The sequence below is a fragment of the Vicia villosa genome, linkage group LG3, assembly GCF_029867415.1.
Source record: "Vicia villosa cultivar HV-30 ecotype Madison, WI linkage group LG3, Vvil1.0, whole genome shotgun sequence".
NCBI lineage: Eukaryota > Viridiplantae > Streptophyta > Magnoliopsida > Fabales > Fabaceae > Vicia > Vicia villosa.
The window spans coordinates 7,235,685-7,307,773 of NC_081182.1; the positions used below are offsets into that span (position 1 = coordinate 7,235,685).

The 72,089-nt window shown below is 33.2% G+C and overlaps 2 protein-coding genes, 1 long non-coding RNA gene and 1 pseudogene across 5 annotated transcripts in view; 1 reads left to right on the plus strand and 3 right to left on the minus strand.

Annotated features, from left to right (window-relative positions):
- The first annotated feature begins 6,229 nt into the window (after positions 1 to 6,229).
- Positions 6,230 to 28,677, plus strand: LOC131657467 (phenylcoumaran benzylic ether reductase Betv6-like; annotated as a pseudogene).
- An 11,534-nt stretch (positions 28,678 to 40,211) lies between these two features.
- LOC131660186 (uncharacterized) lies at positions 40,212 to 43,866 on the minus strand. The gene is made up of 8 exons (XM_058929364.1): positions 43,483 to 43,866; positions 43,024 to 43,293; positions 42,713 to 42,784; positions 42,570 to 42,608; positions 42,147 to 42,254; positions 41,608 to 41,705; positions 41,319 to 41,430; positions 40,212 to 40,710 (listed from the first exon to the last, which is right to left on the minus strand). The coding sequence occupies exons 1-8, from the start codon at positions 43,624 to 43,626 to the stop codon at positions 40,465 to 40,467; spliced, it is 1,089 nt and encodes a 362-aa protein (XP_058785347.1). The 5' UTR covers positions 43,627 to 43,866; the 3' UTR covers positions 40,212 to 40,464.
- A 15,262-nt stretch (positions 43,867 to 59,128) lies between these two features.
- On the minus strand, positions 59,129 to 60,346 carry LOC131657468 (uncharacterized). The gene is made up of 3 exons (XM_058926863.1): positions 60,102 to 60,346; positions 59,569 to 59,959; positions 59,129 to 59,476 (listed from the first exon to the last, which is right to left on the minus strand). The coding sequence occupies exons 1-3, from the start codon at positions 60,344 to 60,346 to the stop codon at positions 59,129 to 59,131; spliced, it is 984 nt and encodes a 327-aa protein (XP_058782846.1).
- Positions 60,347 to 68,309: 7,963 nt separating this feature from the next.
- LOC131660188 (uncharacterized) overlaps positions 68,310 to 72,089 on the minus strand; it is a 6,764-nt gene continuing 2,984 nt past the window's right edge. For all 3 annotated transcript variants that reach the window (XR_009300751.1, XR_009300752.1, XR_009300750.1), the window contains one exon: positions 68,310 to 69,569. This is a non-coding gene — a long non-coding RNA (uncharacterized LOC131660188). The remainder of the gene's footprint in view (positions 69,570 to 72,089) is intronic.

A 72,089-nucleotide genomic window follows, 5' to 3' on the forward strand; every position in this document is an offset into this window, starting at 1 on the left:
AAGCAATCTTTACAAGAATAATGACTCTGAAGTCAGCAAAAGCAATTTTGGATTTTCTCAAGCAGGAGTATGAAGGAAATGAGAAAGTCAAAGGGATGCAAGTGCTGAATTTGATCAGAAAATTCGAGATGCAGCGGATGAAGGAGTCAGAAACAATCAAGGAGTATTCTGACAAACTTCTAAGCATTGTCAACAATGTAAGGTTGCTTGGAACTGAGTTTTCTGATACAAGCATAGTCCAAAAAAATCTTGTGACTGTTCCTGAGAGGTTTGAATCCACCATTTCTTCTTTGGAAAATTCCAAAGATCTGTCAAACATTTCTTTGTCAGAATTGGTGTATGCTTTACAAGCTCAAGAACAAAGGAAGCTTATAAGGGAGGAAGGCACGATCGAAGGTGCATTACAAGCAAAACTGAAGCTCAATCAAGGCCTCAAAGGAAAGAAGAAAAAGGCCCAATTTAACAACTTTGAAAAAGGAGAAATTTCCAATAAATGGAGTAGTAAAGCTGAAGACGAGAAGACAAATAATCCTCCATGCCAACATTGTGGAAAAAGAAATCATCCACATTTTAGATGTTGGAAGAGGCCTGATATACGCTGCAACAAATGCAACCAGCTTGGACATATTGCAAAAATTTGCAAGAACAAAAGGATGCCTCAACCTGAAACTCAAGTGGCTGATCAACAAGACGATGAGGAGCAGTTATTTGCAGCAACCTGCTTTACCACCAACAACCATGGTGAAAGTTGGATAATCGATAGTGGATGTACACATCATATGACCTATGATGAAGAGCTGTTCAAGGAGTTGGACAGAACAACCATTTCAAAAGTCAGAATCGGCAATGGGGGGTGCATTTCAGGTAAACGAAAGGGCACAATTTTAATTGAAAGCTGCTCAGGTACTAAACTCATCACTGGCGTCCTTTATGTACCTGACATTAATCAAATTTGTTGAGTGTTGGACAGTTACTTGAAAAAGGCTACAAAGTGTTGTTTGAAGATAAAATGTGTTTAATTAAAGATGTAAAGGGACACGATCTGTTTAAGGTAAAAATGAAGGGAAAAAACTTCACTTTAGATCTTATGGAAGAGGTGTAGGCTGCCGTTTCAAGCCCAATCAATACTACTGATCTTTGGCATAAAAGATTGGGACATTTCAACCATGCTGCATTGCTGTATGTTAAAAAGCATAATATTGTGGAAGGCTTGCCATCACTAGAAGACTATGTCAGCAGTTGCAGTGCATGCCAATACGGGAAACAATTCAGGCTACCATCTCCTCAATCGAATTGGAGAGCATCACAAAACATTTGCAGCTGATTCATACAAATCTTGGAGGACCTCTACCTGAATTATCTTTAAAGGGAAGTCGATATTACATTACCTTTATTGATGATTTTACTAGAATGTGTTGGATTTATTTCATGAGATATAAATCTGAAGTTGCAGGAGTTTTTTTTAGGTTTAAGACTTGGATTGAAAATCATTGTGATTCTAAAATTCAAGTTATAAGGTCTGACAATGGGAAAGAGTATATATCACATCGGTTTAATTATTTTTGTGAAGAGGCTAGAATCGAGCACCAACTTACTACTCCTTACACGGGTAGTTGAGAGGAAGAATAGAACAATAATGGAGATGGGAAGATGTATGATGCATGAGAAAGGCCTACCAAAGAAATTTTGGGCTGAAGCTGCTAATACAGTTGTGTTTCTATTAAACATGCTTCCTACAAAGGCAGTGCAAGGGAAAAATCCTTTTGAAGCATGGTATGGCCATAAACCTTTTGTTCAAAAACTTAAAGTTTTTGGCTGTATTTGTTTTACTTATGTGCCAAAGGTGAATAGCGATAAGTTAGATAAGAAGGCAGAGGCAGGAATTTTTATTGGCTATAGCACAACTTCAAAGGCTTATAGAGTCTTTCAACCACAAACTGGTAAGATTCTAATAAGCAGAGACATTCATTTTGCTGAAGATAAACAATTGAGTTAGGAGAAATATGAACATAATCAATTTTCTGATTTATCTTTAATTAAAGATGAAAATGTTGATGATCCACCTGTTAGAGGAACTAGATTACTTTCTGACATTTATGGAAAATGTAATGTTGCTGTGTTAGAGCCTGAAAGTTTTGCAGAAGCAAATAAGGATCCAAAGTGGATAGCTGCAATGCAGGAGGAGCTCAATATGATCGAGAAGAACGAAACGTGGGAATTGGTATCTAGACCCCCACACAAAAATGTTATTGGTGTAAAGTGGGTGTTTAGAACCAAACTCAACGCCGATGGATCCATTAATAAGCACAAGGCCAGACTTGTAGTGAAGGGATATGCTCAAATATTTGGGGTTGATTTTTCTGAAACATTTGATCCAGTTGCTCGACTTGATACAATCAGATTGGTCCTTGCTTTGGCAGCACAAAAGGGTTGGAAGGTGTTTAAACTTGATGTGAAATCCGCCTTTCTCAATGGTTATTTACAGGAGGAGATATATGTTGACCAACCAGAAGGATTTATTGTTAAAGGGAACGAAGACAAGGTTTATTTGTTAAAAAAGGCTTTGTATGGTTTGAAGCAGGCTCCAAGGGCCTGGTATAGTAGGATTGATGAGTACTTGATGAGCATTGGCTTTACAAAGAGTCTCAGTGAGTCAACTCTTTATGTGAAGTGCTTGAAATCTAATATTTTAATTGTTTCTTTGTATGTGGATGATATTTTAGTTACAAGAAACAATGTTAGGTTTGTTGAGGATTTTAAACAAAATATGACGAAAGTCTTTGAAATGAATGACTGTGGAGAAATGGCTTTCTTTCTTGGAATGGAAGTCAAACAAAATGAAAAGGGAATCTTTATTGGCCAAAAGAAATATGCAAATGAGATTTTGAAGAAGTTTCAGATGGAGAGCTGTAAACATGTCGATACTTCAATGGTTTAAAAATTGAAATTATGCAAGGAAGATGGTGCAGAAAAGGTTGATGAGACTGATTTTAGAAGTCTTATTGGCTGCCTTATGTACCTTATAACAACAAGACCTGATATTTTGCATGCTGTGAGTGTTCTCTCGAGATTCATACATTGTGCAACAGAAGTGCATCTTCAAGCTGCTAAACGTGTGCTCAAATATATCAAAGGAACTCTTGATTATGGTGTATGGTTCAATTACAATCAAGAATTTAACTTTCATGGATTTTCTGACAGTGATTGGGGAGGATCATTGGATGATATGAAAAGCACATCAGGCTATTGTTTTACATTAGGTTCCGGAATGTTTTCTTGGTCTTCAAAGAAACAAGATATTGTGGCACAATCAACTACTGAAGCAGAATTCATCATTGCTGCAGCAGCAGTTAATCAAGCTTTGTGGCTGAGGAAAATTCTAGTTGATCTACATATGGCTCACGCAGAATCAACGAAGGTGTTTGTAGACAATTAAGCAGCAATTGCAATCTCTAACAATTCAGTCTTTCATGGAAAGACTAAGCACTTTAATATTAAATTGTTTTTCATTAGAGAAGTCCAAAAGGAAGGAGAAGTTTTGTTACAATATTGCAAGACAGAAGACCAATTAGCAGACGTCTTCACAAAGGTTCTTTCAAAAGGAAGATTTGAAAACTTGAGAAGGAAACTTGGTGTCAATAGCTACTAATCCAAGGAGGGGTGTTAAAATTATGTATCAGTACCTATTATTAGAATTAATTGTAGGATTCCTATGGTTGGGACTGTTATGGAATTAATTATAGGAATTATGGGTAGTAGTAGAATGTTACAAATTTATATTAGATGTTACAAAGTTATAGGTAGTTTTATTTCATTAATTTGTCTAAGAATTTCTTGTATTTAAAGGTTGTTGGTAGCAATGAAATGTGTGTGCTTTCAGTTTTTGTTTTCATAAATTGCTCAAAATTGTTTCTGTATTCCAACAATTTCTCACAACCCTCTTTCCCCAAACACAAGCCCTTGCATACTAAACCCCAAGGTATCTAACTAAGGACTCACCATGGATTTAGAGAGGTCAATAGGATGCTCTTGCTGCCATTGGACTCTCCTTGATGCCAAAACTCCACTTCAACATTAACTAATCCGTAGCCACCCTTTAACACACATTCAGCATAGATCACCCAACTTAAAACTCGTTTTTCTCCATAAATAAACAAACTATTAGGACGAAATAATATACCAAATCGAAAAGAATTTCGTGTAGAATCCAAATCTTTGAGAATTACCTGAATTGGAGTTATGAGTAGTTATGATCAGTTTAGTGAGGACTGTCCATGGAATACGAAAATGGTATCTTGAAATGAGATGTAAGACTTCTTCCACTTCTCTTTCACAAAAATCTGAATTGGAATGATATGCCTCTACCTATTACCTTAATGCCATGCAAAAGAAGGTTAAAACCCCTTATGCCCTCCAACTAGTCCATATTTACATCATTGCCACTTGGTTAGTTTCTAACCAATCTCTTTCTAATCCAACTAACCTTACCTAATGCATAATTAATCCACAATATTTTTTAGTATTTTATAATTATGCTTAGATTAATGTGAGATATTACAAATAAAATTCTTAATCTCTTAATAACAAATTATTGCAATAATTAAATTGTTATTAATATATTATGAGTTTTATTTGATTTTAATAGTAAGTTTAGAAAAAAATTATTTATTTAAATAAATTGTGAAAAAATATGATTCTATAAAATACGAGAAGCAGCGTTAAAACTGTTTATTTAATTAAGTTATGATTCAAAGAGACATGTTTTAAAAAAATAATAATTTAATTTAATTTAATTAATATTCAAAGAGTGATGTTTCTAAAATAAAATTAAGTCATATTTTATTTCTTAAAAAAGAACATCACTCTTTGAATCATAATTTAATTTTCTAAGATTGATTTTTTAAAACTATATGAAATAACTTTATATAAAAAAAAATTAATATTAGGAAAATGAGTAAATAATTCTCTAAGTTTGCCATCTCTTCTTCAAGAATTTGAGTTGTTGAAGAAGTAGTTGCTTCTTGTCTTAATCTCTTTTCTTAGGCTAACTTTCTTCTCCTCCTGGTTTGTTATTAAGTCTACGAGCAGTCCTTTCAATATCAAGATCAAAAAGGAGTTGATCTGCGGGTACACTTCCTCGCTGAAACAAAAAGCTGAAACACTAACCAAACAAGTGAGTCAAGACTAGGAAACAAGTTTAATATTAGTAAATATATATAACACTCAAAACAATAAAACTATTGCAATGCTTATAATATCTAAACGCCAATCCCCGGTAACAACGCCATTTTGTTAAAAGGTAAGTATTTCCTTTATAATTTACACAGGGATTAGTGCGATATTATGGTTGTTCTACAGTTAAATATGTTTTGAGTTAAGGTTATGAAAGAGTTTGATGACATAAAATTCAGATTGCATGAAAAGTAAACAAAAACTGTAAAATAGGGTTTTGAACGATTTGTCAAGATTAGTTTTCGTTAACTTGCTTCATAAATATTCGATTAATCAATCGTATGAACTTATTAATGATTAATACAACCACGTACTCTCTCGATACCGTTTATCTCTAAAGCAATATCGTGAATATTATCTTATTAACCATTATATGATCTCTCATGCCAACAATCAACATGATAATCTTAAAAGCTTGATTCAAGTGATTACAACTCACAAATCTATCTCTAGAGTTTATTTATTGATAGATGAATATCTTTTAGGTCAAGGTTTGAAACATATCTCTCATTATATTTATTTAATGGTAATTCAAATTATATTAGGCGCCATCATTATTATGCTATAAACATAAAAAAACTTTGCTATAAATATAAAAAAATCAATATTATTTTGCTATAAATTTAAAATAAAAATAACTTTAATCATCTTTGTAATTTTTAAGTTAAATTAAAATTTCTGTCCCTCTATTCTGTCTGATTCACAAAATTAGTCCCCTTATTTAAATTCAAACAATTTTGGACCCCCTATTTTAAATATTTTTTTAAAAAACTTGAAATATATTCTCTCCAATATTTATAATAAAATAAATTTTTCTTTTTAAATTTATTAAATAAGTAATATTGAAAATTATTAAATTTGAAAACTAAAATTACTTTAGTAAAAATCAAAAGAAATAATACCAAAATCCAAACTCAAATCATGCTTTCGGATAATATTTGTCAAAATATGTTAAGAGATCAATATATTTATTTAAAAAATTTAAAAAATTGTATAGATGACCAATATTTACATTGGAAAACACTTAGTAGAAGCAAGTGCAAAAGCTGGTCATCCTACTTTTACATTGGTCAGAGAAACCACTTTTTCTAATCCAACCAAGGCCGATCTCCTCAATAATTTCAAAACATTAGGCGTTAATCTAGTTCCTGCAATATATTTCTCCTTTAACTTATTTTCATGAGAATATTATAGATTATGAATTTGATTTAAGGTTAATTATGTTTGAAATTGGAATTAATTGCAGGGGGATTTGTACGATCATGAATCGTTGGTGAAAGCGATTAAGGAGGTGGATGTGGTGATTTCTACGGTACGTCAGCTTCAGCTTGCGGATCAGGTGAAGATTATCGTTGTTATTAAGGAGGTCGGTAACATCAAGGTTGTCTCACCTTTTAATTCTTTAATAGCTTAGGTTGAACTCGAAAAGTTTGCACTTATTTAACTCGACTATTAAGTATCAGTTGAAGTAAGTAACCATTCCCTTGTTGTGAAGTATTTTAATATAGGGCTTGTATGTTGTTCGCAAAGGTTTTTCCCTTCAGAATTTGGGACCGACGTTTATCGTGCCTATGCGGTAGAGCCAGCAAAATTTGCATTTGAAACCAAAGCCAAAATTCGACGTGATATTGAAGCATAAGGCATACCCTATACATACGTCTCTAGCGACTTCTTTGCTGGATATTCTCTCGCCACATTAGCTCATCCAGGACAATTTGCTCCACCTCCACCAAAAGATAAGGTTTTCATATATGGTTATGGAATTCCTAAAGGTAACAATTAACAAACAAACATTACCTTAACTTAACTTAACCTCTGCGTTTTCACTTTTGTTCTTTATAATTTTTGTGTTTGTTATTTGATTTGTGCATCGGTGTTCAACAAGGAAGAATACATTGCAACATTCACTATTAGAGTTGTGGATAATCCAAGGACATTGAACAATGTTCTATACATTTAACCCCCTAAGAAAATTTACTCACTCAACGAGCTTGTGGCATTGTGGGAGAAGAAGATTGGGAAGACTCTCGAGAAAAGCTATATTCCAAAGGATAAACTTGTGAAGGATATTGAAGTTGCACCTGTTCCAATCAACTTGATCCATTTTCGTGCTGCTCTTCCTTATTAACTTTATGTCTTTATCCATCCTCTCCCAGAAAAATGGCCTGTCCTCGGGCCAATTGCACCGGGCTTCATATTGCTCATTATTAGTGAATGAGGTAACATTCGTCGGGTTACATGATCGCGACTTAGTATGTCTATAGATTTGTGGGTGCAAGTGCACAGTCGTATCACGTAGCTTTAAAGATTATCGAACCCAAAAGACCAAAAATCAATCTACTGTTATCTAATGTTACAGTGTAAATCTAAGGCTAATAATATTCGGTTGAGGATTAAAGGGGGCGAAGTAATTAAATTAAGACTAGAATTAATTATATGCAAACTCCGGTATGTAATTTATCTAACTTCAGGGGTTCGGTAATTTGTTGGCATTGTTTCAAATGTCACAAAACTTCTTTCAGTGAAAACTATCGGTTTAAAAATCTTTGTCTCACACTCTCGTGTTGATTGATTTCGACTATATAATTGGACCTAGATGATCGCTCTCCTTGTGTCATTTAAAACCCAAAAATACTTTTTGAAAACAAATAGCGTTCAATTAATTTTAAAGCACTCTCGCTATATTCAAAATTAATGTCTCATTCCTAGTGTCCAGTTAAAACCTCAAACTCTCGTTTTTATTAATTTTAACCTCTATATTGCCTTTTACTCTCGTAATAAAACAATTTTAATATTAATAATAAGAATCGAACCAGAAAAGAGAATTGATTATAAAATAAATTGTGCCAATTCGTTACCGAATCCCTTCGGTTTAAGATTACATACCAGAATTGACAAATTTAGCCAGACATGATATTCATAACAGATTCAGAGTAATAAATGGCAGACATAAATTCAAGCATATTATCATATATAAAATTTAAACTGCAAAGCATAAAAATTATTAAAACCTGGAATTAAAATTGAATCTGAAATAGCACTTTGAGTATCAGCCGCAAATTCTCCACAGACCGGAAGGCTTTTGCTTCTTATCTCCTCAAATTACAAACAATTGCAGGAAAAGAAATTGCACGAACAGTAGAAACCTAAACTAATTCTGGAAATATAAATATAAAACTAAATGGCACTTGATTTCCGGTGTAGAAATCAAATGCAGAAACTGGATTGGGGACTTGAAGAAAAACTGGAAAAATAAATAAAGCTCTGAACTGTATGGAAATTAGGGTAAAAACTGCCAAACCCTCCAATGTTGATTCAACTTCTTTTTATAAGTGTGGGTTTGTATCTATCTTGAGAGAATTTAGGGAAAGTGGAACTTGTTTGCTGAAGAATCGGTAGCCTTGAGAAATTTGCGGAGAGAAAACGTCGGAGAAGTTGAGTAGTTGCTGAACTGAACGTATGGGAAGAAAAATCTAAAAATAGAAAACAACGCTTGTGGCGGGGACCACGAGCCAAGGGACGGACGTCCCATGTCCTAGGGGCGGGGGCCACAAGAGAGAGGTGGGCGCCCCTTATTGCTTTTCCTCTTCTTCACGTTAGTGTGAGGTGGGGTGAGGGCCACAAGTGAAGCTGGGTGCCCCACCTTGCTTTAATTTATTTATTTTTTATTATTTTTTTCTTCTACATTTTTCATTTCCATTGGGCGCCACATCTTTGGGCCTTGCATTTTCTTTGTTTCTTCACCAAATAGTTCTCCAAAGTCCTTTATTTCTCTTCTTTTTATTCAAACTTGAGATAAATCAAAAACCTGAAATAAAATGAAAATATCAGCATAATACTAACATAAAATAATATAATTAAAGTAAAATAAAGACATAATTTATATTAATCGAATCAAATATACGATATAATTTCGTGTTATCAAACTCCCCTATACTTGAATCTTTGCTTGTCCTCAAGCAAATAATCAGTAAAAACAGTTGGACGATAAAAATTAAATGCAGACTCATGACACCGCTCGAGTTGTACTTGGCTACTGGGTGTTTTTTTTAGAACTCTATGAGATAAATCTCCATTCTAAAAGTACAGTAACGACACTAGACAACTCCGCCATATGCATACCAATCTGAATCATGCTACTATAGCTCAACCTTATTCTTTTCGCTTTGTTTCACCTGTTTTCATTCGTGCGCAATCACATTAAGCCCATTATCTTGTCATGCACATAGTAAAGTAGCCGGTTAGTGAGTATGATCCTTTTAAGCATGGAGTTCTGGAACACTTATGTGGTATACTCTTTTTATATACTTTATTGCAGATTGCATGGGATCGAACCGTAGTCCGCCCTACCAAGTTCAGTACCAGAGTACTTCTGAACCAACCAACAATGAGTTTCTTTTATCAAATATCTCAGGTTTTGTAACCGTTGGGTTAAACGATCGGGTGAGGGTCACCTAACTTAGTTGGTACATTCTCTATAACAGTATTTTTTTGTATTATATGGATCATTCACTTATATTCATCAACTCTCTACGTAGTTTTTGTTTAAGACGGTGCCGACTGCTAAATAAACTACTCTGGGCTACTTTAAAACTAAAGTTTGAGGCTTCGATATAATAGGTACTCAAACCAATTTTGCATACTCGGGGGTTTTAGAGTGTCGAGACAGTAAAAATATTGTCTCAATTTCACTCAAGTTCCTAACATTTCTTAAAAATAAGTAACCTTCATACTTTCAGGCGTGTAGAGTTGTGCATCTAATAATTCGAAATTTTTTGTTATGGCTCAAGAAATTGAGGTATTAAAATAAGCACGAAAAATATTATATGTAGGATTTAATTAACATAAATATTTTATTGAATGGAAATTGCGACAAATAAAAACAAGAACAACATTAAAACTCTTCCCCCACACTTAAGATGTGCATTGTCCCTAATGCAACAAGGTAGAAAGAAAAATAACCCCTACTCCTCACTTTGTCTGCTAGTCCTTCCTCAACCTCTCGTTCAGACTCTTCTTTGCCTATCAGGTTCAGGTGGTGCATCAGGTTGTTGAAAGTAGTTATGAACGTCGTCTACACGAAGTGACAACGCATTCATTTCATTGCTTAAACTGGGCATACGGTCGGTTACCTCTTGATAGTGTTGATCATTTTGAGTTGTGTAGTCTTGCTCATCCCTCTGAATTTGTTAGACTGGTTGCAACATTTCATTATGGCGCTGATTTGATACCTTGTTTTGTTGCATCATGGCGGCATAGAGGGTGTTTAGTGTGATTTGCTGGGGAAAATTTTCAGGGGCCATATGTGTAGCAGGTGGGTTGATATTGGGCTGAGGAGCCTCTTGCTCTAGTTCTTTATCTATTTCATCAACTACTATGTTATCGGCCTCACCTTGATTTGCTTGAACATTAATACCAGGAGCAGGTGCATCCAGATCAAAGCGCCAACGTGTCATATCTCGCACATTAATGCAATTAGGATATGGCATAATGACACTTCTTATCCTTCTGTTATTAATTACCAAGTTAAACCTGCCATCAGTCCTTGGAGAAATTAAGCGAGAGTCTCAGCAGTAGGTAACATCTAAAGTTTGTGCTGGCATCGCGAGGTGAGAAATAGTTAAAAGCTCGTTGGTTAAACCCATAGTGATTGCTAGCAAAGTAATTAAACCTCCGAAAAAAAGGATTAGATCCTTTCACCACAACTAACGCGTGTATGTGCTCCAAGAAAAATGGGGCCGCATTAATCCGTCGCTCAAAGAGTGAGCAGAACATGAAAAACAACTCCTTTTTGTTCACCTTATGGTTGTTCGTCCGACCAAAGATGGTATTTCCCAATACGCGATGGAAGTAGTGTATCGTCGGATTATGGATGTGCGAGGAGTAAAGGTCTTTCCAATCTGTGGTTGTTTCTCCAGTTAAATCCCGCCAGAGGGTATATCCTAGTACATGACATGGCCCTTCGTCTACGTGAGTTCTATAATAAGCATTTTTTCCTCGTGTGAACTGCATCATTTCAACAATGCGCTCTTGGTCTACGGAGTATTCTTGATTGAACATCCTGAAATGTGTGGTTTCTGTGAGATAAGGTTCGTCGGGTGGAGACTTATATGTAAAGGAACTTAAGAATTCCAACACTAGTATTTCATAAGTGGGAGAGTTTTGGGTACAAAGGTGGGTCAAGCCTGTGTTATTAAGCATCCATCGTACACTGTCAAACAGTCCCAATATGTTCAGGCAATCGATGTCCACATATTTTGTGGGTACGATGGAGCGTTTGTAAAAATCTAAATATTTTCTCTCTGGTTCTCCATCATCATCGGTTCGAAAGATGATTCTTGACAGGTCCCGTGGTGGCCTTTCTGGTCTAACTTGCCTGTTTTGGTTTTGAGCTCTAGCACGATTAATCAACTTGAAAGAAAACCTTTCATCGAAAAGGTTAATAAAGATGCAAACAAGCACCTACAGAGGTTTTTTACCATGAGCACTACTTTAAAAATTGAAGGTCATACGAAAAAAGAAAAGAAACTGAGAATGTTCCCTTTCACCTTGAAGCGGAAGAGTGGTTCTATTATCTCCCAGCGGGCAGCATTACGTCATGGGAAGAGATGGAAAAGGCTTTCTTGAATGAGTATTTTCCAGCATCTGTATTTATAAGGAAGAGGTATGACATCTTGAATTTCAAGCAGAAGGAGGGTGAGCCTTTAGGAGATGCTTATAAAAGATTCAAAAGGACTCTAGTGGCATGTCCCACTCATAATATGGACAAGACTGACCAAATGTAGGTATTTCTCAATGGGCTCAGAGTGAAAACAAAGCAGCTGATTGATACAGCAACTGGAGGCTCAACAAATTTCACAACAGCCTATGGCATCATCAAGATCATTGAAGCAATAGCTGCAAATGAGCATTTGGAGTTGTATGATAGGTGTGCTAGTAAACCGGAAGAAATCATTGATCTTAAGCTAGAAACTTCAAAAATTCAGGTTGAAGATGCAATAGCGGAAGAAGTTGAAAATAAATTGAAGGCTATGAATATAGGTACACAACAGGTGGCTCAAGTTCAACAAGCTCAGCATGTCACCTGTGAAATTTGTCATGACCCTCACCAAACTGTATGTTGTGTTGCTACTCCCAAGCAGATTGAAGAAATTGAATTCTTGAGACAAAACAATCTGTATTCTAACACCTATAATCCTGGGTGGAAGAATCATCCAAACTTCTTTTGGAAAGATCGACAACAACAAGGCCCTTAGATGGCAGAGTGGGAAGTGGCTATTGAAAGATTGGCTGGACAATGCTCTCAGTTTCAAGAAGAGATAAGAAACAACCACAGGAACACCACCGCTTCAATTAAAAATATGGAAGTTCAAGTGGGGCAAATAGCACAACATCTCACTATGCATGCACAAGGCACTCTTCCAAGCTCAACTGTGACAAATCTAAAAGCCGAACAGAAAATTAATGTTGTCCCAACAAGGAGTCAGAAAGTGTCAGAATCTGAAGAAGAAAAAGAGGAAATAGATGAAAACTTTGTCATAGAGGTAGACTTGGAAGTAAGAGAGAATCCGAAAGAGCCCGAAGTTGTGATACCACCGGTTAAGCCACTGGAAGAAAAAATTAAGAAACATGCAAAACCGGTGATAAAGTTACCTTTCCCCTTCAGAGCGACAAAGAAAGATTCAAAAGAGAAAGACTTTGAGAAGTTTGCTGCCTTGTTCAAAAAGTTAGAGGTTAATCTGCCCTTCTTTGAAGCACTTGAACACATGCCTTTGTACAAGAAATTTATGAAGGAGGTTTTTGCTAAAAAGAGACCAGTGGGAGGAGAACCATAAATTGCAACTGAAAAAGTGTAGTATTATATATAACACTCAAAACAATAAAACTATTTCAATGCTTATAATATCTAAATGTCAATCCCCAACAACGAAGCCATTTTGTTAAAAGGGTAAGTATTTCCTTTATCGTTTCCACAGGGATTAGTGCGATATTACTGCCGTTATACATTTAAATATGTTTTGAGTTAAGGTTATGAAAGAGTTTGATGACATAAAATTCAGATTACATGAAAAGTAAACAAAATCTATAAAATTGGGTTTTTAACAATTTGAGAAAAACGTGTCAAGATTAGTTTTCATTAACTTGCTTCATAAATATTTGATATCAATCGTATGAACTTATTAATGATTAATACAACTACGTATCCTCTCGATATCGTTTATCTCTAGAGCAATATCGTGAATATTATCATATTAACCATTAGATGATATCTCATGCCAACAATCAACATGATAATCTTAAAAGCTTGACACAAGTGATTATCAACTCACAAATCTATCTCTAGAGTTTGTTTATTATAGAGAATGTATTTTAGGTCAAGGTTTGAAACATATCTCTCAATAGTGATTCAAAACAAGAAATAGAATATGAATAAAAAGATATTCACCATATATTAAACATCAACCAAGTTCATACACAAAATATCTAAAGAAATACATACTATACAAGTTAACTACCTCTAATCTTGACACAAAAGGTGCTTAGCTCTCCATAGCCATGGAAACTTCAACAACAAGTAACAACAAAAGATTCACTAGCATAAAAACTCAAAAGATGATGAAGAAAGATGCTTGGAAATCTTGAATATTTCTCTTGAACTAGTTTTTTCTCTCTCTTTTCTCTTGCCCTAGAAAATGTGTTAGGAAAGATGAGGGTAAAACGATAAGATTACATCCCATAAAATATCTCAAGTGCCTCTTTTCACAAGTGCTTAAAAAGTGATCTCGCTAAGAGAGCTAGCAAAATATCTGAATTCCACGCTGACTTCGCTTAGCGAGATGGGCTCGCTAAGCGAGCTTCGAATTTTGGTTCGCCTCTGTTTTTAGGCCATGGAAGCGCGCTGGGAGATAGCTAAGTGAGCTTGCTGAGATTTTGATTCTTGATTTTGATTCCATGCCTCTTCCAAGCTCTTTGCTTCCACAATTTGCATTCCAATCTTACCATAACCATAAGTACCTATAAAATGCAAAGAAAAGTCAAGAAACATAATATTTACAATAAAAACTCGATTTTATATATTTGCATATGTATAATGAACAATTAAGTGAAAATTAGGATAAGAGTTGTAAAATTTCACAAAAGTTATGAACAATTATATGTACAAATTGGCTTCTAACAGTGTACCATCCATAATATATGAACTCTTGAATTGTCTGAGAAAACACCTTTTATTTGAGGTTGTTTGCGACAACATGCCTCAGAAAATTCCTTGAATTTTGTTTGGAAACAATATGTTCATTCATTATTTGCTCACAAGAGAGTTGGTTCTTCCAAAGTTTGTTCCACCATGGTACTGCAAATTAAAGTGATATAATTTATTAGTGAAACCAAAGGTATTTTGAAACATCGGACAAACAAAATAAACAGAATACAAGTTTGAATCTTTAGACATTCGAGATATAATGCGAAGTAGTAGTAAGATTCAAGCATGGCTGGAAAAAAAATACCAGATGCTAAAGTAGTCCGGATTTTGCAAAAGGGATCCTCCTTTAAAATACCGACCGATTCACTAATCCATTGTCATCAATAGCATACATTAAAATCAGTACTACTTTAAAAACCTGAATCATACATAAAAGAATACAAAATGTGGCAAGAACACTCAATTGTATTTGTAGCGGTAAAAATGTGACTCGAGCGGAATCGCGCGCTCAAAGTACAACGGAGTCGCCACCGGATTTTATTTATTCCAAGAAGGAAAGGGAAAATATCGATAAAACCCACAAAGAAAAAAAAGAAATGGATAAGATGGTCATCGCAACCAAATTAGGGTTCGGGAGTCGGTTAAGCAAGGGGAAGGTATTAGCACCCCTCACCTCCATCGTACTCGATGGGACCCATTTAGTTAGTTTCGTGTTTGAGTGTTAGCGTAATGTTTGTGTTCTTTAGCTTATAAATCGAGAAAATATGAAAGAAAAGTTTTTTAGGGTTTTTATTATTATGAAGAAAAAGAAAAGATTTTTTATTATTATGAAGAAAAAGAAATGATTTTTTATTATTATGCTCGCCAAGACGTTTGTATCTTGTGCCTACGTATTCCCTAGTGCAATGGGAAAGTCAGAGCAATCGTAGTTCGGGCAAAGAACCACGAAATGTTTGTTGGTTGATTTTAGCGAGAGGTACTTGGTCGCTTCCAAATGGAAATACTACGCGCACATGGATATGATATCACTACAAGAATGGATGACTAAATCAAGATAAGACATGATTTTGGCCATCATCGCATTCGAGTGGAAGATATTCGATCTTCACATGTGGAAGTATGTTCGTATTGAAAATTGGATAAGTGTCTCGTTTATGAAAAGAGTTTTAAAAGCCATAAGGCAAAAAGGTTGAATGAAATTGAAGTTGTGTTTTAAAGGGACATTTAGCAAAGGATTGAGCATAGGTGTTCACCTAGCGCGTCTTTACCCAAGGTATTGAACAGGAGCGAGCCCCATTGTCACTTGTTGTCCAAGTTAATTAATTTGTTTCAAAAGATCAAGGTATTCAAGAGGTGTGCACTTCTTGTCACAAGATCTTTCGGTTTGATTAATGTATTTTAATTCAAAAGATCAAGGTATTCAAGAGGTGTGCACTTCTTGTCACTTGATCACTTTGATTTTATTAATGAGTTTTAGTTTCAAAAGATCAGGGTATTCAAGAGGTGTTCACCCCTTGTCACAAGATCTTTCGGTATGGTCTAAAGAATAGAATTTTGTAAAGAAGAAAACTCGACGTCGGATCGAGAAGTTTATTTGTATCAACTTGGCGTTGGACCAAGATTTATTTATTTATTTATTGGATTGAGATGAATATAATGTTTTTGGTATTTTAATACAAGAAGTAAAATCTAACAAATCTACATGATAAAGATATTTTTTTGTGTTTTGTTATATTATAAAAATAAAATTAAACTACACAATATTAACATGTATTTTTTTGTATTTTTAATATAAAAAGAATTAAATCTAATGGCAATTAAATATTTTTTTACATTTTTAATATAAAAATTAAATCTAAACATAAAACTAATCATTTTTGTTTTTTTTTTTAACTAAAAAAAAAGGAAAATAGATAGAACCACAAGCTATTGGGCCAAGAGAGGGGGGTGCACCTGTGTCTAGGGGTTTTGGCCCATGAACATAACAAAGCTAAAAATATGTAAAAAAAAAAACAAACTGGGCCGGACTGGGTCAGAGGAGTCCGGACCCAGTATATTACATTCACGGGTTGAGAAAAGACCTAACAACTCTCGCCTCTCTTCTCTCACGCTTTCTGCTTCTCTCAATGAACAAACAACAAGGACAATCTCTTCATCTCTCTCGATTCACTTCTCTCTGATCTCACTCGATTTCTCGGCCTCTTCACTCATCTCATATTCAAGCAAACCAAAAACAGCACAAAAGCGATGGACAAATCAAGCAAGATAAACTCAATGATTCAAACACAACAAGCCAACATATTAAGCATTTATACGAAATGATTCAAGAAATTACCGACTCCGAATGTTCTCGGAGATGAGGAATCCAAGACTCTAGTAAGCAGCGAAATCGAATCCTCCCCTGCCTCTGTGTGTGTTGCTGAACGTGGTGATGATGATGTTGCGTTTGCGGTTTGGGAAGCTGACTCGTTGTTGTGTTGTGTTGCTGAAGTGTTGTTGTTGTATTGTTGATGATGAGGCTGAAAGTGAGTTATTGAGTGTTGTTGAGGATGCGTGATAGCAGTAGTGAAGATTTGCTGAAGGTAGAATGTTGAGGTATTGTTTGAGTGTGTTTTATCAGAGTTATGTTTCTGTGTGTATGTAGGGTTTAAAGTGAATGGATGAAGGTTTTGGACAGAATAAGCTTGTGGTTTGAAAAGTTGGAGGAAGCGTTTCAAGCTTTTTTGCAGAGTTTTTCTATTGGTTCTTTTTCGTTCCCCCCATTTGCTGTGTGTTTTCTCTTTGATATATAGCAAAAGAGTGATGAAAATTGGGGGGAATTAGAATCAATTTCAAACATATGTGGTACTCTGATCTTGTTCTTTTTGATTGCAGGGACCTGTTATGGTTATTTTGGTGAATTGTTTGGACAGAAATGGCTGAGTATTGTGCAGGTTTTGGACCATTGTGTTTGTATTGGAACAGGGTAGTCTGTATTTGGACAGCAATGTTTGTACTGGTTTTAGAGTTGAATTTTGAAATGGAATTTGGAGAGGGTAGTGTTGTTAACGTGTGAGAGAATGGCAAAGATAAAGTAGTTCATTCAAATTGCCCCTTTTTCCTTTCTTCTATTATGACAAAAAGACAAAGCTAATAACAACAATAATAATAACAATAACTAAAATGTTAAACTAAAAAAATATCAAAAAATGAAAAATAAAAAAATAAGAGAGATTTAAAATTGATTTTAATTTTAATAATAACTCAACTTAAATAAATTGAATTGAAATTAAAACTTAATTAAGAATAACATTAAAAAAGAAACTAAAAATATAATGCCCATAAACATTGACTAGAAAAAAAAATGATGTTAATAATATATATTTTTTTGTGATTTTTTTGAAATAAAGTGTGAAAAAATGAAAATTAAGAAATTTGCAAAGACACATAATGCAAGCTAACTTTAAAAATCGATATGCAACGATGTGATGATTGAATGATGAATGCGTGCGACAATTTGAATGCAAACGAATTACGAATGCAACATGATCTTATGAATGAAATTTGTAGGTCAAAATTTGGGGTGCGACAGATGCCCCTATTTAATTATCTCGAGCCAGGTAGCATGAATGACTTTAGTCTTCATGGTATGAATGGCGAAAGGTAATTAAATATAGAAAGACCCAAATTTTTGTTCTTATGCAAATGAAATGTAATGCATGAACTTCTTTTGTTATTTTGAATGCAATATGATATGAGACATATGTTGAACTCTGTGGGGAACTAGTGCCACAAGAGACAAACTAATGATGAAGAGGCTTCGAAACGAGGGATAAAACTCTGGGTAAAAAGATAGTAGGAACATCTAAGGGTGGCATTAGACGACATCAAAAATCAGATAAATTCGAGAATGACATTGAATGAGGTTAAAACACTTTACTAGGGATTGTCACATCCAATTACTCGCTTTTGGATGACAACAAAAAACATGACATTTGATGACTGGCTTTGAATGGAAACGAAAGGTTATGACATCCGATAACAGGCTTTGGATGGCAATGAAGGATTATGACATCTAATAACAGGCTTCAGATGATAATGAAGATTTATGACATCTGATAACAGGCCTCAGATGGCAATGAAAGATTATGACATCTGATAACAGGCTTCAGATGGCAATGACATCCGATAACAGGCTTTGGATGAAAGAAGATTATGACATCTGATAACAGGCTTCAGATGGCAATGACATCCGATAACAGGCTTTGGATGAAAGAAGATTATGACATCTGATAACAGGCTTCAGATGGCAATGACATCCGATAACAGGCTTTGGATGACAATGAAGATTTATGACATCTGATAACAGGCCTCAGATGGCAATGAAGGATTATGACTTCCAATAACAGGCTTTGGATGACAATGAAAGACTATGACATCTGATAACAGGCTTCAGATGGCAATGAAATATTATGACATCCAATAACAGGCTTTGGACGGCAATGAAAGGTCAGAAATCCAATGACTAGCTTCGGATGAAAGGACAAACAACGTTTTGGTAGATGCCAAGTAAGTTGGGCTTTGATCTCAAGGTAAAGATGTAAATGAGTATGAATTTTGTTTAGATGCATGATTTTGAATTTTCTATGCATGATATGTGAATGATAAATGTGATGCAATTGTATACGACAACTGAGGTGGACTCTTTTGTGAAGGAAGATTGGAACTCTGGTTCCTCAACACAAGAACATTGCCAATATGGTTTTGTCATACCAGTGATCCTTTTGAGAAGGACTGATAAACTGCTTGGGGATCGCTGAAGAAAACTGCCCCTGATCGACTGCTTGCTAAATGATCCTTGCTTCAGTTCTTGAAATGAATGTTGGTAATACTTGCCCCCAATACAATTTTTGAATAACTGGATCTTAAAGTAACGTGCCCCTGATAGGATCACGGATCAAGTTCCTCAACTGTTTGAACTTCCTAAAAGATGAGTACTTACTTGCAAATAAAATGTTCATTCAAGAATAGTAATCTTAATGCAATGCTCAAAGCATATTTTGAAATCAAAATCGTTTATTGAAATGATGTTATTGATGTATAGCAAATAAAACAAAGGTCCAAACACAATGTTTTAGACATTCAAAGTGATGGATAAAGCAAAAGGTATGATAAAACAAACGATTTGCAAAGATCTTTAGGAGTCAGGTTAACGCAACCTTGTTATAGTATGCTTTCAAAATAAACCTTGCTTCAATTAGGTCTTTTGAAGGTTGTAACGTGGCTTGGTTCATGGTTTCAAAAACAAAGGATATAGGCTCAAAGTTTATTTGTACCCACCCCATTCTTCGTGATGATCTTCCAATCCTACGCTCAGTTAAATCAGACTATGCATTCAGGTTCCAAGAGACTTTGGAATTGCACCTATGATAATGATGATGGTTTAAGGACCAAGGGAATCTTTGAGATGGCAGTCACTTATTCCTTTTGATAGTCACAACTTTTTATTGTTGTATGGGAATTTATTGACTTTTCTTTTTTGCTTTATATCCCTAACTTTTGCCTGAACTGTTTCTTTTTAGGATTATAGTCAGCGGGATGCCCCAGTTTTGCCTAAGTCTCCTTCATAGGTGTTGACTTAGCGGGCTTTTTTCTTTGAATTTTTTATATTGGAAGGATAGTAACTGCCTTGATAATGGTTAATGATAACCATTTTGGTCACTTTTGATTGAAACCCTTATTGAAAGGTGTACTTAATGATTTACTTGTAATTGAGTGCACAAACAAATTAACTGAGAACTACCCTGCCCCAGGTTAAAATTGCGGGTTATTTTCATACAGAAGGAAACACCAACTTCTAGGCTCAAAGGGGTAGACTAGGGATTAACTTCCTTATTTCTTCAGTGTTTGGGGAATGGAAACAATGCCTGTACATCATCAGCAAAGTTTTATCTGAAAGCATTCAATTCAACAACTTGGGTATTTTGTTATCATCATCCTCCCTCCAATCTTTGCATAAAACAAAAGTTTGATAAAGAAAGTGAAAAAGAGATATATTTTTGTTGTTGTTTTTTTCTTTTTTAAAAGATAAAGCATAAAGATAAACACAATGGGTTGAATCAAAACACGCAATGCTCATTTCATTAAAATTAATAATCAAGAAGAAACAAAATTCAAATGCAGTACACAAGATAAACAAGGAAACTGCAAACAGAAGGAAACGAGGCCTAGTGACTAATCAGTGACGAGGAGGAGCTATCCTGTCTGAAACACTTGGCTTTAGGAAATAACATAGCTTGCTCGGTCTTCAGCCACTCAGTTTTGGCAAAGGATTGTTGACAACATTGGGATTGATGTCCTTGAAAGTGAGCATCTTCGCATTAATCAACTCTTGTACTCTAGTCTTCAGTGCATAGCAACCTTCCAAGTCATGTCCTATACCACCTTGATGAAACTCACAATGAAGGTCAGATCGGAATCCTCTTGGAGGAGGATCTCGAAGCGGAGGTGGAGACCTAGTCGTTATCAACCCTTTATGAACCAACGCAGGATACAATTCAGTGTACGACATAGGAATAGGATCAAAGCGGGTGTCAGCACGGTTCAAATTCTGATTAGCAGCTTGAGGTTGAGGAGTTTGAACTTGTGGAGCCTTGGTCACAGGAGCAACTGTAACTACAATTGGTTGATCATAGTTATTAGTTCTTTGACGAGGTCTTCTTCCTTCATCACTCACAGCATTTGTTTCTCCTTCCTTTTTCTTATGGAAGTTTCCAAAAGACTTTCTTGCCCCATTAGAGGATTCAGCAGCATTGGCAACCTTGCCATTCTTGATTCCTTCCTCTAGCCTTTGACCAATGGTCACCAAATCAGTAAAGTTGGAGGACACGCTTCCAATCATCTTCTCCCAATAGAAAGGTGAGAGAGTGTCCATAAACATGCTAGTTAATTCCTTTTCAGCCAAAGGAGGTTCCACTTGAGAAGCTAGCTCTCTCCAACGTTGAGCATACTCCTTGAAGGACTCTCTTTCTTTTTGAGACATGTTTTGCAGTTGACGGCGATCAGGAGCCATGTCTAGATTGTACTTGTATTGCTTCATGAAAGCATCAGTCAGATCTTGGAAGCAATGGATGCGACTCTTCTCCAGTCCCATATACCACTTCAAGGAAGCGCCAGTTAGACTATCTTGAAAGCAGTGAATCAGTAATTTATCGTTATTGGTATAGGCTGCCATTTTGCGGTAGTACATGGTCAAATGACTTCTTGGACAAGTGTACCCTTTGTACTTTTCAAACTCAGGAGTTTTGAACTTGGCAGGTATGACCAGGTCGGAAACTAAGCACATGTTCTCAGCAGCAACCCCAAAATAACCATCACCTTCCATGGCTCTTAGTCTTTTCTCCAGGATTTGATATTGTTCTTTGACTTCATCAATATCACCAGCTTCTTTTTGGCTTTCACTTTGATAATCTCCAGCATGATACTCAAAGAGAGGATTCCCATAAGCGGTTTGGGCAGTAGTGTGCACAATTGGCTGAGACTCAGTCATGATTAGTGCTTGGAACATTGGTCGTGAAGGTTGACCTATCATAGCAGTAGTGGCATGAGGTGGAGAATAATCTGGAGGTAAACCAAACTCAGGCCATGTAGTGGCGGGCCTCTGAACAGGAATAGGGTCTTCAACATCGTCGGCGACCTCTTGAATGACAGTCCTTTGAGGTGGTTCTCCTCTAGCAATCAGAACTTGCAACATCTCGGTGAGCTTAGTCATTCCTGATTTCAAATCTTCAATCTCCATTCTAACTTCAAGATTGTGTTGCTCTTGGTCCGCCATTCTTCGTCTGACGTTGGCTCTAGTCTCGTACTCGTGTGGAGGAACCAGTTTGACAGTTGACAGATAACTGAATGAAAGAGACAGTTGGAATGAGGTACTTGCATGATGCAAATGCTATGCAATGTCATGCAATGTTGGATGCAAAGCGTGATAACAAAAACAACCTATTGAGGAAGGCTCCCTAAGTTAGGACAGTTCTAAGTTCTTTACCCAAGAATCCCCTCACAAGGTTAGCTATAGAGTTTTTGGATATAACATAACCTCTACAGATGGAACGGGTTCTAAAGGTCCTTGGAGTTAGCGACGAAATCAGATTTCTGCCATGCGATGGGCGAACCATCTTATGACAAATTTCATGACCAAGTCTCCTCCAAGTGGGGTTCTCGTATTAGCCATTCAAGGTGTTCACCTTGGGGACTAGCACTACACAACCACCTCCTAACTTATGTTTTTCTCTTGTTTTTCAAAGCTCGGGTAGAGAGCTTCACTCAAGTATCATTCCCATACCCACAAATGAGTATATACAGAAATAAATAAAAAGCAGTAAAGCAAGAGTAAAGAAACATAAATAATACAAGAATAAAATATAAAGAGCATAAGAATAAGCATAAAGAATATAAGAACAAACAAAAGTAAACACTCAAGCATAAAACAAACTAAACTAGGGTTGACCCTCTTAGAATTTTTATCCCCAGCAGAGTCGCCACTTTCTGTAGCGGTAAAAATGTGACTCGAGCGGAATCGCGCGCTCGAAATACAACAGAGTCGCCACCGGATTTTATTTATTCCAAGAAGGAAAGGGAAAATATCGATAAAACCCACAAAGAAAAAAAAGAAATGGATAAGATGGTCATCGCAACCAAATTAGGGTTCGGGAGTCGGTTAAGCAAGGGGAAGGTATTAGCACCCCTCACCTCCATCGTACTCGATGGGACCCATTTAGTTAGTTTCGTGTTTGAGTGTTAGCGTAATGTTTGTGTTCTTTAGCTTATAAATCGAGAAAATATGAAAGAAAAGTTTTTTAGGGTTTTTATTATTATGAAGAAAAAGAAAAGATTTTTTATTATTATGAAGAAAAAGAAATGATTTTTTATTATTATGCTCGCCAAGACGTTTGTATCTTGTGCCTACGTATTCCCTAGTGCAATGGGAAAGTCAGAGCAATCGTAGTTCGGGCAAAGAACCACGAAATGTTTGTTGGTTGATTTTAGCGAGAGGTACTTGGTCGCTTCCAAATGGAAATACTACGCGCACATGGATATGATATCACTACAAGAATGGATGACTAAATCAAGATAAGACATGATTTTGGCCATCATCGCATTCGAGTGGAAGATATTCGATCTTCACATGTGGAAGTATGTTCGTATTGAAAATTGGATAAGTGTCTCGTTTATGAAAAGAGTTTTAAAAGCCATAAGGCAAAAAGGTTGAATGAAATTGAAGTTGTGTTTTAAAGGGACATTTAGCAAAGGATTGAGCATAGGTGTTCACCTAGCGCGTCTTTACCCAAGGTATTGAACAGGAGCGAGCCCCATTGTCACTTGTTGTCCAAGTTAATTAATTTGTTTCAAAAGATCAAGGTATTCAAGAGGTGTGCACTTCTTGTCACAAGATCTTTCGGTTTGATTAATGTATTTTAATTCAAAAGATCAAGGTATTCAAGAGGTGTGCACTTCTTGTCACTTGATCACTTTGATTTTATTAATGAGTTTTAGTTTCAAAAGATCAGGGTATTCAAGAGGTGTTCACCCCTTGTCACAAGATCTTTCGGTATGGTCTAAAGAATGGAATTTTGTAAAGAAGAAAACTCGACGTCGGATCGAGAAGTTTATTTGTATCAACTTGGCGTTGGACCAAGATTTATTTATTTATTTTTTGGATTGAGATGAATATAATGTTTTTGGTATTTTAATACAAGAAGTAAAATCTAACAAATCTACATGATAAAGATATTTTTTTGTGTTTTGTTATATTATAAAAATAAAATTAAACTACACAATATTAACATGTATTTTTTTGTATTTTTAATATAAAAAGAATTAAATCTAATGGCAATTAAATATTTTTTTACATTTTTAATATAAAAATTAAATCTAAACATAAAACTAATCATTTTTGTTTTTTTTTTAACTAAAAAAAAAGGAAAATAGATAGAACCACAAGCTATTGGGCCAAGAGAGGGGGGTGCACCTGTGTCTAGGGGTTTTGGCCCATGAACATAACAAAGCTAAAAATATGTAAAAAAAAAAAAAACAAACTGGGCCGGACTGGGTCAGAGGAGTCCGGACCCAGTATATTACATTCACGGGTTGAGAAAAGACCTAACAACTCTCGCCTCTCTTCTCTCACGCTTTCTGCTTCTCTCAATGAACAAACAACAAGGACAATCTCTTCATCTCTCTCGATTCACTTCTCTCTGATCTCACTCGATTTCTCGGCCTCTTCACTCATCTCATATTCAAGCAAACCAAAAACAGCACAAAAGCGATGGACAAATCAAGCAAGATAAACTCAATGATTCAAAAACAACAAGCCAACATATTAAGCATTTATACGAAATGATTCAAGAAATTACCGACTCCGAATGTTCTCGGAGATGAGGAATCCAAGACTCTAGTAAGCAGCGAAATCGAATCCTCCCCTGCCTCTGTGTGTGTTGCTGAACGTGGTGATGATGATGTTGCGTTTGCGGTTTGGGAAGCTGACTCGTTGTTGTGTTGTGTTGCTGAAGTGTTGTTGTTGTATTGTTGATGATGAGGCTGAAAGTGAGTTATTGAGTGTTGTTGAGGATGCGTGATAGCAGTAGTGAAGATTTGCTGAAGGTAGAATGTTGAGGTATTGTTTGAGTGTGTTTTATCAGAGTTATGTTTCTGTGTGTATGTAGGGTTTAAAGTGAATGGATGAAGGTTTTGGACAGAATAAGCTTGTGGTTTGAAAAGTTGGAGGAAGCGTTTCAAGCTTTTTTGCAGAGTTTTTCTATTGGTTCTTTTTCGTTCCCCCCATTTGCTGTGTGTTTTCTCTTTGATATATAGCAAAAGAGTGATGAAAATTGGGGGGAATTAGAATCAATTTCAAACATATGTGGTACTCTGATCTTGTTCTTTTTGATTGCAGGGACCTGTTATGGTTATTTTGGTGAATTGTTTGGACAGAAATGGCTGAGTATTGTGCAGGTTTTGGACCATTGTGTTTGTATTGGAACAGGGTAGTCTGTATTTGGACAGCAATGTTTGTACTGGTTTTAGAGTTGAATTTTGAAATGGAATTTGGAGAGGGTAGTGTTGTTAACGTGTGAGAGAATGGCAAAGATAAAGTAGTTCATTCAAATTGCCCCTTTTTCCTTTCTTCTATTATGACAAAAAGACAAAGCTAATAACAACAATAATAATAACAATAACTAAAATGTTAAACTAAAAAAATATCAAAAAATGAAAAATAAAAAAATAAGAGAGATTTAAAATTGATTTTAATTTTAATAATAACTCAACTTAAATAAATTGAATTGAAATTAAAACTTAATTAAGAATAACATTAAAAAAGAAACTAAAAATATAATGCCCATAAACATTGACTAGAAAAAAAAAATGATGTTAATAATATATATTTTTTTGTGATTTTTTTGAAATAAAGTGTGAAAAAATGAAAATTAAGAAATTTGCGAAGACACATAATGCAAGCTAACTATAAAAATCGATATGCAACGATGTGATGATTGAATGATGAATGCGTGCGACAATTTGAATGCAAACGAATTACGAATGCAACATGATCTTATGAATGAAATTTGTAGGTCAAAATTTGGGGTGCGACAGTATTAATTCTAAGACTGATAAAAAATTCACTATCCCGTAACAGAGAAGAAAGACACACCCATAAATAAAGCTTACCTTTTGAAGTTTCTCTAAGGCACTAACATCTCCAAATAGTTCTACATCATTTTGGTTTATGAAATTATAGCGCCAAAAACACAACAACTTGGTTAACTTATAACTATACATCACATCAAATACATTTACTTAAATATTTACTTACCATTAGAACTAACACCTTGATTCCATTTTCAACTTCAATTTCAGAAGTTCGACTACAACAATAACAAAATCAGTAAAGACCTTAATAGTTGAGTTAACTCAACAACTAACCAACTGTGGCAGAACCACATCTGCAACTTCTGATTCGTCAACCACATACGAAGTGGCATCTGTAGGATAATTTCGATTGCTTTTTCGGCTTCCGCTAGGGCTTCATAAGCGAGATTGTTGACAGTGGATCTGGGTTTGTTTTTGGAAGATCCTTACAAGTATAAAAATGATTTGTAAACTGATGTTGCAGATAAACACTTGTTTGTATTTGGTTCAAAGAAAAAATAAAAAGAGGAAGAAGGAAGAAGACAAAGAGTAAGAAGAAGAAGAAGAAGAAGAAGAAGAAGAAGATCAGGGAGGGAGAGAGAGGACAAAAAACTGATTCAGAAATTTGAGACAGTTGTTGTGTTGTGGTAGACCAGATTCGAAGTTTGAGACAGTTGTTGTGTTCTAATAGGTCAGATTCAAAATTCAAAATTTTTAGACCAAAGTTGCCCGCATTTTAGGGATGTGGCAAAATTAGTGGAAAGGGAATTGTGGAGTTTTCCGCAACATCTTCTTTTATTATATTATTTCATTATTTTCTAACAGAAAATTAAAGAAATAAATAAAACTAAAAAGAAAAATAAAATGTAGATATTTATATTTTTTATAGTAATTTGTTTTTGAGTGTGTGTAAAGTAGACTACATCGTATGATCACAAATTTTCTACGTTAAATTGTAGATAAATATTTTAATATGGTTGTCATAGTTAAATCTTACCAAAATAGAACAAGAGAATATCTCAATCCACCCCATGATTCTCTTAGACACCAAGCAAAATTCCTTTTATGCCCTTTGATTTCGGAGATACACATAAGCATTTTAAACAAATAAACGTTGGGAAAAACTTCAAATTAATTCAGTTAAGGGAAAGTTCCGTAGATGTATCTACGAAAGGTTCAAAATTTGCAAACTATGGGTTTGTTCCGTAGATATACCTACGGAAACAAAATATTTAGGTTCTTTCCGTGGATATACCTACGGAAAGTTCTGTTACAGAAAATGGGTGGTCCATATTCACCTAGGTTTTCTATAAATTTTTGGTTTTTTAGGTTGTATTTCACACAAACACAAAATGTCTCAATATGATATCAACATCCGTTGGTATATCGCAAGTGTCTCTTACTCCGACGGCAGAACACCCGGGCGGACGTTCAAACTCAACAATTACACCGCGCTTGACAATATCATTGACGAAATCCACTGTCGCCTATGTTATGGAGACAAACGGAAGGTTGTGAAGCTCGAGTATCGCTCACCTTCAGTTGACAACGGAGGGAACATCGTTTACAACAACTTTAATTTGAACTCAAGAACCAGGAAGATGTTTTGGCGATGTGGCGAACGTATTTCGATTTCGAAGAGAAAATCTCGCTCGACTTCGTAGTGACGATACAAAGAACGGTCGAGCAAATCTTAGAAATGTGTAAGCGTCCACCGGGCTATTGAAATGTAATTTTAATTTTCTATTGAAATCATCAATGTAATGCCGATTTTAATCTATGAATATTGTTTTTATCGTTGCAATGTTGGTTTTCTAGTTTTCTGTATCTAGTTTATTCCGTAGATGTACATACGGATATATTCCGTATATGCATCTACGGAACGTTCTCACGCTAAATAAAAAAATGGTGCGTCCGAAAATACATCTCCAAAAACAGATGAATAATTTTAGAAACACATATGGTGTCTAAGAACTTCAAAGGATGTAATAAGAATTTCTCTATAACAATGTATGGTCTCTAAAAACTTAAACGGACATGATTACATACCCTGTACATTTTATGCTGCTAGTTTATTTCTCCATGAACTTTAGACTTTAATTTCAAGATGTGCCTAAATGTACCATAATTGTATTAAACATGTGCAGTGGTGTTCAACAAGGAATAAGACATTGGAACCTACAGTAATAAAGCTGTGGATGGTCCAAAGACATTGAACAAAAATCTCTACCTTAGGCCTCCAAACAACATTATTGTGGCTTTGTGGGAGAAAAAGATTGGAAAGACCCTCAACAAATTTTATATTCCAGAAAGAAGCTTATCAAGGACATTGAATGTTGGTATAAAAAATGCAGATTAATTAAGCTAATGTTGTTTCCTATGTTTTAAATACATAAGGTTAATAAATGGTTTGATACTTGTTGTAGAGAGCTCTTTAGGATTATCAATCTGTCACTCAGTGTTTGTGAAAGGTGAACACACAACTTTGAGATTGAACCTTTTTTTTTGGAGTTGAAGCTTCTGCTTACCTGGATGTCAGTTACTCCACCGTCGACGAATTACTTGATCGATTCGTTTGAGAATTACAATTTATAAAGTTATAGTCATGCTTATGCTCTTGTAACTTGTAATAATTGAATAATTGAACTACAATTTGATATTAGTCTTGTTTGTTCCTCTAAAATCAAGTACTTGTACTTTGGGAGCATCATCATCAGTGATATTGCGACTGCTCCTTATAAGAGCACTCTGATTATGATTATGATATGATGCAGCTGGTGCTGGGGCAAGTTCCTCCTCTTCAACAACCAACTTGTCCGGTGGTGGCGGTCGCGGTGGTGTTATTATGATGTTATTCTGTGTGTGTCCGTTCATTTTTCTCACCTTCATTGTCTCTGTCATATTTCCTGTAAAGTTTAACAAAGAGAATAATTTTATGAAACACGGACACCAGAAACACCACACAGACACTATTAATAATTGGAAAAAATAATAAATTTAACATAATCATAAGTGTCTGGTTCAGACACAAACACACGTTTTTTTTCCTCAGGAGTTGGTTCTACATAGAAATAACTTAAAATGAGAATCTATATAAAGAAAATTACACCTGAAGCAAGATTGTTTTACCATTTAAGTGAAGGTCTGCTTTTGAATTCTCTGACAAAAGAATAAGTGTTGGTGTGATTATTGTAAGGAAAGCCCAGAACAAAAACGTTGGGATTAATGTTCTTTCATTCATCATCTCTAGTGGAAAGCGATGTTTTTTGGGCTTGAATATTGAAGAGATTAGTTGGCCATGTTTAAAGATAATTGATCAAGAAGATATATAGAGTAATAGCAACTGCTACACAATTTGATTATTATTTAATTATTATCTAAGCTAAGTCAAGTGTTGACAACTAAACTTTTGGTTTGGTTGTTGGATGGTTGTTATATAGGGCCATTCATGATTGATCTGTCATGTTGTATGTGTACAGAATACTATGTGAATCTATTATTCATTCTATTACTGATTATCTCGGACAATACTTTATAATCTTACTTTTTCTTATTGATGTTTACCTTCCAACACCTAAAGCATGTTCTATGCTCTAGTATTTTTTAAATTCTAGACATTACTGCTTCACTTTGGTCAATAATGATTTTAAATCATTAAAATTGTTAGAGTTTTTTTAAATAAAATTTTTGTTTTTAAATTTGACTCAATTTTTTTATTTTGGGTTTTCACCACCATTATCTGATCTACTGAAACATTTAATCTAATTCAGAAATTAGTTCGGGTATCAAGTGGTTTCAACTCCTTCAATCGCAATTTAATTTTTAAGGTCATCTAAAAATATAATTGTATCATCAATCAATCAATTTTAACATGAAAGTATATACACAAATCTTTTACCCCTCTAAAACAAGCTGATGATTTTTTCTTTATGATGAAAATGATGTCTAAGACAGGCCTAAAATGGTGCAAAATATCATTTCCACCGGCTTATATCAACCAATTTGACAAAACATTCATGGAACAGTAAAAAAATTTACATTAGAAACCCTATGAACCCATAGTTTAGGTGCATGCATGGGCGTAGCTACAGCGAGCCCGGACACGTTTTCGGACTCAACCCCTCCTTTCGTTGTATATTCCTTATTTAATAGTCGATTTTTAGATAATATCAGGGACAAAATTAGTAATTTTTAGACAAAATTAAGGGCAAAATTAATAAAAGCAATATGCGAAATTTTTGAACAAAACCAATGACAAATTTTTTAGACAAAATCAAAAGAAAAATTAGTAGAAACAAAGTGTAAAATTAATAAAAACAAGGTGTAAAATTTTTGCCCAAATTCGCTAAAATTTCTGGCTCCGCCACTTGGTGTATGCAGTGCCATACTTGAAGCAATGCTTAAACAACTAAGTGATGTGTCCATAGCTGAGAAAGAGCCATCAAACTAGGCTTAATCAAGATGTGAAATAACCATGGATGGATGTAGGGAAAACCTTCGTTCGAAAAATCAAAGGAGTATCTCTATGTAGTAAAATAAGACAAAATGAGAAGATGATAGGAATACCATCATGGATGATGGCAAAGTTTTTATCAACAACTCAACAATAGGCCTTCCTTAAAAGGTCGACGGAGGACAAAGAGGTAAAGAAGTCCATCTCCCAAACGATGGATGCAGCTACCCTTGGGCTTGATTGGGATATTATTGGACCTGAAATTACCAATTATATTCTTAATATTCTTAACAATAAAGACAACCGTATTAGTGGGAAAGGAGCTTTCACTAAGAACGAATTGTTCAGGTACTATCTGAGTTCGATTTTTGGTGGAAACAAGATTTGGCCAGTGAATCATTCCGGGTGGCTAAATTCAAAAGGTGACCATATTAGTATTAATAAAACTTAAAGTTTCTTTATTCTTAAAATTAAAAGTCCTATCAATCCCTATGATTCAATCCCTAATATTGTCAGACAAAGGAAACTGCAATACTATTGTAATGGTTTATAACCTATAGGAGGGAGGTGTTAAAATAGTCTATTGGATTGCCTGGATCCTTGGATCGGCCCAGCTTGTAACATTTTTTGGAATGAACAAATTCTTTTCTTTGCTAAAAAAAAAAAAAAAAACAATATTGTCAGACAAAATCATAATTGTTTTATTCATTGGAGGCGCATTAGTGATAATGTGATACTTTCATATGAATAGTTGAACACTTTTAATAACAATAATAATATAAATAAATAATATATTGGGCTGAAGTTTGACATAGCCAAAACCGATGATAAGGTTTAGTGGAAGTTTTTTGGAGAATACTTTGATTTCCAAAGGTTTTCCTACCAATTTAACTAAGACTATAGTAGTGTGACTCCTTTCTCATTTTCACATTTGTAAATTGTAAGTCCTAAAGTTGGTTTATTCTTATATCTGAGATCAGGTGACTTTTTATCTCTTACATTTTTATCTTTTGTGTTGAGATACTCTTCTTGATCCAAAAATGGTTTGAAGAATAATAAGTTATATTTGTAGAGTTTTGATTATAACAATATAATTTAGAATCATTGAAACTCTTATATGTTCAAAGACCCACCTAAAGGTCATAGACTCGTCCAAATAAGTGAGAGAGATATCACATATTCACCTGAAACCTTAAGGTGATAGGTGTATGGGTCTTCTCACTTATAAAGTGTCCATCTTCCACTTTTTAAAGAAAAGTAGAACTTACACAACTCACATTTGTTTCTCAACAATCATCTTTCCAAATAAAGCAATGATCACTTGTGCCAAAGTTAACAAGGTTGACCACATAGACCTCTAGTCTAATATGATTATGTGTATACAAATAGACATGAGATTGTTGAACCTCTTTTATAGAGGTTGGACTTCTCATGCAAATGATCGCCTCACACTTCTTGAGATTTTCCTCAATCCCCTTTCTGGTTAGCATGAACCCGAGAACTTTTTGTTGTGTACCCCAAAAAGTTACATGTTAGAGTTCAAGTGCATATTATACGTTCTCACAAATTCCAAAGTCTCCTTAGGTCATCAAAGTTCCTTCCTTTATCAAAGGTCTTAACCACCAAGTCATTGGTTTAAACTTTAGGTTTTGGCCTATCTGTTTAAAGAGATCAACATCCATTAACCTCTAATAGGTCACTCTGGCATTCTTCAAACCAAATGGTAGGATCTTGTAATAGTAGTTGTTATGATTGATCATTAACACCATTTTTGGGTTCATCTTTATTTGGTTGTCCCGGTAGGTGTCTATAAAACTCAAGACGCGAAAACCTGAGGCCCCATTAATGACATTCGGTCATTAGGTAATAATTACGAGCAATTTCGGATGAAATCGGTGGAATAATAAGTAAAAGTCATGCAAAAGTATGAAGAAATGAGCAAAAATTTATCAAAAGGAAGACATGTAGACTTAGTGAAAATATTGAAGAAAAAAGAAGAAAATAAAAGCATTTAGCCTTTGGGTTTCATGTGGTTGCGATGATTACATTGTGGGCGCTATGATGTTACATTGTGGGCGTGACGCTTACTAACGCGACCACAATGGCGCGAAGGTCTGACACACATTAATTGTTATAAATAGGTCTTTTGGCTAATTTCTTAGGGGTTGCGAATTTGATAGAGAAAGTGATGGTTTGGAGATCTAAAGCAAGGGTTTTAAGGGTTGTGGAAGTCATTGAAGATATTTATCTTTATTGTTTTTCATGTTCTCTTCATCTAAGCGCGATGTAATTATTACATACACTATGAGTAGCTAGATTCCTTAGATTAGGTCTTTTTGAGACAAACAGCTTGTACTCTGTTGGATCATATGGTAGTTTGATGTTAATTGAATTCTTTTATGTTATTTTTATTATATAATTGTCCTTGATTTTAATTCTTTTTACGTATTGACAAATGCATGAATCAATAGCATATGAGTAGGGATTATTGACGGTAAGTCTATCGATTTGATCTAGGACAATTATTTAACTTAGTAATTAACTAGGAATGGGTAATTATAGGTTATGGCTTTTGAATTAACGAACGTATAATGCCTAATTCAACTCTGAATTAGCCTAAGGAATTAGGAAATTATTGTGTATATAAGTGAGTTGTACACCAAGGAATTGGATGTAATGGACTTGTTAATTCGTTGTAAGACTTTAACATATTAGAAAGTAAGTTAATGCACAATTCATCAACAGGTATAAGTAGGGGAGTGGAAAGAAAGATCTAATCGCCTTTAACTATTGAATTTTATTCCGAAATTACCTCTTCCAATTAAACACTTAGACTTTCAATATTCACATTTCAAATATTCAAATTTTATTCAAGAATTTTCTGCATACTTTCATATCCTTTAAACCAGAAAATTCTTGAGCAATATAACACTTTAGTGTTTGTGAATTATTGTTATTGGAAGAGAAGATCATTTACATATCACTTAAGATTATAAAAGTAATAATTACTCTACATCGTTATTCATCAAGTATTGTGAAAAATTCCTAAGTATCAAGGATTGTTTGATATTAGGTGTGCTTGCTTATCATCTAAGATTGTTGGAGATAAGATTACAAGAAAAGGGGAGATTGTTTTATTTTCTTATGGAACAAGTTTCAAGAGGATATTTCTTGATAACTTGGTTAGAGTCTTGTTTAGGAAGATCTAACAATATTAAAATCTCTTACATGTTGTAACGGGACTAGACGTACTCTCGGACTGTGAGGGAAACTAGTATAATTTTCCAGTGTTATTTACTTTCCGCACTTTACCACTTTCATCGCCTAACCTGACCAGAAAAGATAGAATCAATATTTATAAAAAACAGATAAAGTTTTAAAGTCCTAATCCACCCCCCCCCTCCTCTTAAGAGTACTTCGTACTTATAGATATTTCATTGTCTGATATCATGTGGATGAAATTATATAAGGAAGAGGCGTTTGCCATTAAGTATCTTACTTATACGGCCTTGACGCTACTTTATATTATGAATGTCGTCAACATTGAGATATATCCTCGTACTTGCACAAGTTCCCTTGAGTTTGGAGTTATTATTCAAGACACTGGAAATTTTCTTATTACTAGGAAAAGGGTGATATGTGGAGAAGTACTTGGATGAAGGTGTCATATCGTTCGTGGCTCCGGAATCTAAGATCCAAAGGGAAGTAAAGCGTATATTTGAGGCATTAAACGCAAATTAAATTGGAAGCATACCTAAATACGTCATAGTACAAGTACCTTTTAGTTTCTCCAAGCTATTAAGAAATGTCTTCATTGTTTCAATCTCTTCTTGGCTAAGGTTGTTTAATCCAAAATTATTTGAAGATTTTGCCTTGTTTTCTTCAACTTTTTTCAGCAATATAAGCCCTACTATTTTTGCGATATACACCTCCGGAAAGGCCTTCTCTTTGTCCTTCTTCACGACTAGGAGGTTTTCCATGCAACTTCCAACACTTCTCACGAGTACGTCGCGGCTTATTACAGTAAGTACACCACAATTCGCCTTTCTTTTCCACCTTAAAGATTTTCAATCATCATGGCTGAACTTTCAATGGATGAAGTATCAAGCATTAAGTTTCTTCTACCATCCTCACTTCTTACGATGGCAACAACCTCGTTTAAGGAAGGAACTTGAGGCTTTCCTAAAATCTGAATTCTCACCTGATCAAATCAAGAATGTAATCCCACTAGAAAGTCATAGACCCTATCTTGTTCAATAAACTCCTTAAGGACTGTTGAGTCTGTTGCACTATGAGTTTTTATCACTCTATAATGATCTTTTCGGGATGTGTTGATGTGCATAAGGTATATCCTTATGCACGGTGCATAAATACTCAAATATTGTTTATATTACTTAAAGTATTATATTTATTACTCAAAATAATATACAGATTACTCAAAATAGTATAAATATTACTCAGAATGATGGATATAATACTCAAAATAGTTAAAATTCGATATTACTTAGAATAGTGTACTCATTACTCACAATTAATAATTACTCATAATTAATAGATGTGTACAAATAATCAGGGTCGGCCCAATCTATTCAGTGGCCCTGTTCTATTTTTAAAAAAAGACCTAAATTTTTTTTTTTTTAAAAAAGTATAATTTTAATAATAAAAAAAAAACAGAAAAAATTAAATAAAATATCAACCAAATGAAGCACAAAAAACTCAATGTATTGTGTAAACTATAAACATCATTCCATATGACTTAAAGTATTTAACTATTTAAAAAGAGCCTTCTGAACCCTTTTTAAATTATAACTCATTGTAAATCCTAAAAACCATTTATAAACTATAACAAACACACAATATACAATTTAAAAATATTGACACAGTAAACACAAAAGTCTAAAACTCTATTTCATAAACTACCAAACACACATGATATAAAAATTAAAAAACCAAGGAAACACAAAATTATAAAATCCATTACTAAATTATATTTCATAAACTACCAAACACACATCACTATTCATATCTCACTTGCTCTAATGCTCTGTTACTGTTGCAATTTCAAAACCAGTTATTTCAATTTCAAAAGTTATAAACCAAACACACAATGAGACCAAAACAAACAACATATAACATATAAAAGAACAAACAAAACACAAATTCATAAACCCTTTTTTCTAATTTCAAAGTCATTGTCGTAAACCCTTTATTCTAATTCAAATTCATAAGATCAAAACACAAAACATAAATTAACCTTTTATTCCAATTTCAGAGTAAAAAGTCATAAACCTTTTATTCTAACTTCAAAAGACCAAAACAAAACACAAATTAAAGAACAAACAACATATAAAAGAACATCAGTTTGAAGAAACTTATCAATTGCACAGTCGCGTCGTCGTCGTTATGTGGTATCTCATTTTTTGTCGTTGACGTTAATCTGTTATGTGGTGTCCCGTTTCGTCGCCGTTATGTGGAATATTGTTTTGTTTCGTCTCGTCGTCGTGAATCTGTTATGGCGTGTTTCGTTTTGTCGCCGTGATGTCTTGTTTTATTTCACTGACGGCGAACTTGTGTAAGAAAGAGCTCTTTGTTTAGGTTTAGGAAATTAGGAATAATATACAGAGGAAGAAACAAGACACCGTTTGAAGCATAAAGCAAGCGTCGTTTCACGTTTGGAGAAAAAAATGGGCCCCTCATATTCTGATTTTGGAAATTAAAAAGTATTTTTTTATTATAATATTTATTTAAGAATTAAAAGAAATGGGCCCTCATGTTTTGAGGCCCAGCGCTATATAGCTTGTTGCGCTGGGAAAGGCCGGCCCTGCAAATAATGCATATATTATTCATGGATTATGATATTATTACTCGTTTCTAACTAAAATGTTACTCGGAACAATTTAAATATTACTCGTACGAGACTTATACACCGTGCATAAGGATATACCTTATGCACATCATCATCCAAAGATACTTCAATTGGTTGGCATACTCTATAACAGATTTATTTCCATGCTTAGCAGTAACTTTTTTCACCTTCACATCATAAACTTGGACAACATATTTGGCCTTAGTTTTCTCTATTGCATCCCAAAATTTCTTTTGTAGTGCTAAGAAACATGCAAGTATCAATCATCGAGTTCCATAGCCATGCCATAATCATCAACCTTCCTATTCCCATGCAATAAAAGTTGGATCTCCCTCTGTGGGACCAATACCAATTAAGTGATTGATTTTCCCTTTTCCTTTTAACAAAGTACGAATAAGTTGGGCCTACTTTAAATAATCTACTTAATCTAAATGCAAGGTTGTCATGATGACAACTTTTGCAACAACCCTAAACCTAAGAATGATGTGTCATTCCCATATAATACTAATGCTGACGTGTCAATTTCTTAAAATTTCTAATATTAATTAACTATTTGTATTATAATATTTTGAAATAAATAGTTAAATTATTAATATAATATAAATGATAATAACTTTTGATGTAATTTATTTGTTGTCTTAATTTCCCTTGCATTTATTGTGGGTATTTCCCTCTTAGAATTTTTAATATTAATTTAAATTATTATTATTAATTGAGATATCTCTACATTAAAAATCTCTTATTTCTAAAATTATATAGTCAATTAATAATTAATTATAAATATATTTATATAACCATATTAACCTCAATAAAATTAATAATAATCTAATTCGTGCAATTTTGGAAATTTAAAATTTATAATAATTTCAAAAATCAAGAATTCAATTCTCCAACAAAAAATAATTATTTAAATTTTCTATATAGTTTTAGAATATATTTTTAAAATAAGTATTTATAATTTAAGGTTTAAGAATACTCCTATAAATAATAGAAAAACCTCAAAATATAAGTATTTAAATTATATATATATATATATATATATATATATATAATTTAAATATTTTATCTATTTCAATTTCTTCAATATAAATTTTTTATTCAATATAAATATGTTACATCTACCACCCAACTCATATAGAAATGAGATCTATTTTTCCTTCTTTTTTTTTATTACAAGCTCTACTTTTCTTTTTGTATTGATATTTAGATTACTTTTTCAGAGCTCTCTCTTATATTTTAACAATTTTTTAAAAAATTTCATACAATTTATATAAATCAATAATTTGAATTATATTTTATTTAAGTTATTATAACTAATTAATTTAATATGTAACGTGTTTAAAATATTATAACTAATTAATTTAATATGTAACGTTTTTAAATTATTATAACTAATTTATTTTATACTAATTCATTTTAAATCATTATAACTAATTACTTTATGTGTAACGTTTTAAAATTTATAAATATAATCAATATAATTTAATATTACATTTATAACAGACCATTAATTCACAGCTATTAAATATATTTCCTATAGAAAATAAATGGTACCTTTAAATGTTTTTATTGTGATGTTTTTTTTTTATCTTTTCATTTTCTTTAATATAGAATTTGTATTCAATATAAATAGGTTACAAAACATCTACCACCTAACCTATCACTTTTTGTTCTTTTTTTGTTGTCACAAGATCTACTTTTCCTTTTATATCATATTTCGATTATTTTTTCTGAGCTCTCTTTTAAGTTTTAACTATTTTTTAATTTACGTTGCAGACTAATAAATTTGATGTATGTTATTGGTTGAAGACTCAACTTTATTTATCCTATCAATTATTTAAATATTTTATCTATGTTGTTTTTGTAATAATTTGTTTTGAGCGTCAATATAATATTTCCCTCCCTATCTATTGTTATGATTTTCTCTTCTTTTTATTGTTAATTTGAATATAATTATTTTTGCTATGTGAACGAAAAGAAGAGGATAAAGAAACTCATATTATTTTTGCATCCTTATTACTTGAAAATCATGAGAAAAATTGCAGCTCATGTAATCTTTAAGAGAAATGTGTATTTGATTTAAACTTATTTATTTAATTATTGGAGATCTTCAATACAAAAAATGAAGAATCTAATAATACAAAAAATGTATCTTTTGTCAATATTTTATTGAGAAAAAGGTATTTGTGATTCACTTGATATAATGAGATTGATAAAAATGAATTTTTTATTATTATTAAAATATGTATCTAATTGATTTTAAAAATTTTTTAAATTATTATTTAAAAAAATAAAATAAATATGTTAATAAAAAATTTATCTTATGATTTTGTATGATCTTACCGACGTCATCTCTTAAATTTATCCACCTCTTGATTAAAATATCTAAGCTTGAGTTTAAAAAAAATGATTATTTTATTGCGATTTTAATTGAGATTACATTTTTTTATTTCCCTTCTATGTAGAAACATTTGATCAAATTGATAGTATGATCACATACATTCAGTTAAGGTGGACAATTAATAATAAAGTTCATGATTAAAAAATTATATTACATGTTATAAAAACAACTAAAATAATTTATAAGAAATTTAATTTGACCATCTAAATTATCTCTTAATTTATATGCTCTTTTGTATATAATTATTATTTTGTTTGAAATATAATTAAAGTAATGATCAGAATACAATATTTGGAAAAAGTAAAATCAATATAATAAAAAAGTTAAAAAGAAATTAAATAAATGAGAAAAAACATTTATATACAACCATACATTAATGTCATCAATTTTTATTTATATTTTTTCATCGAACAAAAAAGTTCAAATAAGTATATTATAATAAAACCTATGCAACACACAAGTTATATACATAGCCTCAAAATACTATAAATTAAATTTGTATAGAAATAAAGGTCTAGATAATATGTCTATGTAAGTAAATATAATATAAATAGGTGTAATTTAATCTCACATGTTATTGACTAAAAAATATTTTTTTTCTAATTTATTGTCTTCCATATTAAAAAATTAATAATATAATTGCAAGCATAATCTAAATGGCTTACAAAATAAATTTATATGCAGATAAAAAATTAAATATCAATTGTTATTAAGAATATGTAATTTTATTTCTAATATACACGTGCGAAGCACGGGCCAGCAATCTAGTTTTTATTCTAAACATCGTGAACAATATCTAATAGCTAGAGTGACGCGAAATTGAGGTAGACCGAAACATTGGTGCCGTATGTGAGAACTTGAAGTTTGCATCGTGCCTTAGTCTCAACTAGAGGGCAATTGTTCATAACTAACCAAAATTAATACCACATTGCTTGGGAATACAAACTAAGGATAGTTTATATTCAACACATATACACCTCAACCCAAAGAGACATTTTTATAAAAGATAAAGTCGTAAGAATTCTGACTCCAAAAGCGGACAATATCTCATAGCCATACTAATGTAGACTTGAGGTCGACATTGACAGGAGGTCATTTTATTTCAAGGTTGGCATGTTGTATTTTGACAACTTGAACATTTTCGTTAGTTTTAGATTTACAATTATATTCTAACTTGAAGAACTTTATATCAGGGTTGAGATCCACACTATTTGGGGCGAGAAAAACAGGAACAAATACAGAATTCGAAAATGTCTAAACAAATTTAAATTATAAAGCTGGTAGTTTGAGTGTTCATGTTTAGCCGGTACTCAACTGAGTTACGGTTTACAGTTTATCTTTTTCAATACTTTTGACGCAATTCATCATAAGTTAAAAAATGTAGACAGAATAATTGAAGTAAAGCTCAACGTCGGGGTTAATATTAAATTAGGAATATCAATCAGTTCTTAGTCCTCAAGCTGAAGTACATTTGAGATTCGAATCGACTTGTGCTTTCACAAAAAATATCTAGCCTTCCATGCATTGGTCAAACCAGCCATTAACTATATAACTGAATGAAAAAGAAGAAAAAAAAGCAAAAGCAAAAGCAAAAGGAAAAATAGGAAGGAGGCAATAAGTGATGCAACAGTTGCCAACACTCATTTTCATAAGCCCTCAGGTGTGGGAAGACCCTTCACTTGCATCTGCTTGTACATCCATTGCCAATTCTCTAATGTTACCTCACCACCAAGAGAGCGGATGACAGATCCACCACTACATGTGCCTACTTTGCAGCATTCTTCTAGTGACAGACCCTTAACCACTCCGTACAAAAATCCACTTGCAAAAAGGTCCCCTGCTCCTGTAGCATCTGTTGCCTTTGATTCTCCTATCGCCGAGACACGTATCATCTAACAAGTAAAAAGATTGGTTTATGATTACTTACAATTGATAAGTCAAGAATGCCTTTGAACGCAAGTTGAAATGATGGCCAAGTGAAAAGAAAGTAAAACTACTGAACCTTTCCCCAATGATTTTGGACCACAGTGCTTAAACTATAGTAATCGTGTCAAAAGCATACAACTCATCTTTACAGATAAAATAAGAATGATGAAAATTAAGGGATGCTAGATGAAAGATCAGATAGAATGCAGAATGGTTCCAGTTCCAGGTACACCCTTCTACCTCCTGCTCTCTTTCTTAAGAATTTTGATATGCTTGAGTTGGATCGATTGGCAAAATGCAAATTTTGAGTTAGTTATACTAATATTATGGACAAAGAGCATTAAGCTAGCAGGAAAGCTTTGGTATTTGGAAATCTTATTTTATATAGGGAGGCACAACTTCAAACCAAAGAGCTAATTTCCTACAAAGTGAAATTAGCTAAGCCGTGTCTAGCTAACTATTTTGTTTTGAAGTCAATAAAACAAACTGCACACATTCCCAAAGACAGGAAAATAATTGTAGAAGGAGCTGAGTATAACATATCATACAGAAGGATGGCAAAAAGTTAACAAACCTCCTTCCCATGCCTAGCAATGCATCCATTAGAGCCCAGTGTTACCACAGCCCATTGGCAGTATTTGGCAAGAAATTCTACGGCAGCTATTGGATCAGCATTCTGTTCGCCCCTAAAACTCATCACAAAGTAAATTTTTATAAGTTAGTTAATTAAAAGAAAAGTACAAAATACACAAAATGTAGTCAAGGCAGAAAATAACTTGGAAACTGAAAATAAATTATATCTTCATAATATGATATTTTGATATAAAGCAAGGTTGATAATGAATCCTATGGATGACAACCACCTTAAAAGTTCTGTTGCCTCATCCTCATTGGCAAAGCAGAGGTCTATGTTTCCAGATTCCAGCAACTTCAGAAGTGGTAATTTAAAATTCCTAACCATCTTGCCAAAATAAAGAGATCAATGTGAGCGAGAATTAAATGCTTACATAAATTTCTTTTAAAAAATGAAATTTGCATATTTGTATTGAAGACTTGGACTCTATATTGGAAGGGCACCTAGTGCACTTTCATATATTCATATGTGAGATTTTATAGAGATGCATGTGATCTTGTTAGGTAAATGACAACAATAAATCAAGCATGTTCAATAATTGTTTGTGTGGACTAGATGATTAGTGATTATACAGATTTAGTAACTCTTTCTCAGAATCCTTTTCCTTGTTGATTGAAAATATTACAAATGAAAACTCATTTTTGCAAGCTCGGGTGGGAGAAAAATAAAAAACCTACTAGAAAGTAAATGAATTTTCTTACATCACCCAATCTTTTAAAAAGAAATTATGGGGAGGGAAAGTTCTGAGTAGTAGCGTAAATAAAATACCTCAAAACTGGCCAAGTCCAAGGAAACAAGAAGACCTTCCTGTTTGGCCAAAGCAATGGCTGCTTGAATAACTTCCAAATTGAGAATTGCATATCTCAACACTAACCACTGAAATGTAAATATATCAACAGTTAAGTTCAAAGAGAACCCTCAGATGATATATTATTAGAAGTGGTAGACCTAGAAGAAAGGACAGATAAAAGAGCACTTTTTAGTATGTATGCAATAGAAATATAAGGCCAATGCACCTTCATTTCCATTATAAGGTACATTATAGTGGAATAAACATGCAAAAATAATAATAAAGGGTGCTTGAATCTAATTATTTAAATCCCTGCAATGAGAACAACATCATTGAAGCATACAAGATAGGAAAATTAACACTAAAAGTTTCACAATATTTAAACTGATGAAGAAGTGAACCTTGGAGCCTTTGAAATCCTCTTTCGTCAATTCTTGAGCCTGCCGAGCAAAGAAGAGAAAATATAAATCAAAAAAGAAAACCTGACAAAACTTAAATCCTAACCACAAAGCATCCACAAATGATGTTTGCTATGAAACAATACCTGTACTTTGACAGCATTTGAGAGACAGGGCCGCATTGTTCGATTAGCCAATTCATCTACCAAGCAAACACACTGGTAGAAGGACAAGTTAATATTAGAAACAAGTATTTGACATTCGTAAAATTTGTTATTAGTCTCTGATCGGATTAACATCTTAATTCAACAATTCTATAATAAGCACTTATCATAAGTTATTTCCATAAGCTCTTAAACACTCTCACATCACAACAACAAGTACTTATGTCACTAGATAAGCTTAAATAAGTCAATCTAAATAATCATACTGACACGAGAAGTGAGTGATAATCAACCTGTGCAGTGTGTCCTTTCTTCTTACGGAGTCTCGAAAGATCAACACCATGAGAGGACATATTATTAACAAACAATTGACCTTGTTCATCATCCCCACAAGCTCCAATAATTCCACTGGAAATCCCAAATCCACTAGTAAGACCACGAATCGTATTAGCAACACTACCACCAGCTATAGTTTTCATCACAGAAGAACCAGAATCATTAGCCTCATCACGAAAACTACTTTCAACTTCCTTCAGTATTTCTTCAAGCTCTTCAATCGCAACCTAAAAAACAAATTCAACAAACTCAACAAACTCAACAAATTCAACAAACTCAACAAACTCAACAAAATCAACAAATTCAACAAACTCAACAAACTCAACAAACTCAATAAACTCAACAGATTCAACAAATTTAATAAATTGTAATAACAATTGAAGAGAATAAAAGAATGCAGAAGTGATAATACGGACGGGAATGGAGCCACCGCGTTCGCCGGGAATACGATCGAGTAACGAGTAATCGACGCGAGCGACGCTGTCAACGAGTGCGGATGGTTGAAGACCTAGAATGAAAGGATGATCGTTTTGCTTCTGACAAATGCTTTCGGCAACCATTGCTGATTGAATAGAAGCAGAAGAACCTGAAGTGGAAGATGAAGATGGATCTTGTGTTATCTATAGTGGTGCATAAGAAGATGAATGCGCCGTTCTGATCCCGAATTTTGCGCCATTCAATTTCAGATTCTTTATTGTAAAAGGAACCATGCTAAAACCCTTGTTTTTAAGCTTTTACCCTCCATCCAAATCGGAGCGGATTCGCAACTATAATTTTATCAACTTTTTTCGTCTTCTTTAGGGAAAGTATACCCTACTCGAGGCCGAAAGATGAAATTAATTATTAGATTAAAATGTATTAAAATCTATATTATCACAAGCTTTTGAATAATCTAATTTTTAATTGAATTATTTGTTTTTTATGTATATCCCACCTAATCACCCACAATTATTTAGGTCTTTATATTTATTTTGTTTTCGATGAATATTTAAAATAATTTTTTTGGTATTTATAAATTTTAAGAATAAAATAATAGACTTACACAATTGAATCTCATAGTAATTGATCCCCATATTACTTCACTTCCAATCCAATTTTGGTCCTCAAATTTAAGTCTTTTAAACAATTGGTCCACCTATTACTGCACTTCTAATTCAATTTTGATCCGCATAGTTTAAATCCGTTTTAAACAATTGGTTCCCTATTACTCTACTTCCAATTTAATTTTGGTCCTCATAGTTTAAGCGTTTTAAACAACTAGTCCCCTATTACTCCACTTCCAATCCAATTTTGGTCCTCATAGTTTAAGCGTTTTAAACAATTGGTCCTCTATAACTCCACTTCCAATACAATTTTGGTATATTTAATTACATGAAATATTGAGTAGATTAATTTTTAATTAATTAACATTTAAACAATACAAAATTAAAATGATGAATGACATGAAAATGGTGGTGGTTCTGGCGGTGGTTGTTGCACATGTGGCAGTATCTCCGATGGCGATTGCAATTCTAAAGGTTATGCAGATGACTGCGAAAGTGGGTTTGTAACCGTTGACGGAGATGATGTCAGAAGTGACAACAGAGTATTTTTCAAAAGTGATGTGGAAAGAGTCGTCGAAAATGTTCCTAGCGCCGAAAGTTGTAACAATCTCTTTTTTTCATCATCAATGAGTGCTTTCAGAGATCTTACAGAAGTTTTCGTCAGAGTCGCTACCGAAAGTAATACCGGAGTTTTCACCCGAAATGATGACAGATTTGTCTTTGGAAGAGTCACCGGAGGTGATGCCGGAAATTTCACCGGAGAAGACGCCGGAAATTTCGTCGGAGAAACTGTTAAAGCTTGTAGGAGTTTTTGTAGGGAGTGACGCCGGAGATTCTACCGAAGATGAATTTTGTGAATCAGATACTTTTTTAATTTCTTCTTTTGCTTTCAACTTTTCTGCATATCTCTTGAACACATATTTTTCTTTATTTTTTTTAAGTTATTCTTGTGACCTTTTGATAGAAAGAATATAGGCTTGATATTTCTCCTCAATAGCTCTCATTTGGTTCTAATATTTTTCTTCTGCTAGATACAAGTTTTCAAAAAGTTCTTGAAAATCATTTGGATAAATTTGTTCTTGGGTGGATGGTTGGTGTTGTACTTATATGTGTTACAAGTTGTTAAGAATGGTGATAGGATATCGGTGTGATATTGAAATTGGAGTGGGTGGTTATTGATGTGGTGTGTATCCATAGTGTAACACCCTTCTAAACCCCGCGGAAATTAATAAAATAATTCAGAGTAAAACATGAAAACAAGGGTGTCACAATTCAATTTAAAACAATTATCATAAATCGATTGTCATGCTTCACTTAGGGACAAAATCATCAATTTAACAAAATCATGTTTCTACACAACGGAACATTAATCAACAGATAAGCATAACATCATCTATGCAATATCTCACAAAATTAATCTGATAACAACAAAATAAAGTATCATCATAAACTCTAAACTAGCGTTCCCCCAGTGTTACAATATCAGAGCATGACACCGACGCTATACTTAAACAAACTGGCCTATGAGCTATCCTCACCAAAGCCAAAGCCGTTACTCGCCAATCTGAAAATGTCAACAGTAAGGGTGAGTCTCATTCAAATTAACAAATGTTATTGAATCATAAATAATAACACATCATAGTTACATCATTCACCCAATTGTTTCATAAACAGACATTCAGACAAGTTTCATCATCACAAAACAATCAACCAACACATCATCAATATTTATAACACTGGAATACATCCAATCATGTTATAAAAGTCGTGCATATGAATGCAACTGACACTATGCATGTGGTACCAACATCATCAAATGGGAATAACCCATGACCGATCCAACATCATCAAGATACGGCCCTGTCAGCACAGATTCCACACAATGGGAATCATGCCCTTTACTGATCCAACACATCATCATGGATACAGCATCATCAATGAATATGAATGAATGCAAACATACATGAACATACTTATACCATCGTCAAGTCTATGAGTAACATCATCAAATACTCATTTCATCATCATCATCATCAAAGTATGTCTATATACATTAGCATCATTCAAATACAATCAATCATCATCATCATTAAAGACATACATGTATCCACATCAATCATCATCATAATAAATAAGGAAGAACATACATGTATCCACATCATTCTAAAACAAAGCAATCATCATCATATAATTTCAACAAATCATCACATCATAATGTTTTTCAAAACAACATCTTATAATGTCACATTTCATCATATATGTCAACAATACGTCATCCATCCAACAGACAAGATATTCAAATCATACTCACATCATCACAAAACTATCCCATAGGATTCATCATACCAACAAACAAATCATCACAGGAATCATGTTTTAAACATAGCTTGTATCGTTATATCTCATCATATATGTCCATACCACATCATTCATCAAAACAAGCAAAATTGTGATCTTAAAAATAATCTCGAGCTACTGCTTATTTCATCATCCTAACATTAAAGAATACTTCATAAACTTCATCCTGCTCGAAACGGCACTTAAAACAGGCCAACGGTTCAAAAGATACGCATCTTTAAACTTTTCAAAATTTACTAGCAGCACGCGGCGCCACACATTGTTCGCGATGCGCTGCCAGGAAACGACGCCTTCGCGGCACCAACAAGGGACGCGGCGCGAACTGAATGAAATAATTATCCTCAAGCTTTCTGCCAAGCAGTTCGCGGCGCCAACACATGGGCGCGGCGCCAACTGGCGATTTCACAGATTCTCCATCGCAAAAGGACGGCATACGAACCTGAATCCCAAATTCCTCAACCTCGACCAAATTGATTCAAGTTGATCAAACACCACAAAACAGCCACACAACATATATCATACACATATATAACATATACTATGCATCATCAAACATCATACAACACCAAATTCATGGAAATTCATCAAAACAGATAATTATCAACAAACATCCCCAAAATCCCAACTCTATCATACGACTCAATTGACATGAAACATTATATCTATATCAGTCCTATTATCCATAACCCGATAATAGATGTTAATCGGAAGAGTCCCCCCTTACCTTAGCCAAGAATCTGGACTTTTCCCCTTCTTCTCCATCAAACCCGTAAGCCTTTTTCCTCAATTTCAGCAAGAATCTCCCATCTTAAAACTCGCTTATCTCCCTCATCGAGAACCTCCCTGACACGAATTAATATATCAAATCGAAGGAAATTTCGTGTAGAATCCGAATCTTCGAGAATTACCTGATTTGGAGTTACGAGCAGGAAGTTATGACCCATTTTGTGAGGGTTGCATCATGAATACGAAAATCTCTTTTCTCCATGAGCTCTCTCCCTCTTCCTCTTAGGTTTCCTTCTTCTAATTTCCAATTTCCTTATTTTTTTCTTATTTTATGAAAATAGATTATAATTTAGTAAAAGGCCTACTAACATAGCACCCCCTCTTTACTAACACCACACTTTGGCCCAATATCCTATCTCATAATTCTTTCCGAAGAATTCCACAAAATACCGAATAATTCTAAATAATAATTTAAATTCCGATTAAATTAAATTTAGAATATATGGGGTGTTACAACTCTCCTCCACTAAAAGAGTTTTCGTCCTCGAAAACATACTTCCAGTGAAAAGTTCCAGATAGAGCCCTTCATCTGACTCTCCAGTTCCCATGTAACATTTCCATCAGTCGATCCTAAAAAAATCCATCTGACATAACCAACAGGAAGCACATCTCACGCATTCAATCTCCGCTCTTACGTCGCATTTGACTACCCAAAGGTGTACTACTCGTTATACCTCCAAAAGGTTAACAACAATAGAACATTGAGGTTCAACCCATACAATACGCCCAATAACTGAATAATATAATTACGCAACCATGGTATGATCACATTGATCAACACTGCAGTGATGCATTCCATCTACCAAACGTACCAACCTTAGACACACTCTTCCATCTGAGCGATAAAATAATACTTACATTTTTCACCAACTGCTTCCTTCAAGAAACTCAATACTCATATTCCTCTATCATTGAATTTCAACTATCTGACTCCTCTCAAGTCACACCAGTAATTATCCAACATGTTACATTCCGCTTCCGCTATACTGCTCTGATTACTCATTATAATCATCTACACCAATTAGATTTCTTAGCTTTGCCCAATTCCAACTTTCTCTACTCATTCATTTAAAATCCTCCTTTACCATACATGGTACTAATTTACCACTTAGCAATACTTATACTCATTCCACAACAAATCCTTGAGTTACTACATCTATTAAGACATTCCAACCATCAGAACGAGTACACATGAGTAGTTGTAATCACACTCATCAGCCTCAATATACCATTGCTTACAAAATAGCTCAACTGAGTCCTGCTCTCTACTAAGAATCAAATCAACTACGTCCTTCATAGAGTATAATTCCTCATTACATCTGGAATCTACAATATCACCTTAATAACAACACAAAATTATTACAGCATCGTATAGCATCAACTCATCGTCTTAACTTTGCCAAATACATACTCATTAACTACGTACAACCACAATAACATGTTCGTCATCTCGACAATTATTCAAAAGTGTTCTAATTCTTCGATACGACATCATTACCTCCACTAGATTCTAAATCCAACATATAAATCAATACATATTCTCTATGTAGGCTTCCGATATATTAATTCCTCACTTCCCACGAGTAGTACTTGCACACTACTCCACATCACACTTTCGCTGCGCGACTCTGATTACTCGTCTTAAGTCATCATCTAATATATTGCACTCTTTCGTATTCACTTCTTCATAAGTTCACACAACATGGTGAGTGATTATTCTCACGGCTTAGTATTCTTCACATCCCAAACCATTAAGGTAACAAAACAAGTCCATCCCATCTATATGATTCCGTCTACTACCAACAAGAGATTAAGGGTGATCAAGTCCTCAATTTGTCAATAGATAGCCGACAACCATATTTAAGCATAAACTGTCGTTACTACATAATAGTGTCCTTCCTGAGTTTGCATTCAAACTCATTAATATCATCATAATCCAATAATTCACTTTGAGTCTTTACAACTCGCACACTCCCTTCTCATTGGATCTTGTCGGTGAGACACCAATGTCCAAACATTTTACGCAATCTGCTTCATAGTCACTTAGCATCACATACTTGTTACGTACTTCCAAACCTCATAATCACTAATATACTCGTACATTACTATTCATCTCGTTCCAAATCAAAATCCTCATCTTAGCAAAAGACCGCGACAACATTCACAACTCGAGGTTTTAATCTAAATCCCATGACATCTTTCGCGTCCAAATATCATTCCACTCAGAATTTCCACAAAGTCTTCCTCACATCAATAAGTGTTAGAAATTCTCTACAATTCTTCTTTTATACCCGTCGTTACTTTGGCATCACAATTACGACTTCAACTGTTCCCAAAGTTTGTTCCACCTTTCCTACTAATTCACTCCTCACTAAAATCCATCAGCACTCAAATCATCTTTATTACCGAACATCTCATTCACTTATTCATCAACAACATGTTCTACTCGATTTCGTTTCAAACAATCGTGGTAGTAGGCATTCCTATTCAACAATCTTCACGCTTCCTTAACCAACTTTGGAATCTCTACTCAAAGGATCACCTCTACTATATTTATAACTCTCTTATAAGGTAGAACATAATCTCTCCTCTTCGTAAGTTCAAACGACACGTTAATCCGACGCTCGGAACTCAAGATATGAATTTTCCATCGTTATCCGAAATGCAACATCGTTATCATGCAGCGATACTCTATACGATATCTCTAAAACTCCTCAAATGGTACATTTAATTCTTAAAATTACTTCTCAACAAACCCTCTAATTATTCCTTCAATCCGTTCAACGCTGACACTGACATCCCGTGCAGTGCCAATAAGTCTAGTTCTAAGAACAAGAGTAACTGTAACTTCACCTCTTCTCAACGTCATACTGTCACAATTAATTATGTTACAGCTGCTGCAACCATTTTTATAACAAAGTTCATCTCGTTAGCTTTCCGACGCTTCAAACGGAACTCAAATCGGATGTCCAGAACTCCAGTTATGAATTTTCAAAGTTCTGCAGCTATTCAGCAATTTTCCTGCGTTTTGCTTACGAAAATCTCACTCCAAAACTCATTCTCTTCGACTTGATCACATTCCAAATAGCCCCTTATCATATCTCTTCACTTCCAAACATTCTTATAACTTGAGCAACATATCCCATCACCGAAGTTCGTTTTCTGAAACATCACGACAGCAATCCTCTTTGCAACTTGCAACTGAACCTCTTCTGAGACGCAAAGCTACTCAACTGACAACTTCGCAGTACACCAGCAAAGCTGATACATTGCAAATTTCTAATTTTCCTCTTCTACAAATAATCATCAATTACCTCTAATCGTCTTCCTTCAAGATGTTCCAACTTAATTACCAGCCAAGTCTTAATTCCAAGTCACCTTCAATTCGGGAAACAACAACTCCAACAACACTCGCACGGTTGCCAACAACAGCCTACTGAACAATCATCTTACAACTGAAACATAACCGAGAAGCGAAGCTTCTCCCTCACTTGTTTCAATCCAACTCCCGCAAGAAACAAACAAGTACCGACAGTGATTCACTCACATGTCGCGTACCAAGGGATAATACGCCGACAGTATTCAACTGTCGTGCAACTCAACTGACTCGACAATTGGCCGGAAGGACCGACCTGCTCTGATATCCCTATTGTAACACCCTTTTAAACCCCGCGGAAATTAATAAAATAATTCAGAGTAAAACATGAAAACAAGGGTGTCACAATTCAATTTAAAACAATTATCATAAATCGATTGTCATGCTTCACTTAGGGACAAAATCATCAATTTAACAAAATCATGTTTCTACACAACGGAACATTAATCAACAGATAAGCATAACATCATCTATGCAATATCTCACAAAATTAATCCGCTAACAACAAAATAGAGTATCATCATAAACTCTAAACTAGCATTCCCCCAGTGTTACAATATCAGAGCATGACACCAACGCTATACTTAAACAAACTGGCCTATGAGCTATCCTCACCAAAGCCAAAGCCGCTACTCGCCAATCTGAAAATGTCAACAGTAAGGGTGAGTCTCATTCAAATTAACAAATGTTATTGAATCATAAATAATAACACATCATAGTTACATCATTCACCCAATTGTTTCATAAACCGACATTCAGACAAGTTTCATCATCACAAAACAATCAACCAACACATCATCAATATTTATAACACTGGAATACATCCAATCATGTTATAAAAGTCATGCATATGAATGCAACTGACACTATGCATGTGGTACCAACATCATCAAATGGGAATAACCCATGACCGATCCAACATCATCAAGATACGGCCCTGCCAGCACAGATTCCACACAATGGGAATCATGCCCTTTACTGATCCAACACATCATCATGGATACAGCATCATCAATGAATATGAATGAATGAAAAGATACATGAACATACTTATACCATCGTCAAGTCTATGAGTAACATCATCAAATACTCATTTCATCATCATCATCATCAAAGTATTTTTATATACATTAGCATCATTCAAATACAATCAATCATCATCATCATCATCATCATTAAAGACATAGATGTATCCACATCAATCATCATCATAATCAATAAGAAAGAACATACATGTATCCACATCATTCTAAAACAAAGCAATCATCATCATATAATTTCAACAAATCATCACATCATAATGTTTTTCAAAACAACATCTTATAATGTCATATTTCATCATATATGTCAACAATACGTCATCCATCCAACAGACAAGATATTCAAATCATACTCAAATCATCACGAAACTATCCCATAGGATTCATCATACCAACAAACAAATCATCACAGGAATCATGTTTTAAACATAGCTTGTATCGTTACATCTCATCATATATGTCCACACCACATCATTCATCAAAACAAGCAAAATTGTGATCTTAAAAATAATCTCGAGCTACTGCTCATTTCATCATCCTAACATTAAAGAACACTTCATAAACTTCATCCTGCTCGAAACGGCACTTAAAACAGGCCAACGGTTCAAAAGATACGCATCTTTAAACTTTTCAAAATTTACTAGCAGCACGCGGCGCCACACATTGTTCGCGATGCGCTGTCAGGAAACGACGCCTTCGCGGCGCCAACAAGGAACGCGGCGCGAACTGAATGAAATAATTATCCTCAAGCTTTCTGCCAAGCAGTTCGCAGCGCCAACACATGGGCGCGGCGCAAACTGGCGATTTCACAGATTCTCCATCGCAAAAGGACGGCATACGAACCTGAATTCCAAATTCCTCAACCTCGACCAAATCGATTCAAGTTGATCAAACACCACAAAACAGCCACACAACATATATCATACACACATATAACATATATTATGCATCATCAAACATCATACAACACCAAATTCATGGAAATTCATCAAAACAGATAATTATCAACAAACATCCCCAAAATCCCAACTCTATCATACGACTCAACTGACATGAAATAATATATCTATATCAGTCCTATTATCCATAACCTGATAATAGATGTTAATCGGAAGAGTCCCCCCTTACCTTAGCCAAGAATCTGGACTTTTCCCATTCTTCTCCATCAAACCCGTAAGCCCTTTTCCTCAATTTCAACAAGAATCTCCCATCTTCAAACTCGCTTATCTCCCTTATCGAGAACCTCCCTGACACGAATTAATATATCAAATCGAAGGAAATTTCGTGTAGAATCCGAATCTTCGAGAATTACCTGATTTGGAGTTACGAGCGGGAAGTTATGACTCATTTTGTGAGGGCTGCATCATGAATACAAAAATCTCTTTTCTCCATGAGCTCTCTCCCTCTTCCTCTTAGGTTTCCTTCTTCTAATTTCCAATTTCCTTATTTTTTTCTTATTTTATGAAAATAGATTATAATTTAGTAAAAGGCCTACTAACATAGCACCCCCTCTTTACTAACACCACACTTTGGCCCAGTATCCTATCTCATAATTCTTTCCAAAGAATTCCACAAAATACCGAATAATTCTAAATAATAATTTAAATTCCGATTAAATTAAATTTAGAAAATATGGGGTGTTACACATAGTTATAGGAGAAATTTTGTGATGGGATAATAAAAAGAATGTTAGGGGAATAAGATGAGAGACTATCTCATGGAATCGTGGGTGTAACAGTGATGGTGCTAGGATGATAAGAATAAAATGGAGGAATGAAATATGAGGGGAATGGATATGTCATAGGAGATGTTGATGTTCAAGAATGAAAGCACCAATGTTAGGATGCCAGAACCCTAAACCTAATAAAACTAAGAAAAGTTGTACAATTAAGAGAAAGATAAAAGCTAACTATAAAAATTAAACTTCATTTCTTTTCATTGATTTTCTATAATGTGTCAAGACACTACATATATAGTTTGAAAATTATATCCCGTACCCCTACATTTATCCCAATACCCCTACAATTTTAAAAAAATCCCAATTTTGTCCTTATTAAATTTTTAACTTTTCTTTTTTATTTTTTTTTTCAATTTTACTGAATCGGATATCCGAAGGGTGGGTGTTCCGGTTCCGTTTTTTTTTTCCAATTTTACTGAACCGGATATCCCAGGGGTGGGTGTTCCGGTTCAGAAATAAAGTTTACAACGATTTCTCTCGTTTGTGATGATGTTACTGACAGTTTTGCTGCATATTTTGTCATGAAAGTAAAGTTTTTTCAGGACCTGGGGGTTCGAAATGACGGGATTGCTAACATGCTTGTAAAATTTCCTACTCTACTCACTTACAGCCTTTACAAGAAGATTAGGCCTGTGGTATGTCCCTTTCCTTTTCCGCTACAAATTTCATTACCATGAAGTTATTTTTCCAAAGCCTCACTACTACAATAGTTTATTAATATCATTACATTGCAGTTTACTGGCTGATCTAGAGACCTCAATTGACTCATCTGCATGTTGTATAGGTCATATTCTTGATGACCAAGGCTGGAGTCACTGAAGATTCTATTGCAAAGGTTTCTGTTGTTTATCAAAGAAAGTAACAGAGGGAGAGTTGTGAGAAGAACAGAAAAAGTTCATTGAGAGAGAAATGGTAACCGAGTGAGGTTGAGGGGGGCCGCTTTTTCCATCTTGATTTTTTGAACCTAGAGAAATTGAAAAAAAAGAACCGGAACACCCAATTCTGGGATATCCGGTTCAGTAAAATTGAAGGAAAAAAAAAGAACCGGAACACCCACCCCTGGGATATCCGGTTCAGTAAAATTGAAAAAAAAAAAGAACCGGAACACCCACTCCTGGGGTATCCGGTTCAGTAAAATTGAAAAAAAAAAATAAAAAAGAAAAGTTAAAAATTTAATAAGGACAAAATTGAGATTTTTTTAAAATTGTAGGGGTATTGGGATAAATGTAGGGGTACGGGGTATAATTTTCATATAGTTTCCATAATGGATGATCAATTAAAAGCCCAATTACAACAAGAGTCCAATAACAATACTAATAATATAAGTTCTATTATTACTCCTATAAATAACAATATTAATAATATAAATCATATAATACCCTCCTATCATCAAAGTAGTGCCATGAGTAGTGTCACAATGAAGCCGAGGCCAATGTGTTTGTTTATGCAAGTTAGTGTTTATTAATAATTTTGTTTAAGTCCCACATCGAATTTGTAATCAATATTAAAAGAGTTTATAAAACTCATATATACATTTCTAGTTGCCAGTTGCCAATTGGATACTTAGTAAAAAAAATTAATAAGTAATTTATATTTAGCGAGTATCTAATTGCCAACTGGATACTGGACTGATAGTAAATTAAAATAGTCTTAGGCCAAGAAAATTTATTTTAAAACTTTTAATCAAAAAAAAATTAATATCTTAATAAAATTAATTTTAAAAGATAAATATAAGTTAAATACTCTTTAAATCCTAGCCAATATTTCCACGTAATTAAATATATTTTTTAAATTCTAGTCATCACTGCCACATAAATAAAATTGAAGGGGGGCCACAAAAATTCAAAGGTCGTTAAAATTAAGGGACTAAAATGACAGGTTTTGTATTAGGGGAACCAATTGTTTAAAACCCTTAAATTAGGGGCAGGTTTTGTATCACGGGAACCAATTACTTAAAACCCTTAAATTTAGAGAATCAAAATTACATTTAAACCAAAATAATATTAACATATGACATAATATTTAATATTATTATTATTGTTTCATTAGATTAAAGTAATTCTACTCAATTAAATTCGTTTATTAGCACAACAAATAGACATGATGTGAAATAAATAATTAGCACAACAAATGGACATAAGATGAGATGTGAAATAAATAAGTTGAAAAAAGAATGATTGTTGATGAAGCAACAATCCAACCAAGTTGGAATAATATCCAAGGGAGGGACAACATAACCCAAGTTGATGAAATTACGTCCAGACTAATGATAATAAAATCAGTTTATAACCTATAACAAGAGGATATATAAACAATCGAAAAAGTGATAACTTAAAATAAATAAAAGTATTTCCAAAATAAAAGTAATAATAATAATAAATAAAAATACTTTTGATGGAAAATAGACGGAATCAATATTATTCTTGCTATTGTTTGCAAAGTGATGAAAGAACTTGTGTTTCTTTTATAAGTGAAAATGCATTGGAGGTGCATTTGCTTTCTTTCATTTAGCCTTATTTATACACACCGAGAATTATATATTTAGTCTACCGTTTTTAGGATAATATTCACCCAATCAAAACCCAATTGATCTAATTGATATTTTATTTTCTGTCTAATACAACACAATTGACATTTTCTTCAAAATTCGATTCATCTGATTAATATGTTATTTTCTTGCTGCGATTTTCGCATCACACTACAAATATATATAGGGAATGTATCAATTAAAAGGATTTTTAAATAAAAGATAAGAGGATTCAATGCTAACCGTTGGATTAATCAAGAGAGAGAAATAATAATTATATTAATATTTTGTTAAATAATTTAATTTTCTCTATTGATTAATCAAATGGTTACCATTGAATCCTCTTATCTCTTTTTTTGTTACGATTGTAGTTTGTTGTGTGTCACACCCTATAAATTTTCCCAAACTGTTTATCCTAAAGTTGAGTTTTGTCACATCACCACTAGGGGTGGAAATAGGCTAGGCTAGTCTAGGCTTTAGAAGGCCTGAGTCTGGCCTACGATAAACTTAAAAGGCCTAAGTCTGGTCTAAGGCCTATCATAGGCTCAGTTTTTTGGCCTGGCCTGGCCTTTTTAAAAGTCTGGCCTGGCCTGAAAGCCTATTTAAAATGCCTGTATCTCATTAAATTTTTCAATTAATCTGTATAACTTAAGAAGTCTTGTAGGTCGACCTATATATACATATATAAGTGAACCTATTTAGCATTTGTTATATATATATATATATATATATATATATATATATATATATATATATATATATATATATATATATATATATATATATATATATATATATATATATATATATATATATATATATATATATATATATATATATATAGGGTAGCCTATTTAGTTTTTTTTCTTCTAATATATATGCATACATGAACCAACTTATTTAACATATCTCTAATATATATGAAAATATAGGCCGACCTATAAGGCTTCATAGGCTTTTTTAATAGCCTAAGCCTGGCCTATTAAATAAAATAGGCTTTTAAAAAAGCTTAAGCCTGGCCTCTTTATTAAATAGGTCTGGCCTGGCCTAGGCCTATGTAGGCTGGGCCATAGGCCCCTGTAGGCCGGCCTGGCCTATTCCCACCCCTAATCACCACCATATAATGATTCCCTCATTTTAGGTGTTTAATTTGAGCTCTTGATTCTTTTAAGATGCGATTGATTTGTAAACTAAAAAAGATTAGACAAAACAGTACTAGACAGTATAATACAAGACAACTTTTTGTATTGTACCTTGTTTGATGGTTAATGCACTGGATAATTTTTTTTCTAGATTTTGTTTAATATGTCTATGCACCAGACAAAATAATATAATTATTTACAAATCAAAATATTAAATAATAAGGAAGAAAAAAGATGAAGAGATAGATTTTTTTACTCTACTCCGTTTAATATGTTTAAACAACAAACAAATAATATAATTTTTATTATACTAGAAAACATTAAAAAAAAATGATAAATAGAGATTTTTATTCTCTACTTTGTTAGATATCTTGATCAATCAAATAAAATTAATATAATATTTATTATAATATTATATATATATATATATATATATATAATATTAATATTATATTTATGAATTAAATTATTAAATAATAGTAAAAAATGGTATTTTAAATTTATTTTGATAATTTGTATTTGAGACAAAAAGTTGTCCCATTGTCTAGTAGGGTTCAAGAATTCATGTTTTATCAAGTACCATATTATTTTCTGCATTAAACAAGATACAAAATAAATTGTCTTGTTCAGTACCTCACTTTTTAGCAAATCAAACGCATTCTTAAGGAGAGGTTCCCTTAAAATTGGATTATGATAGTTCAATTTAAATTTAGCATAGTGAAAACAATGTTTTGACTCAAATCCATTAGATGTACACTCGGTAATCAATAGTCATTTGTTGCATTGTTAATTTTTATCCCTAATTTTTTTTTGCTTTTGCATCGGTTCCGACCTACTTAGTAGATCGACTAATCCGGCTCGTGCTACGGAGGCATGTGCACTGGTCAAGCGTTGTTTCTGCCAGGAATCGAACTCGGTATTCCCCGAATGACGTCCTTCGTAGAGAATTTTTTATCCCTAATTTGCCCATGTGATTAGCGAGTCATTTTTGTGGAATTTGCATTTTAGATTTCACATGGCTATTAAAATGAGGAAATTTCCTTGAAAAGAGATCATGATGTTCTTTATTTTTTTATGGAAAAAAAGGTAACATGTGCCATAAAGGCATAAGTTAATAATTTATTTATAGAAATATTTTTTTGTAACATGTGCATTCAATGTGTTGAAACTTTAAATATGACTTTATTATATTTAATTACATTTAATTATTTTTAATTATAGTATCATTAACATGTGCCGTAAGAGCACAAGTTAGCATGATATTTTTTTATATACTCTTGAAAGGCTACGGTATGAATTTCGTTTAATCCAAGAAATTGTGTTACCTTAGTTTAAGAGGTTTTAACATGACACCCCCTCAAAAGTGGTGAAGTTACGAAAATAACCCTCAAAAATACCGGAAATTATAGAATTTACCGTTTGATACTAGAAATTTTGAATAATTTACCATGAGTTACTGTAAAAGATGGCTTTTACCGGAAATTGGAAATTTTTGATACCGCAAATTTAAAATTTCTGGTAAATATGTTTAAGTGGTATACCGTAAATTTGACAATTTACGGTACAGGAAATTTCAAATTTCCGGTAATACTGAACCAATTTTTTTCCCAATTTCTCATGTTTTCTTTGTTATTTTACTACATATATAAATAATGATTTTAAAAACAGAACTAACTGTCTATTAATTTATCAAATGTCATACAAACGATACACAATAAAAAAATACAATCAAGAACAACATAATTCCTCCCAATGCCTGAAACGACCCGCATAAGCCGATTCCCATGCTTTTGCATCATCACTACAATTCTGTCTCCAACGAGGAGTGACGGGAGGCAATGGGCAATTGGGTTTCAACTTGATTTGTACCCAATGATTATTGTTCACAAAAATAATAACAATAATCGTATGCCGACTTGTGTACATGGGTGGAGCAATGATAAGAGGGAAACATGTGTTGTTCAAATTCATGGAAAGGGAAACGAAAACGACACTGTATCTAGATGCAATAAAGTAACCCATATCAGAAATCGATATCCATTCATCCATATCCTATCCACCCAAGTGAGTTACCTCTAATGTTTTCCTAACTTCGGACACAGTATCATAGAATAATCTGGAAAACAAGTCAGCGTTCTGATGGATATGAGAATCTAACTGCCTCCGAACCAAAGGACATGAATTTTCCTCCCATCCTAATGAAGCTGAAACACAACAAAAACTATAGTTTCCATCATCGTCGACACTAATTATGTCTTCGATGTTTGGTTGAAAGAAAGCAGGAAATTGTGGCAAGAACTCAGCTCGTGAAGATATCACAGTAGGTTGCCTAACAATCATAATGATTGAAGATTGAGTTCCATTCGGTTTTGAACACAATCTCTTTGAAGTCTGACTCCCCTACAAAGACGAAGGATATTCCCATAGGCTAGGATCACGGTGCACATCACTCTCCCTACTCATCGAAATTGTTGATGGATATATTAGATCACGCACTTTTTCTTGAAATAGCTCTTCAACTCTTCACACTCATCTTCTAAATCCCAATTACCCTCTTCCTGACTAAATTGTTTTGTCCAAAAAATATGAATTATTTCCAAAGGTATAGGGGTGCCTAATATCTGGAAACCGGCAAGCTGACACGCACACGGAAACCCATGTGTTGTTCTAATGTAACACCCACACCTCTCCTTCCTTGAACCAACAAATTTCACTATTTCAAGTTCATTCCCAATGAGTTGTATACATTGTCTTGAGACAAAACTGTGAAACTTGGAATAGAAAGGTGTGTTATACCGATGCTCTGTGTTGACAATACTTTTTTGAAATGACGCTTTTATGGAACCTAGTTGCAACTTCAACATTGTATTCACAGCCTCCCAACTTCAGCACAAATCACCACAACTCGAAGTTAACAAGTTTTTAAGTCTCCAATGTGGAGACTCAATCCTATAATGCATAACCATAAATTTGATTATTATCCATAAATAAACATTTTTATGAAATACATTAAGAAATATAATACCTGTTAGTCGTTGTGTTCCCTAAGTGGGTGACTTTGTTAGTCCATGCAGCAACAAACCTTTCCATATATGGTACTAGCCATGTTTCATTACCATACTTCAGAAACGCTAGAATATCACCACAAACACTTTCGAAGTGTTTTAAGCGTACATCATATTCATCTTCTGTGTTTGAATACATGATGTTGTTCCATTGATCCATGACATGTTCCTGTCTTTCCGATTTCACATATTCTTTGCACTTCATGCTCACGTTCTTGGAAATATGGAACATACACAGTAGATGTGTTGCCTTTGGCAACACCGAATAAATGGCATTCATTAATGCAATTTCTCAGTCCGTCACCATAACATCAAGAAGAAATTTGTCTGAGGTAAACAACTCTTTCAGTTTCTCTAGCGTCCATGTGAAGTTCTCTTCCCTTTCATGTTCCAAGTAAGAAAATGCAACTGAAAAAGTCAACTTTGTTGATGTAACACCAATAATATCTAATAGTGGTATCCGATACCTGCACGATAAAAAACGTATGTAAGATAACCAGATAAATCAACATATGTTTGTATGAAAGAAGTTGAATTCTTACCTATTTGTCTTGTATGTACAATAAAAAATCAACACGAGAGGAAACATGTGCAGCAACTTGACAGAGTCATGATGTGTCTAAAAGATATTAGCCACCATTTCAGAATTCTGTCTGTTTCTAGTCCAACACATGTATTTCTCTTGATGTATAAGGTTCAATAACATTTGCATTTCTGTCATTGTACCTCTCTTGCTCGATCTGTATGTTGCTCTAGCTCTATATACCTGGGTAATAATAGTGAGGTTTTCAGGATCTTTATCTTTCAATGCTGAAATGATGATCCTTGGTGCCATATTATACTTTGTCATGTCATTCACAAACTTCTTTTCATCATCTTTTAGACGTCCCAATATGTCATGGTCTTTCAATCCCCTATCTAATCTATGATTATGCATCCTGCGTGGGCCGCATCTACCATCACCTTCCAACCTACACTGCTTGGAACAGATCGCAGCCTAAAGGGGCATTTAATCCTCATAGATACCATCATTGGTCTTCGCATCTTTTTTTTTTTGTAATCTCCACCTCTCTCACATCCTATTATCAGTTTATTCTTCCTCCCTCGGCTTCCATTAGTAGAATCAGAACGGATGATAACAACGGCAATATCATGCTTTTTACCAACCTCTCACGCCCATTCTAAAACTTTCTCTTTTGATTCAAAAATCTACCATTTACAACAAAATGTAATTGGTAAACGTCAACAACTTAGGAATAAGGTCGAAAACCGAATATAGATGTGCAAAATAGATAGGAAACGTACCATGTTTGTGGTGAAATAGTGCGTAAGATCAGTACATGAATCTGTGGAAGAAGCTGAGGTTGCCGGTTCTGGACCGCAAAGATACAAAACATTTTCTTCAGACATACAGGAAATTTGGCAATAACGGAAATTTCCGATATTTTGGAAATTTGAAATCTTCGGAGAGGGTGGAATCTACTGGAAATTTCTGGTTAATCTACAAAAAATTCTCTTAAATCTCCGAAAATTTGAAATTTTTGGTTTATCGCCACCGTAAATTTTGAAATTTACGGTATATGTCTACCGAAAATTTTGAATTCTCAAATAATATCCGGTAAACGACAAAAAAGGGGTACCGAAAATTTAAATTTGCGAAAAAGTAATTTTTTGAGAAAAAGGTAAAATTAACAAGTAAATAGCCTCAGGGATATTATGAAAATATTTAAAATGGGGGGATGCCATGTATAATAATGGGGGAGGCATGTTAAATCCTCTTAGTTTAAGTCACCCATTCACTTTATTAAAACTAAGGATAAACTTGAGCCCATAAGTTTAAGGCCTGTTTGAAATTCAAGACAAGAAAATAGAATTGATTTTTGAAGTAAAGTACACATCCAAATTACAAGCACAGCTGCACAGGCCATATTTGCCAAGCTTTTGAAGGATACAACCAAATGGAATACAGTGTTTAGATTTCCAATTTGTTTCTAGAAAGACAAGACTAAGTCAGTACAAGATTCCATTCTACCATTGATTTCAAAATGGCACCAAGGCCTTAAATTACAAAAGTTCACATGATACAACTTACATAATTATAAGAAAACCTCCATTCAATACAATTTTCCTTTGACCCATAAGCATCCACAAGGCCATAATGCTGCATCTTCTCCATATGCCTAAACTTATCATGGTCCACATTCTCGATTCATCCATTGACAACCTGTCATGAAAAGCAATCATTACAAGAGCATTTGGTAACAAAATTGTTACAATCTTACATTTGACCATTGAAACTTAAGAAATTTAGAAATTATGATGATTTTAAGGTTTATATGATTTACCATTTTATTGTTATGTATAAAGTAGCAGTGACAATGTTGTCAAATTGTGGCCTGGCTCCATGATATGGTGGATTCAGAGCCTTCCACCATAGGCTGCAATGCCTGTTATATTTGCCATATATCCTACAAAGGCGGCGATACCAGACGTACAAGGCGGATTTTTGCCTGACTGCCATAATCTACCAACCGCCATTGATAGATTAATCCCATGCCATGACTCAAGACAATTTTGAAGGTCCTAAAAGTTCTCTAACTGCTTAATCCCATGCCACGACTCCCTGATTTTTCAGTCCACCCCACATCCTAAAATCTCTCAGTCAAACTCAACTCTCAGGTCAAGATCACTCCCTAAAACTTCTCTTACAACCTAACTCTCCACGAATTCACTGAGTTCACATTCAACCCTCACTCCCTAAATTTTCTCTAAACCTATCACACATACCAAGTATAATCCCTCAAGGCTCACTATATAACAAGCTCAGTTTCATTCAACATGCATAAACTAACACCAACAAACCCTTAACCTTACACACGCAAGCCACAACACACAGCAACACTGACACAAATTAGAAGAAGAAGATTGAAAGCAAGGCGGAGCAAAAGGTAAACTCACCGAGAAGCTCGATTTCTCGTCGGTAACGTCATAATCGATTTCGCTTCATGTTTTTGAAATCTATTGATACAGGTGTGTATGTTGCCATGTCTATGTTGAGTCATTTACATTTATTTGGGAAATTTGACTCCGAATGATAAAAATTTATTAATGAATTGAAGCGTGTAACTTTAATCATACCAACTTTCTTTCAAAATAAGAAAACTTCTTTCATGCATTTCATAATTTACTCTTTAAATTATTGTTTTTGGAGGTTGTTCATAATTCTAACAATTATTCCCAATAAAAAATATCTTATTGAAAAGTAGTAACCAATACAAAATTTTAATTAATTAAAATTTTAATTTATTATAAAATAAAATGATAAAATAATATTAAAACATGACATAACTTTTAATATTACCGTTTCATTAGATTAATTTAATGGTAGTCAATTAAATTTGTTTATTAGCACAACAAATAGACAGAATGATTTGAAATGTGAAATGCATAATAGTTGAGAAAAGAATTAATTGATGAATCAACAATCCAACCAAGTTGGGATAATGTCTAAGGTAGGGATAACATAGCCAAGTTATGAAAGCATGCTAATGATAATAAAATCAGCTTATAATAATCCATAACAATAGGATATATAAACAATTGAAAAAGTGATAATTTCAAATAAATAAATAAATACAAATATTTCTAAAATAATAATGATGATAAATAAAATTATTTTTGAGGGAAAATAGACTAAATCAATATTATTCTTACTATAGTTTGCAAAGCAATGAAAGAATTTGTCTTTCATGAGAATGAATTGGAGGCACTTGCTTTCTTTCATTTAATCTTATTTATATACACCAAGATATTTAGCTACTATTTATAGAATAATATTCATCCAATTAAAACAAAAAAAAACATATCAATTGGATCAATTGTGTTTTGATTGGATGAATATTATCATAAAAATAGTAAATTAAATATATAATTTTTCGGTGTGTATAAATAAGATTAAAAAAAATAAATCAAGTGTATCTCCGATCTATTTACTTTAATTAATTAATTATTATTATTATTATTATTATTTTTATTATTTTGAAAATACTTTAAAGTTATCACTTTTTCAATCATCATTAGTCTTGGGGATGCTTTCATCAATTTGGGCTACGTTGTGCCTCTCTTGGATATTATCCCAACTTGATTAGATTTTTGGTCCATCAATAATTCTTTTCACAATTATTTTATATTTCACATCTCGTCTTCTGTCTATTTGTTGTGCTAATAATTGTTTCACATTTCGTCTTCTGTCTATTTGTTGTGCTAATAATAATAATCTCAAGAGGGTTGTTTAGAAAGTGTGTGCAACGGTCACATGTGTAACAACTTTTATATTCTACATTCTATGTATAAATAGGGGATTTAAGTCTCACTGTAACTAATCCTTTGGGGATAAATCACATAACAGGAAGATGCTCTTTTCACCACTTTCATGGTTTCTCTTCTTCTACATAAATATTGATACAATAATGAATATGATATTGTATATAAGAATTTTTCTTCAATTCTAGTGTTTCTTATTCAATTTGCAAGTTTTGATTTTTTTGTTTCTGCATTTGTTTTTTTTATCTCACATCAAGTTTTATTGTTTGTGATCATGGACAATCAACATCAAAATCCCTTATTCATATGTCATCTGATCATTCAGTCTTATTTTGGTTTCTCATTTCTTAATCGAAGAGAAACATCCGTTGTGGCGTCGTGCGATGCTTATTGCTCTCGATGCAAACAAAATCGAATTCGTTGGTGGATTAATTCCGTAACCTCTTGGGGGTGATCCACAATATCCAATATGGCTCCATAACGATAATGTTGTTGCTTCATGGCTCTTAAACTCAGTTTCCAAGGAACTCTCCGCTAGCAACATCTATTCATCCATTACGGCAGGGATTTGGAACGATCTTCAAGAGCGTTTTTCTCCAAAACAATGGTCCTCGCTTGTTCCAACTTCGCAAAGATTTCATCACTTTCACTACGATCTCTTTCTGTTAGTGTCTATTACTCCAAGATCAAGGGACTCTAGAAGGAATTAGTTGAATTCCTTTTTATTCATCATTGTGTATGTGGCGGTGTTAATTCTCTCGTTTATTAACTACACATTTTAAGTTACACATATTGAAAATATTCTTTAATAAAAATACTACTATTATGTTTTTGTTACATATATAGTAATAAAAATAAAAAATAAGAAATAAGAAATATTACTATTATATTTGAAAATATACAAACACATACATATTATGTTTTTATAACATATATACAAGCACCTACAGCATCATCTACAATTTATTTTAAAAAAATACATTTATATAAAATATGTTTTTAAATATAGTATAATATTACTCATTATAATAAATAATATATATAATAAAAATTAAAAATGAAAACTTTATAATATATAACTATTATATTAGTTTTGAATATATAAAATTTGTTTAAGTTATAATAATCTATTTTATATATAGTATAATATTACTCATTATAATAAATAATATATATAATAAAAATTAAAAATTAAAACTTTATAATATATAACTATTATATTAGTTTTGAATATATAAAATTTGTTTAAGTTATAATAATCTATTTTAAATATAGTATAATATTACTCATTATAATAAATAATATATATAATAAAAATTGAAAATGAAAACTTTATAATATATAACTATTATATTAGTTTTGAATATATAAAATTTGTTTAAGTTATAATAATATATTTTTTAGAGTGAGAACTTTATAATATATATCTATATTATATTCTTAAAAATGAAAACTTTATAATATATATAACTATTATATTCTTTTTAAAATTATATTAATATTTATAATAATCTATTTTATATATTGTAAAATATTAAACAAAAAATTCGTTTTAATAATAATAATAATATATAATAATTTTAATAATAGTTTTAATATATCAATTTTTTTTAATAGTTTTAAAAATATTAATAAAAAATATATTTAATTTTCGTTTTTATTTTATTTACTATATTCTATTTATATCTATAATAAAAACCTATAGTTTTAATATATAATAATTTTAATATATAATAAATCTATTTAAATCTATATTCTGTTTAAATATATTATAAATCTATTTAAAAACCTATATTCTGTTTAAATCTATAATAAATCTATATTCTATTAAAAAACCTATATTCTTTTTAAATCTATAATAAATCTATAGTTTTCATATTTCGTTTTTAGTTTTAATATATTCTATTTAAAAATTTTATTTACTATAATAAATTTATTAATCTATAAAAAAAAAACAAAAACCTATTGAAAACAGAAAACAGAATATAAACAAAATCCTATTAAAAACAAAAACCTATACAAATAAATTTTATTTTATACTATAAATCTATACTAAAAATCATTATAAATCACATTAAAAATCAATCTTATTTACTTACCTCTTCTTCAATCTACTCCTCCTTCTTCAATCTACTCCACCTTCTTCAATCTACTAAACCTATACCCAAAAAAAATCAAAAATTAACAACAAAATATATAATAAAATTATAAGAAAATAAAAAATATCAAAATAATCTTAACTACCTTTGGGATTGAATTAATTTGGGAGAGGAGGGTTGGATTTTAGGAGGAGATGATTTTGGGAGAGAAAGGGTTTGGGTTTGCAGAGAAAGGGAAGGAAGGGTTTGAGTTTGCAGAGTCGTGAATGGTGGTGGGGGGAAGCGAAATGGCTGGATTAATACATAATGTAGCGACGTGGAATGCACATCTCTATTTGCCACGTGACATCCACGTCGCAACAAGGCAACGGTCACATACACGCCTGCAAAGCTGCCACTGTGTCACATCAACAGAACGGTGCTTTTGAATATTCCCCCATTTAAATGTAGCGACGTGATAATAACGTCACCACAAAATTTTTCAAAATTTTGAATATTCCCCCCATTTGAACGTTATGGGGTGTGATGAATTAATTTATGTAATTAATGTGGCGACGTGTATACCACGTCGTAAATGTTTTTCACACTACCCCATGTCTGACTCCCAACCACTTTAAGGCTGTAAAGTAATTTAATATTAAAATATAGGTGGCGACGTTAGACTCACGTCGCAACTAGCATTTTTGAGCCACGTGTTGTCCACGTCGCTAATTATGTCGCTGGAGATGAGTTTTTTTGTAGTGTATAGGAAGAGCTTTGAGAAGCCTCGACAGAGAACTTTTTGTCCCCCATCTGATGTTCCTCAAGGAAAATGGGTCAAGCCTTTGAACTACCATGGGGAAAACGTCCAGAATAGAAGGTGCTAGATTTGGCGGCAAGTGCTGAGAATTCAAAGAACAGTGGAAAGTCAAAAGACTATGCTTATGTGTCTCCAAATTATAAAGGGAAAAATCCCATGACAAGGACTCAATGGAGGCGATACCAGAGGAATCAAAAGGCTGTGAAAGAGGGGTCGACGTCAAATTAGAATAACTATGGGTCTGATTTCAGGAAAAGGCCTTATACTAGAAAGTTGACTGAGGAGCAGAAAAGAATAACTAATGATTGTTATCTTGGAAATTGTAGCGTAATCATGACATGTACGCCAGTTTTGGAAAGTCGGAAGTATAAAGAATTAAAAACGCCAATCTTCTCCTACAAAAGTTTCATTTTAAATTGGCCTTTTGAGGGGGCAATTTGTTACCCTTGAATTTCAACTTACTGTTGGCAGTGTGAATTGATAGCATGTCAATCCAAAATAGGAAGTTTTGAGAGTGTTTGGTCGAAGAGCTTTCGACTTCAGTAAGTACATGGTCGAAAATGATAGGTTTCACTAGTATTATACTTAGAAGAAAAGACTTGGAAATATTCACGTGTTTTCTAGTCAGAGGTTGGTCAAAGTCGAACTTAAGTGGATCAGATCAGACAATTTTCTCTGAGGCACGTGGAAGCCTGATGGGCGAAAGTTGCATGGTTGGGACACGTGGTGGCAAATGCGTAGTCGACCGTTAGGGCAGTTACTATTTTAAATGTCTATATAAGCAGCGTTGTTTGTAGTTTTTAGTGTCCGCATTCCTATGTTACTAAAGAAAACTCTCAATTTTTGTGCTAAAATGAGAAATGAGTGTTACTTTCTGAAAATGTACGTATGCGTATCATTTTATATTCATGCAATAAGTTTCCTTTATTTCACAAGTTCATGTTACCTTTTATGCCTTTCTTTCCTGTCATTTCCTTAAACTTTGTGCATTGTTATTTTCAATATTTTGTCTTTTACGCATTAAACACAAATCAAATAATATTAAAACACAGTATAGCACAATAAAGTCATGAGATTTACTACTTGATCTTGCAAAGTTAACTTTAATAAGAAACTAGCGGTTGTTTACCAAAATTCTGGATAAACAAGTGTCTTAAAAAATTCTTTCAAAGAATGGTCCTCATAAAGTTTTCCGTCCACATTTTTGCTCTCTCATGTGTAACGCCATTAATAGAACTGACGTGGCACGCCACGTGACAATGCTAGGGTGACAAGATGCTGACATGTCATGCCACATGGCCAAGATCAATATCACACTTTGAAGCCATTAAATTTCGTAGCTAATCGGTAGGCAAAATCGTAGCAAATTTATTTCAAGAATTTTGATTTTAAAAGAAAGCAACTATAATTATATTATGAGGACTTCACCACAACCACAAGAATAATTTCGCATACAACAAGGACAAAAACAAAAAGAACCGAGTTCATAAATCTGAAAATGTTACAAATTTCGTTGCTACAATCCTTAAACAAATTTCGTTGCATAACAATTTCAATGTTCTATATCTTGTCACAATCATGCTACAACCCTTAAACAAATTTCCAAGTACATTAAATAAAGTAAATGAAATTCAAACTCTATATTAGAGCTGGTGCTTGATCATTGATACTATTTTGCTTCGACAGTGTAGGGTTAACACATGCAAACAATGATTGATGATGTTTTTGTCTCTTCAACTTCACACCAAACAGAAAAGACCTCAAAGGTATTCTATTCCCTCTTGTGTTTCTCTGTGTCACTATGAACACTACTCACCCCAATTTATCGATCAAATTCATCAAGTGTTTTCTCAACATCATTCTTCATTCCTTTCACAAGACTGAGACCTGATTGCAATTCACTTGCAACTTTACTATTCTCTTGTTTTGTGTTAAGAATCTCACCTTGAAACTTTGCAGCTTGATAGCCACTTATTATCTCACCATTTTCGCCATTTTCGCCATTATTCGATCCTGCATTGTTACCGGCTTTCGCTATTTCGTCTTGAATGTTGCATAATGATGAGTATCTATCTACCTTGTTTGAGATATTTAGATAGACTAGAAATTTATTTATTTTTTGCTTGTAATTGAAATAACATTCCGCAAACAAGTTTATTGCTTGAAATCATATGGTTATTCTTTGCTTTGACATCTGTATCTCTTGTCTAAAACCAAAAAAAAAATAAGAAAGTGAAAAGGAAGAAGGAAGAAGCTGGACAAGAGAGCTTATGAAAATAAGCGGAAAACAACTTATGGTTATGTATAGTAAGTTATTTCTATAAGCACTCTCAAACCGTTTCACAAATTCTTATGTTAATAGATAGGATCAAATAAATAAATCAAAACATACCCAGAAAGCACTACTACAAAATATTCTATTGCAAAAGCATCAAATTATTCAAACCAATCCATGTACAATTCATATCTAATTGGTGAATTGAGTTCCCTTACTTCTCAATACTGATCCATTCCAAACAGAAAACCCCTTTCCAATCTGCACATCTTTGATAACGACGGCTATTATAATTTATTTTTGGTATTTATAAATTTTCATTGGTTACCGTACTTTTAGTGTAAATTAGTTAAAAAAAATTAATTTATTTTAAAATAAAATAATATTAAAATATGACCTAACATTTAATATTATCATTTCATTAGATTAAAATAATGGTACTCAATTAAATTCATTTATTAGCATAAAAAAAATGGACAGGAGACGAGATGTGAAATAAATAATAGTTGAGAAAAGAATGATAGTTGAAGTGGGATATTGAGGGAGGGACAACATAGCCCAAGTTGATGAAAGTATCGCTCAGACTAATCATAATAAAATCAATTTATAATCCATAATAAGTTGATATATAAACAATCGAAAAAGGGATAACTTAAAATAAATAAATAAATCAAAGTATTTCCAAAAATATAATACTATTATTATTATAATAATAATAATTAAAAATAATATTGAAGGAAAATAGACGGGATCAATATTATTCTTGTTATTGTTTGCTATGAAAGAATTTGTGTTTCTCGGAGGTGAACTTGCTTTCTTTCATTTAGAATTATTTATACACACCAAAAATTCTATAGTTAGAGTACTATGTTTAGGATAATATTCATCCTATCAAAATCCAATTGATCTAATTGTTATTTTCTTTTTTTTTAATACAACACAATTGACATTTTCTTCAAAATCCAATTGATTTGATTAATTTGTTATTTTTTGGCTAAGATTGACACATCACACTTAAAAAAAATATATATGATTGATATGTTACTTTTATTTATTTATTTTGTAGTGTGATGTGGCAATTGTTGTCCGATAGTAACTTATGAATCAGATCAATTGGATTTTGAAGAAAATGTCAATTGTATTGTATTAGACAAAAAAAACACAAATCAATCGGATCAATTGAGTTTTGATTAGGTGAATATTATCTGAAGAATAATAGTCTAAATATAGAATTATCGCGTGTATAAATAAGACTAAATGAAAGAAATCAAGTGCATCTTCAATCCATTTTTACTTATAAAAGAAAAACAAACAAATTTTTGTCTTCACTTTGTTGGTATTCATAAATTTTTGTTGGTTACCAATAGTTTTAGTGTAAACTAATTAAAATTTTAATATATTTTAAAATAAAATAATATTAAAATATGACATAACTTTTAATATTACCATTTCATTATATTAAAGTAATAGTAGTCAATTAAATTTGTTTATTAGCACAACAAATAGAGAGAAGAAGAAATGCGAAATAAATAATAGTGAGAAAAAAATTATGGTTGATGAATAACAATCCAACCAACTTAAAAAAACATAGTCAAATTGATGAAAGCATCACCCAAGCTAATGATGATAAAATCTGTTTATAATACATAAACAGAGGATATATAAACAATTGAAAAAGTGATAACTTCAAATAAATAAATAAAAATATTTCCAAAAGTATATTTAGAATATTTTTATTTATTTATTTTAAGTTAACGTTTTTTTATTGTTTATTTATCCTCTTGTTATGGATTATAAACTGATTTTATTATCATTATTTTAGGTAATACTTTCATCAACTTGAGCTAAGGTGTCCCTCCTTTGGGCATCATCCCAACATAGTTGGATTGTTGCGGTTCATCAACGATCATTCTTTTCTCAACTAATTTTTATTTCACATCTCGTCTTCTATCTATTTATTGTGCTAATAATAACATCAATTAAATTTGTTGTGCTTAGACATGCCAATAACTTAAAGGTTGTTTAGAAAGTGTGTGCAAACAACTTTCTATATTCTACATTCTATATATAAATAGGAGATTTAAGTCTCACCCTAACTAATTTTTTAGGGACTTTCTTGTTTCTGCATTTGTTTTTTATCTCACATCAAGTTTTATTGTTTGTGATCATGGACAATTATCAGCAAAATCCCTTTTTCTTCAATGTTAATACAGTAAGTAATATGATATTGCGTAAACAATGCAATTAATAAAAAAAAAAAAAAGAAGAAAGTAAATAGAAGAAAGAGAGACAAAACGTGATAAAAAAAAAATCAGTTTCCTCCCCTCTCCAAGCGTCACCACCATCTTCAAACATTTTCAAAGCTCTACCAAAAGTGAACATGGATGGTACAGTTTCAAATGATTTTCCATCCTCAATGTAAAACCGAAACCCACATTTACAAACACCTCAT

What these genes read in the sequence shown, in the direction of transcription:
- LOC131660186 (XM_058929364.1), bottom strand. Translation starts at nt 43,626, where the DNA reads ATGGTTGCCGAAAGCATTTGTCAGAAGCAAAACGATCATCCTTTCATT. An exon ending in TGGACTTGGCCAGTTTTGAG is followed by an intron (nt 41,706 to 42,146) that starts GTATTTTATTTA and finishes TATTTTGGCAAG; the next exon opens with ATGGTTAGGAATTTTAAATT. An exon ending in TTGCTAGGCATGGGAAGGAG is followed by an intron (nt 40,711 to 41,318) that starts GTTTGTTAACTT and finishes TTTACTTGTTAG; the next exon opens with ATGATACGTGTCTCGGCGAT.
- LOC131657468 (XM_058926863.1), bottom strand. Translation starts at nt 60,346, where the DNA reads ATGAAGTGCAAAGAATATGTGAAATCGGAAAGACAGGAACATGTCATG. An exon ending in GGGAACACAACGACTAACAG is followed by an intron (nt 59,960 to 60,101) that starts GTATTATATTTC and finishes TTTGTGCTGAAG; the next exon opens with TTGGGAGGCTGTGAATACAA. An exon ending in GCTATTTCAAGAAAAAGTGC is followed by an intron (nt 59,477 to 59,568) that starts GTGATCTAATAT and finishes TCGTCTTTGTAG; the next exon opens with GGGAGTCAGACTTCAAAGAG.